Raw genomic sequence first — 68,824 nt, 5'->3', positions numbered from 1 at the left:
CAATCCCTTTCGATAATAATTTTTCGATAAACATCCCGATTGATTTCGCCATCCCGAATACTGGATTTCATCATCAAAAGATTAAGAACTGTAAAATGCTCAAAGTGCAGAATCTGCAGATAGCCGGGTGCGAGATTGTATATCTTAAAAATCAATTAGGCGGAAGCCAAAGATTGAGCTTGTGGTGGGAGCCAAAGATTTAGATTGTTTATGTATATCTTGAAAAAACCAATTAGGCGGAGGCCCAAGATTGAAATTGTTTTCGTCTTAGAAAGCCAACGATTTTTTAAAACTCGTATAAGAGCACAATAGAATTGGGTCCGTTAACTTGCATACCCGATGCTCATTCAGTATGGCTCCCCTCCGCCAATGGACACACACATTCACGACGAAAAGTGTGAGAGAAAGACAGAAAACAAGTAAGCGTGTGGAAGGAGTTGCGTAGCAATTTCCATTTAATTTGTTCCTTCTCGATACAATATTGATCCGATATGATCCCAAATCGGCAATCTGCTAGAAATAGTCATTCTCTACGATTCTGCCTTTATAGTTTTTAGTTGTGCATGCAACTGAATTTCGTTCCTTGTGGAGGCGGAAAGAACATTCAAAAATTTTTAAAAATATTTTTTTTATTCATTGTTTATATAGCAAGAAAGTTGTTGCTTTCCGGACACATTTTTAATGGCTATTTATTATTTTTTTTTCCAAAACATGGCAAAAAGTGCCTATTTTTTCTAGCTCTTTTTGAGTATCGGGTATAGTGTAATAAATTCTCTTTCTACGGATTATCCCATTTTGCTCTTAAAATTGTAAAATTTAGTCAGGCATAAATTAAAGTGAAATTCTAGAGAGTTCCGAACTTAATTCATTTTTAATGCTGGACGGACGACTTGAAACCCTCTCGAAGGCGCAACTTTGCCACTCAATGCAATGCACTTGAGTGCGAGAGCTGGAGGTAGAGGACACGGAAATCAAAAGTTAAAATAAACTTCGTTGTCCCTGCGCCCGTCGTCGTCGCCGGTGCCGTTTGTTGTCCTTTTTCGGGGGCCTGCTGGTGCAGCTCCTTATAAAGTTCCCGGATATCCGGTTGTTGTCTTCGGCATTCATTTTTTGTCCTTATGCAATGCCATTCCCTCCTCCCTCCCATGCAGCACCACGCTGGTCTCTTCTGGCGCCTTTCCTTGTTGTGTTTAATGTTTCATTTATTTGTAGTTTCGTGCTGAGGAAAGGAACGGACCAAAGTCAGAGAGGGCGAGGGAAAGGAGCCATGGAGCCACTGCAAGGACTCTGTATTGTACTCGGGTCCGCTGTTTTACTACGAGTATTTGACGCTTGTTTACTCATTTCCGGCTGCATCTTGCATTGTGTCCTGCCCGAGGACCCTACTCTGTACTGCGTAGTGTCGTCCCGGCCCGTGGACTCGTCTCGTGAGACTCATGAAACTCGGGGCTCTTCTGTCTGTCGCTGAGCGCTACGATACTTTGTAGCTCCCATTACCAAAATGCTTCAACTTTAATTTCAACGCGGCGCGGTTCTGTAACCAGGAAGTCCTTTGCTATTTAACAAGCAAGAATGGAAGTTTTGGCAAGATTTATTAACTTTGTTTCTCAGGTTACCAATCAGTGGAAGTGTAAGGCAAAGATGGAAGAGACGCCGGCGTTGTGTAGATACTTAAACCTGACACACAATTTGGCCTTAAAAGGCAAGCCGTGGGCCGTAAATTCAATTGCAATTGCAAGAATATTTCAATCATTGATCGTCCTTTTGTCACGCCCTAAAACTAAACCCAACTCAACGCAAGGCTAAACTTTCGCCCATCAATGCCTGCGGCACACAAATAAAAACTTTGTCGATGCGGTTTGCGCTTCTAATTTGCCTCAAGGCGAAGCAATCAATCAATATTCATCAAAATGCTATTTAATTTGAATGCAAACGCCCCGCGTCTCAACACTGTCACGTCTTGGTCCTGCCCCTGCCCCTGCACCTGCCCCTGCCCGAACCTCAGACTAGGAGGCACGCAACTTTCATTACTCACAGAACGCGGCGACAACGCAAACTTTGAAGTGTGGCAGCAGACATTGAAGGAGTGCCAGTGGCGCGGCACTGGGTAGATCGGGCCGGAAGCGCCACGGAAACTAACGAACGTGCGACAGTTCCAAGTGGCCGACCCGACCCGATCCGACCCGCCCAGCTCGAATTTCAATTTATCAAGCTGCAAAAGTTCTCATCTCAGTCTGGGGGGATGATGATGCATTCCAAAAATTGTTTGACAGTTCTGTATTCCATGTTTGTTACCAGTACTGGATTTCCTTCTGACTCGGGCTCTGGCCTGGCCCTCCTCCAACAGCATGTTAATTGTGGCAGTCAAACCTGTGGCATACTTTTCATCGTTGGCCTTTGTTCCACCTGTCTGCGGCAAGCCCCACTCCACACCTAAGACGAAGGCTCTTCGTTAACCCAATTTCGCAGAGCAAACAACTGGGTCGAAAATACAAGATGAGATGGGGTGCATTTGTGCGAGTACAGAATATTTATCTCTCACCCGCGCACACGGACATAAACTACCAATATACAACATCCACTGCTGGTCCCTTTTTTCTTCTTTATACTCAAATGTGTGTATACTCGTACTCGTTCGAGTACGTAGCATACGTTATTGGATCATTGATGAGTCAAAGGGAAAAAGGTCCGATGCGGGCTGACTCCGAAATTGGCAGCTGTAAATTTTAAGATGCCCTCGCAACACGAAATTACTGAATTCACTTGGGGGATTGCAAGCGAGTGAGATAAATTCAATGAAAAACTTAAAGGTGAAAACGTGAAAGAAAACACGTTTCTTGGCTGTAAAATATTAAAATTCAACCCATGGATATCTGTAGATAAAATAATATAGGTTTCCGATCCATTCATGTACTTTCTGTATTGAAATTAGTTTCAGTTGATCTAGTTGTTTGATTTACAGCGATAAAGCTGCAAGCTTGAAGACCTGTCAGACTAATATATATTTTATAGGTTCCACAGACGTACTCACACTCCACTTTTCGGTGTGGGGGGTCGCTGAGGAAAAAAATTATTTTAAAGACCGCAAAAAGCATGTCCTTGTGTGGCACGTTAAGACCACTTAATGCACGCCAAAAGCAGTTTATATATGTGCTGGCTGGCTATATAGAATGGCTCATAAATACACCCGCACACATGCACACATGCACACACTCAAGCCATCACACGGATTCACACAGAGACAAGCCCACACACACAATGGCGAACAAGGCCAACGACACATGTTCTGGGTTTTTGGCCCCTGAGCCTGGGCCTGAGCCTGCCTGCTTCGAGGCATCATTTAGAGTCCGTCCCTGCTTGTGTATGCGGTGTTAATAATGCTCTTGATGTGTGCTAAAGACAGTTCCAGACTGCGACATCCCAGATACATGGCCGACTGAAGCTATTTCCATGTCCATTGCTGTTCTTTCTCTGGCTGCTGCTGCTGCTGCTGTTGCTCAGGATGATCTGGCTTCTGCAACTCGTGCTGTTAGTGTTGCTACTGCTGCTTCTGAAGTCTGCCAAAGGATTGTCTTATCACGCAGAAATACTTGTGTACTCAATGCTTTTTTTGGAACTTTTCACTATAACAATGAGAGTGAAATAAATCGAATTTTGTTGTCCGATTAGTCGAATCCATCGTTGAATCCCTCAGGAAATAGCCGAGTACACCTTAGAGTCTAGGTTCAACTGGCAGTCTGGGCGTGCATCCCAAATTTTCCTTACAGATCCATCCAGTTAGATCAAAGTCCATTCTGGAACTCTCTACATCTTAGGTGCCATTCAGATCAACGGATCCTGGGGATAGCATATCCACTCAAATATCGATTTAAATTCTTAACTTAAACACTTCAAGCATCAGCAATTCCTCAACGAACCGTCGCCGATTGAAGTCATTAAATATTATATGGGCCTTCAACTATTCGCACATAAATACATAAAGCTGTGCTCGGCCATTACGCATACGCAGCGTTGGAACATTTTTTTTATGACCAACCAGCCTGCTGCCTCTCACCTGAGGTCACCCTCCATGAGCCGCCCTCAGGTGGGCAGGTGGGCAAGTGGCCTTTAATGGTTAGTCCCCTTCCCCGCTCGGAGCAACAACAGGAAAAGTAAGTCTATTAACGGCAATGACAAAGCACGCGAAAAGCTAATAGAGAGACAGAAAGAGACCAACCCTGAGGTTTTGGAGGTATCGGCGGGGGGTAGTTTGGCAAGTCTATAAAAATGTATTAACTGTCGACTGGAGGAGAGAAGGCGAGAATAGAGTCATAAAGGGAAGTGGCAGAGGCAGACACAATGGCCGTAATATGATAATCATTGCGTGGGCACACCCCAAAGGGCCCGCCAAAGGGGGCGTGTGAAAAGTGGGCAAATGATGCAAAACAGACGGAACCCCGACCCCCCGAACTCGGTTCGAGAATGGGAAACTCTCTCCCAAGATCCTCTCAGCCGGTCTAGGCCAACGGCAAATCCATTAAACCCTTATGATGCATGAGTACAAATAAAGTGAGTGAAGGCCGACAGACAATGGAGACACCCAAGGGGGAGACACCGAAACAAAGCAGAAAAAAAGAGGAAAAGCGGTGGAAAACAAAAACATCTGGGCAAAAAAAGGCGTGCCAAAACATATGCGAAAAAAGACAGGCGAAAAGCAACCGAGCAACCGCAAACCCCGAGCGGTAACTAGGAGCGACTGGCAGGACTTGATGGCAGAGGTCGCAGGAGAGAAGCCCGCAAAGTGAACAAACACTTGAGCCAAGTGGTTGGCTGGTTAAAGGCGGCTGGCGGGCGGGGCGGGGCAGAGCGAATGTGAGTGTGGTGTGGCTGTGACCCACTCTCCACACTTCCACTGGGTGGGTGGATACTCGTGTATGAGTGGGCTAGGGTTATGTCATTGTGGGTGAGCGGATGACAGTGCGAGTGCGAGTGCGAGAGCGATTCCTGCCAGCAAGGGAAAGTTCACTCAAGTGCAATGCCAAAGAGGCCTAGAGGCTCTCCGGCGAAATTATAAGCAGATGTAAGAAAGTGGATTAGACGGCTACCAGTTGGCGCAAGTCGTGTGGGCCATGTGGGCCATGTGGGCCATGTGGGCCAAGTGGCTTACGGCTGAGATAAGTCACTGAGGGTCGCAAAAAATGAATACAATTTACTCAACTACTCCTGTTGAAAATTAGAAACAAGCCCTCTGTGGCCTCTGCCTGATACGCACTCCAGTGAAGAATAAACTTTATCCAACAAAATCCATTTAATTTGTTCGTTGAATGCAGTTTGGATAAGAGCTAAAGGTTATCAAAATTAATATAAATGTATTTTACGGTATTAGGATCACCTTGTGAATATACATTTTAATGATTTGAGTAGTCTGCGGTCGACACAGTAGACATCTCGTAGTCCATTGGGCTATCACAGCTTGGGCACCATTATTAGAACACATTGTACACATTGGCCTTCTTTTAGGTTACCATTTCTCTATTACTCTTTCAAATTGAGCTAGGTCCATCCCGACTTTTACCTTTGTTTTCTTTCCACGCCACCCATACAGTACTTTCCCTTTCAATAGTGTTGGTGTTTTGGGGGTATGGGGGCTGATACGGGTATTGTCCCCGCATGTCCTTGCTGCCTTATCGCATATCCAAGCGAGCAGTTACAGAATTGCCAAAAAAGAAATGGAAGAGTGTCCCCACCACAGTTGCATAAATGTGCTCGCAGCAGAAGTGAAGAAGAGGCAGCACGACATTGGCTAGGGCCACGTTTCGGATTTCAATACCTGAGTGCATTTTTAGCATTTCCTACAATGCCGGCCACAATGCGATGTATGATACTTCCTTATGCTGGTATGTGTGTCTGTGGAGGAAAACAACAATGTTGCCACGCCCCGCTCCGCCAACAACCACAACGGAGATTGTGTAAAAAGCATAACGTATACGCGACGTGGCACTGGCACCCTAAGGAAAAAAGAAAACATGAAGAAGTAAGTCTTGCAGGGGATACTCGTGCTTGCACCAGTTTGCGAGCAAGAGCCCAACTAACAAAAGCAAGTTTTTTTCGGTACAGCAAGCGAAGAAAGTTTAAATCAACTTGTGGGAATTTAGACAATTTTATAAACATGCACACGAGTCGAAGGAGGACGAGTGTGAGTTTGAGTGTTAGTGTGAGTGAGCGAAAAGAAATCCCCGTACATGTACTTATGTGCATCTGTATGGTACATATATTGAGTGGAGAGGGAGTTGGCTAAGGGATACACGATACACGAATCCTGCTACGAGTAGTTCAAATTTAAAAGTAAACCAAGCCACATCGCGCTATCTGCGGATGCTTTTGCTGCTGCTTTCCAGGACTCGCTCATCCCTGTCCCAGTCCTGGTCCCATCCTCCGAGGCATCTGGTTATTGTTGTATGTTGGTGTTTATGCAAATTCTCGCCCTGTGTGTTGGGCCAGCGCCAAAAGGGAGATACGTGCTTTATATATATTCATGAATGTATGAATATCTCCTGCCTGTATAAACAGTGTAACTGAATAATAATAACAACAGCAGCAGCGGCAGCGGCAGCGACAGAAGCAGCACCAAAAGCATCACCACGGAAACTTGAGGAAAATGTCGCCAGTTGAAATGGAGGACATTTTTTCAGCATCAGGTACAACAACAACAGCAGCCGCAGAGTACTAGGACTGGGAGAAAAGAAAAGTAAATTCCATTTTGTGGCTGCTTCTTTAAACGCTTTAAATGTGGTTGAGAAAAGCGTAATGTTTTTATGATGGCTTGGCTGGAAAATTCGCGGGGGCTTCGGGCGTAATGGTATGAGTATGTTGGCTGTGGGTAAACAAATCTGTATGATGGACTTTATACTAGCGATGAATGGAGTATTATTCTGGGGAATCAGCAATTTGTCTGGGATATTTTTTGAAAAGCCACAATTGAAGAAGGGACAGCACCTGCGAGCCATTCCTTCCAGTACTCCTCATATGTGTTCTGCAATCAGTTGAGCATTCCTTCGCCTAGTGCTATACTCGTTTTTCCCATCCCATTTTTCGTCCATCAACTCCCATATGTGCAGAGAGTGAGAAACAAATCCCGAACATATTGTGCTTTTAATTTTCTAACTCACTTGCCACTAACCCAACCAACAGGTCAGTCATCTGTTCCTGATATATATATAGCCCTCCCTCCCCCTAGTCGTTCTCCTTATCTGCTACCCCTCTCAACTGCCACTCGGTTGCACATTGAAGCGTGAAACTTGTGCGCTTGTCACAAAAATGCTTCCTGTCAGTTTTCGTTTCGTTTCGTTCCTTGTGGTTGCCCCTGCCACAACAACAAGGTCCACGGTCCATGGTGCTGGCTGCTGGCTGCTGGGTGCTGGATGCTGGATGCGGGGCATGTCGCCACATAAATTACCAAATAGAGCAAAACCCCAACGAATCGAGTTGCGAGGCAGCAACAAACCGATTGCATTTCACCTTTTTGTTCCTCCTTGGACCCAGCTCCCCCAGGATCCTGCCCCATCCATCGTTTTTGCATTAGCATTTTGTTATTGTCAACCACTCCCCAAATTCCCCACCACCACCACATTTCCTTCTTTCTCTTTCTCTTTCCCTTGGTTTTTTCCTTTTTTTGCTGCGGGAGCTGTTGCCACTTGTCTCATTTCGAGCGCTGTCAAGCTGCAGAAAAGTAAATGCACAGCACCACCATCTTGTGGCAACCGACTCCCGTTCCGCGTCCAGTCTTCCGATGCTGCCGCCGCTACTGTTGCACTGCCTCCTCCTCTCTCCGCTCCTGCCAGGGAGGAGGCAATGGCGACTGCATCGCTGAGTGGATTCCAGCAGTCCGGCACTTGGATACTGCTCTATTCTTTGCCCATTCTAAAAGTGATTGCTTGTTGCTCTCTTTGTTCTCTTGGTCGGTGAGTTGCCTTTGTTTTCTAATTAATTATGCAGCACAGTGGGCCGAAATGAAGGACAAGTGCGGAAAAAACTTGCGTGTATGGGATCTGAGACTTTTAATAAGAATAGTTCCGAATTCAGATCGAGGTGTCCCACTGTATCCAATGAGGCAGCTACTGCCCTTTTTCATGCGGACTGTCTACTGTCTGTTCAGCTTCGTTTTTGTTTGTCTTTTGCTATTTTCATAGTTCATTAGTGCTCAGGCCCCTTGTCGCCTTTTCCGCTTTCTCTTTTCCCCTTTCCGTCTCCACTGCTATTGGGGGCCAGCGCGTTTCCGGTTTTTTCCGCTCTTCTTTGCTAGGATTTTCTCCAGCATTTAACAGCTGCTGTCAGACATTAGAAAAATATTTGCACTTTGTTTTTATTTTATAATTTCTTTGCGATGGCTGGCAGAATGGCTGGCAGGCTCTTAGCTCGAACTCCTTCTGTACGAGGGCTGACATTGATTTTCGTGAGGGGCTTATCTGATGGAGTTAGTTGCCGCTCCCTTCTGCAGGAATCTCCTTAAAGCCGGAGAAAACTTGAAGAACAACAGCAAAGTCAAGCAGTGACTGTGGCTAATGACTTTAAATGTATAAAGATAAGCAGTCGGGTCAGGCAGAGGATGGGAACAGGGAAACAGAAAAGCAGCAGCAGAAACAGAAACAGCCACTTGGTGGTCCCGGCATGTGCAACACGCTGTGAGCAGGCGCATTGCACAGCCAGTGGGGCAGACGAGCCAACGGGCCAACGAGCAAGTGAGCGACGATGACGACGACATCTGAAATTTGTTTTGCCCTCCCTCCCCATCCCCAGAAGACGGGACCGTTATCCAAAGCAGCTGGGGCTCCCAGCCCCATCTCCAGCCCCATCTCCAGCTCCGTCTCTGGATCAGTGCCGGGCTCCGGCTCCGGCTCCTTGCAGTTTGCCTCCTTTTGGCGGCTGCTTGTGTAAAATAAACGACAGCTAATAATGCGCACAACAAGCAGCAAGGAATAAGGAGCCAGCAGCAGGAGCCAGGACTAAAACCAAGAAGCAAGAGCAGGAGCGGGCACACCAGCCACCCCGGGAAGGCAAGAAAGCCACTTAGGTTTGTTGTACTCTTTGTTTGCTGAAAGGTGTATTAGAATGAACTCTAAGTTGGGCGGATTGTTAGCTGTGTTTCTTGATGGTTTTGGGCAGGGCTTTCCTCAGGTCACACCAACGATTTCTTACAATTAAATACCTTAACAAAACTCGAGTATAATTTCATCTAAATGATTTGTGGCAATGTTCTTTGATGAACTGAAGATTATGCAAATAATCCGCCGGTACTTCAGAGCATTCAAACTTCGAGCATCTCCAAATGGTGATGTGTTCCTCTTGAACCGATTTCTTTTGGAGGCGCAGTGCGAAGGACTTCGGGGTGGGCGTGGCAGCAGCGACTTTAATTGGCACACATGACACAGAACGCGGGCGTGACACACTTGCCACGCAACACTCGGGTGGCAGTGTCGGTGGCTGTGGCAGAGATGGTGGGATGGGGAGGGCAAGTTGCGGAGGACAAAGTTTCTCTCATATGCATAGACACATTTCAAATGTCGGCTCTGGCTCTGGGTCCGGGTAGGCCAGTGGTGCTGGAGCAGGCTGGAAATGGCTCCCCAGTTGATCTTTTGCCGGGTAGCCGGCAAACACGCTCTCCTTATGCAAATGACTTGATGTGTGCTGGGGCGCGAGGATGGGAAAGGGAAAGGGGAGGCGAGTGTGTGGCAGGAACAATGGGTAAAGCTCAAGTGTTAAGGGTCGCGCAGCTTAAGTTTAATTAGACGCAGGAGTTGTGATTTATTCGATTGTCGCCGCGGCAATAGTTGCCAAATAGTTCTGGGTCGTCCAGCCTACTCCCCGCGCAAACTGCCTCTGGAATAGTTTCGAAAGTTTCAATCAATAAATTTAAAGTAGAAAGTGAGCAGAGCTGGGAGTACTCCATTTGGAAGGGAGGATTATTATATGCGAAAAGTAAGTTTCAATAAATTGCGCGAGAAATAACTTTTTATGATGGTTGAAGGCGCTCCTCCGGGTTTCGACTTATTTGGGATCGCCCCGAACGTTCAACGAACTTACGCTTCGGATTCCATGACTAATGAAAATTTTTACACTTCAAAAGGATAACCATTATGTTTTGAATCATATATGTATAGGAAATTTACCTTAGACTCTAGTTCCTGCCATACTAATTCTCCAGGTTACAAGTCTTTGAAGACACGTTTAAAAACGAATGGTAAAATTTCTACTAACTTGGATTCGAAAACTTGGTCCAAAGTACCCTCCACTTTTCCCCCACTGCATCCCAGCTCGAAGAAGTAGCAGACGAAGGAACATGGACAGGGACAGAGAAGACGCCCCACATAAATAATAATATCTGTCAGTGGAGTAGCAGAGGCTACTTCTCCGTGCCTGTCCCCCCGCCTGCCTTTACGGCTGATTCGTTACGCAACTTTGGTCAGGTAATTTCTCAGCCAGAAGATGCTGCCAGGATGCATTTAGGGGAAGTGGGGAGTGCTATCACTCAAGCGCTCAGTGGAGCGCACGCTTGTAAGCAACAGTCGCCGCTTGGCAGCGGCATGCGCCATATGTCCAGGCAGCCACTAAAGAGCCAACTTTGACCTCCATCCAGCTGACTTCACGTTGGTCCTAGAGCAGGCAGCCTGTGCCCCTGGTTCTGGTCCTGCTACTGCTTCTGCATCTGCTCCTGGCAGACACCGCACAAACCTGTCACTTGCATTCACCCGCTGACAGTTGGCGTGCAGCTCTCTGCCGGCTTCCTTCTATCTTTTTTCCAGCCAGTGCCACTGACAGTTGCATTTATTTATGCCCAGAGAGTCGCACTCCCTTGGCCCGGGCAGGAGTGCGGATCGCAAATGAAGCCGGCGGATGCTTTAAGCTAAGCACTCGGCTGCTCGGTTGGTATTTTCCATTAGCTCAAGCGCAAATGAAAATTTCAATATGAAAATATTTGGCCAGAACTGCAAACTTTCGAAAGCCAAATGAAAATCTCTGCAGAGCAGTACGGTCGGGGTGGGTCGATGAGGCGCTGGGGCGGGGCGGGGTACTCGGATGTGTGTTTTCCCAAATATGTAATTATCCATAAATTATGTTTGCCTTTCAAATTAGGTTACATACTTGTGCGGGTACATGTACATATACACGACCCCCCTCGGAAACTTCCCCCCCGCCACCATCCGTCATCGGGCAAGTTAACACATTTTTGTATATTTTTGGCCTTTGAAAATTTACGAGTACTGGTACATTGCTGGTAATAACTTTTCTGTTTAAAATATTAGCTAGACGGGTGGATGGTGGAGGCGGTAAGGTTTTTGTTATGCCATATGTACATATGAGCTAATGTGGGGTTTGGTTTATGGAAAAGTTGTTAAATTCAGCAGTTGTTGCTTATTCGGAAATACTTTTTCTGACTGTGGGTAATTAGCTCTTTTTGTTCATTTTGAGCTGTTGAGAATATTAATTTGTACGGTTTTCCACTACTATTGTACACCCAGAATTTGTGAAAAAATATCTCTACCCATGTATACACTCATATATACTAAATTCTCAGTCATACTTTGATTTGTTGTTCCATCAAATGATCAAAAATTTTACCTTTTCTGCAAAACATCAAGAAATAAATAGTCTGATTATATATATGTACCTTCAAGCCAAAGATGATTGCGTGCAAATTTGTATTAATGTTTGAAATGCAAGGAATAATTGCCAACAAATATGTACCCCTGCCAAGCGTGTCTAATGGAATATAATGGAAAGATTTTGCACAATTCCGCAGCATCTAGAGTGGGTCTGTTATCCACATAAATAACAATTCCATTTGCCTTTAAGAACCCACCCAATCAGTCCATTGCAATTCGAATTTCCTGCACAAGTGCCTGGGCCTAAATCCTCTTTTCCGTACGAAAGAGTGCACATACGCGATGGTGCTCGTATATTCAGGACATTTTGCTCTGACTGCCACTTTAGCAAACTTCTCCATCCTCAGACGTTTCCAGGAGAAGAAAATAAATATAAAATTTCCTCGTTTACAATACAAATTATAAATAACGATTTATCATGAGCTGCAGTTGATGTTGCATTTGCCAATCGCACACCTGAATGCTTCCTAGAGTGCCTTCACATTCATCGCCCCTTCCTTTCTCCTGTCCCGACAGGATAGAGCCAATTGCCTTACCAGAGGACAAAATCCCCGGCTTGAAGCAGGAACGGAACCGAGCTGAGCTGGGTCGAAATAAATTGCCAATGGCAACAAGACTTTAACGGACTCTTAGTTTTCCTTCCCTTTCCCTTTATTGTTTCTTTCCTTTTCTTTTTCGGATGACGTCCTGCAGTCAGACATCAGTTATGTATGGAGAAGTTGATTTGTAAAATATATCCGCTGCAGGAAAATAAATACACATTTCTGGTCAAACGTCCAAACAGCCATCCGGAAGTTTTTCCCCTTTCCTCAAACTGCATTTGCGCTGGGTTCTGGGGGAATTTCTCACCGGCAAATATTATTTAAATTTCAGTGCGAGGGGGAGACTGTTCCGAAAACGAACTCCGACATAAACTCGGCACATTCACCGCTAATCGCTTCCCCACAGACGCATTAACAATTTATCTTGCCTTATTTTATGCGAAAACTTTTCGCCCACCACTGCCACGCCCATGCAGCGCGGCGGCATCTCTCACCTTCCGCCGCCACCGAAATCGAACCCGAGAAAAAGAAAAACATTTGAATTGAAAATCGTGCCCTGCCGTGCCGGGCAGAAAGAGTGCGGCGGATACGAGAACGAGTGCGAGTACGAGTACTCCCGGAAAAACGGAAAAATATCAACGACATGCGCATAATTTGAGCTCACATACACACATGTTCCTTGGGGAAATAGCAGTAGGAGCACGTGAATTCGAGAATTCTCAAATTCAAGAATATGGGAATGGATAAGGCAGTTGGATATTGTCGGGGTGTGCTTAGGTATACCTTTGGGGCTTTCGATAAGAGAAATGTTCATTTGGTAGCTTAAGAAGAGAGAAAAGTTCGATCTACGCTTTGTTGCCTTGGGCATTGTCGTGGTCGAGAAGGGGGGAAGGGGGTAAGGGAAGCCTGGTCAGGCTATGCGGTTGATTGAGAAAATGTGTGGAAGAAGAACTCTGCACTAAAATGAAAATGAAAAAGTTTTTACACAAAATGTGGTTACATAATTTCCACTGTTAATTCCTGAAAGCCCAAGGGGACATTTGGCCTATACTCCTGAAAATCGTGAAGATATGTAAAATGTCATGTAAATACTATTCTCATTTTTACTGAGAATCGTTTGATTGAGAATTTTAAATAACAAAATCATTGGTATTCGTAGTTTTCGAGCCAGGCAAATATCCAACTGATGCACACATCTCCTGTAAGGAATAAACTCGCTTCGGAGGTAACCTCAATCAGACTCAGTACCGCGAAATTTTTCAGGCTTACTTGAACTGCTAGATGGGGAAGGAACGCTTTTTGCAGTCACTCTTTTTCAGTTAGCTGCCAGTCGCCAGCATGTCCAGTACAGTTGAGTCCAATCAAATCCAATAAATTCGTAGAATAAAATGCGGCAATAAATTGCTGTCTCCTCTACGAGTGTCCGCAAGCTGGGAAGCTGGGAAGCTGGGAACTAAAGTTAAATTGAATTAAAATTCAGAGCGCTTAATGTGCCAAACAGACCCCCACCCCCCACCAGCCACTGACAGAGTGCTGCCTGTCCCTGTCCGTCCCCTCAGAGTCTTCACATGTCGCACATTTTTCAATAAACTAAACAATTTACGAAAATTGAAGTTTATCTCAATTGTGCAGCTGTTGTTGACAACATTTTCCCGAACTCAAAGCTTTGTTGCCAGCAGCCCCATCTTCGTGGCGTCGCGCTCCCTTTTCGGGGGCGAACTCAATTTGGCAATAAACTGGCACTCAAAGCTCATGGCAGAGCTCCCTGCTCCCAATACCCACTATACCCACTATACCCACTATACGCATATATGAGGCACGATCGCAATACGCTCTAGCCCCTACCCCTGCCCCCACCCCCACCCCTGCCCCTACCTCTACCCCAGCCCCTGCCGACGATTGTGAAGTGGTGCACAAATGCGCTTAGTTGCTTTATTGGTCAAGCTGTTGTGCGTGGATAAAACCCTTTTAGTGCACAATTGCTATAAATTCGCCTGGCCCATTATATTGTGAGTCCATGGATGGGTGGGGGAGGGATAGGGACAGGGACAGGGACGAGGACAGGGATAGAGTCTCGAGCTGCCATTGTCATGTGAGGGATAGAATATAGCAGTCACAGCAGCGGGAGCAGCAACAACGTCCAAGTCGATGTCGATTGATGAAAAAGCTTATTTTAATCTCATTTGACAGCCATGAGAGAGAAGCAGACGAGCGAAGAAACTCCGACCGAGGGAAAATTGAAACTATTCTCCTCTAAACAGCTGTTGTGTGCTTTCCATTTGATAAACGGACAATTCGGCAGGGTCAAAGGGGTGCTTCGGGTAATATAATTTGCCATGATTAAGTTTCAAATTTGCATGAACTGCCCTGACTGACACATTCTGATGACCCAAGCATTTGGAAATGGCCGGCAGTTTGGTGTTAGTTTATTGTCAAGCTGGGACGCATGGCGGCTCAGCACCATCTCCATACCCATCTGGGTCGGGGTCGACGTCGAACCTCCCTCTCTTCCTCTCTCTCTCTCTCTCTCTCTTTTTCTGGAGGGGGTTAATTGTCGGTAATTTTCGCACATGGAACCATTTTTTGCATAATTAAGATTAGGGTTAAGGAAATGCTCCGGGCCTCCAGGCTCTGACCCCTAATTGGAATGCTTTCTGTTTGTGTGTGTACGAGTATGTGGGGTTCAAATGCTTGAGTGAATGAAATGGGAGACTCTTTAAATGCTGATACATATGATTGGATTGCATATATATTTCAGGAGGCAGCTAAAACTTAAAGCTAATTGGTTTGCAAAGGGATGGTGGGAAAGGACAATTGCAAGAGCTTCTGTAATGCCGATTGAACGATTAAGAAGTATCCTACAAAACAACAATATACATGTATCGGATGTTATATAATTATAGCTTTCCCCACTAAAAGAAAATATATGTACTAAAGTGGACAATTTAGAAGCCGGCATATTATTACCGTTGCACATACACATACCACACACCATAATCATATCTTATGAGTATTTTCTGCATAAAATCCAAAGGTTCTATTCTATCGTTATAGCTATCATTATACCTCGAAGAAGAAGATCTTAGGGATGTACTACGTCCGGTTTGGAAGTGGATGTGTGTAGCATCCAGAAAGGAGGCCGACCTATATAAAGTATATATATTCTTGGTCAGCATCAAGAGCTGAGTCGTTGTAGTCATGTCTGTCTGCCATGACTCAGTGCCGGGTATAAAAGTACAGTCGTGGCCCTTGCCAGGCTCACAGCATTCCCGCTCGTTTTTGGTGTTTTTTCCTTTCTTTAAATAAAGTTCTGAGGCATCTGAGGAATGTTATTGCAAAAGTCAAAGGAAAGAGGGGATACATGGAGATTGAAGCCCCTAATAGCTTTCTCCTTGCGATTGATGATCCAGTTGAGAACGGAAAGGGAATCGAGTAAGACTTCAAGTCTTGTTGGGGCAATCGCTTCAGTTCAGGCAGCTTAATTGCATTCGTGTGCGGAGAAAGGATCCCTGACATATAGTGTGTGTAAAGGACCAACAAAAATGGCTAAAAAGACAAATAAAACAAGCGGAAGACGGAAGACGGCAAGAGGAACGAAAATTCATTATGTATTTTGCGCCTCGGCCAGACTTAGAGCCATGTTCAATGAAACCCGGAGCTCTCACACTCGCACTCACACATCCTCGCATCCTTTCATCGTCCGTGCACCTTCAGCATCCGTATCAGCATCATCTTGCCCAGTCCCAGTCCCAGTCCAAGCCAATCCACTTCAGCACCTCGGGCCTGTGTTGCGGTTTGGCGCTTGTTAATTTTGCAGTGAAAATTGCTTTGGTATTTACAGTGCACTTGGCCAAAGGCGCATTACGGGCACGCCTCAATCCCCCAGATCCCTCGAAACCTCCCCTCCGGCATTCGCTGGATGCTTTGGCAATTCCTTGGAGAGTGTGCTTTATGCTACTCGTATTTGCCTTAAACCTCGCCATCGCCCTGCCCTCGTCCTGCCATCACCCTGCCATCGACAGCTGCTCAACATTTTCACGTGAAGTCGGACGCGAATGGATGCCTGATTGTGTTTGCCATCGCTCTCGCTGCGCTCTCTCTTTCTCTGTCGCTCTCTGAAGACTAATCAAGACAGCCACTTTATGCCAGAAAGTATGCTCCACAAGATTGCGTAACCTACTTATCTTTAAACTAATTTGTTTTCTAGATTCCCGTCCCCATCCCCATCCACAGCTGGAAGTCTTTTACATTTCTCTGCTGCTTCTGAGGTTTTTATCAACTTTGGTTTGGTTCACTTTTTGCGTGTGTTTGCGGGGCATTTCATTGCCAGCCACGATGCGACCATAAAACAATACAGCATAAAAAGTGACCCACCATTTCCTACCATCTCTCTCTCTACCGAGCACCACCTTCCTTCATTCCCCTAACAAGAAAAAGTACTCAAAGCGAATAAAACAAAAGTAACTATAATAAATGTTTGCAAATAAATTGTGAGCTGCTAAAAACGCACGCAAAAGGAACAAATTTTCTCGTCCTCTTCTTCAATTTTTGTTGCCTTGGCATTAAAAAAGTTTAAGCGCTTTGACTTCTTCCTCTTCACTTGAGATGAGTATGACCAAATCTGTTTTATGTTCCGGAATTTCTGAAACTCTGTGACTGATGGGGATACGAGATGGGGATGGGGATGGGGATGGGGATGGAGTAGCTCTGAATAGTATTGTGCAGCGGGAGGAGGCACGTGTCGCTGTCATATCGGTAACAGATCGAAAGGCAAAAGTAAAACCACCCACGAATAAAACACTCACCACTATCTGAAGTCCAATTTAACAATTTAACAATTTTATTACGTTTTTCCGCGAGTATGGTTAAAATATTTAAAAATGAAAATGAACTTGTCCGAACCCATTAAACGTGTGTAGGTGTCACCTAGTGACACAACGATTGGGTAACCAATTTTGGCTGGCAGTGACAACACATTTCCTCGGCGTTATACAACAATTCGTCGAGATAGTTTTTGACGCTACTGCGCTTATTACCAATGGTTGAGGCTATGCGATGAAAGACAAACGTGCAGAAGTTTTTTATTCTCTCCTCCTTCTGCGCCTTCAGAGACGTTTGGATATCGCGCCTGTGTTCTAAAGGGACGGATGTCGATGTCTCATATAAAAACGAGACCAGTGCGATTAACCGCATTTAATACTTACTGGACGCCAGTGAATTCTGAACTCTGACCACATCCGGATCCCGCTTGGACTTCTCGAACATCAATATGAGGCGCTGCATACGAAAATCGGTCTCTTTGGAGAAGCCCGGCTCAGTGATATCAACGTGAGTCGTGCAGTCCCCCAGGACAGCACCAGGACCTGGGAAGGGCGTTAATGTGTATGCATGAGACAGATGGAAGCTTTGGCGCATATCTTCGAGATATGAGCGTCGTTTGGCGATCGAAGCCCGCACACGACCGTTGTGGAAGCGGTAGCTGAAGGTGCGAGCCAGGTCCTCAATTATCCTAAGGCATCTTCTACGAGTTTTGACAGCGACACTACTATTAGTATGGAGGTAGGGAAAATGTGGGGAGCATTGATCGTACCCATCCGTGCGCAGGCAGTAAACCCCTGGCAGCTGATCGTTATTCTTCACATCGCGCAGACTTCGGGCTAAACAGCTGATCAGATCCTCGGCGAACTGCATCTGAATCAGCTGAAGGCCATTGAAGTCCTGCACGAACTGACGGGTGCGCCAGCCACGAAACAAAGTCTGGATCTTAGTTGCCTGCTCGTAGTAGTGGTCCAAAAGTTTCTTCTGCAGCCTCTGCTCCATCAGGACGTAGTAGTTCTGGCGAACACGGAAGCCCCGCCACCATCTGCTGATGGTGGTGACTGCAGCCGCTCCTTTGGCCAACATCTTCCGGCAGAGCCATCCTCGGACAAAGCGCTGAATAGTCCGAGCCGCCTTGAAGAGTTTGTAGTCCAGCAACAATTGCAGGACTCTGAAAGAACTCCTTTTAATATCCTTTGATTCTGTGGGAAAACTCGACTTACCGATTCTGAGGCGTGGTTCCAACGTCATTGCGGATATGCGAGAACGACGAACTTACGGATTGCTCGAAATAAAGCGATATGACCGACACTGCGTCTTCGGAGTACCGTCCGGTCAAGGAATGTGTCTTCTGTATTTTGTTTGAGCTCATTTTCAATTGTCAATGAGTAATGTGATTTTATGACAGAGCTGATAAGACTGCCTCGTTTACAAAAAGCAAAGGAAAATGTACCCCTAACTAACCACAAAGACCTCTCTGACTACGAGATGTAGACAATTTAGATTTCGGGTGTAAACATTTCTCACATCACTCGGGAGCAGATCTGCGTAGTCATAACACCATCGAAAGGCGATTCAATTGGACATTTACGAGAATCGGACCGCTGATCGAAACGCATCTGCCGGAACCTTCCAAGAATCCATTCTGCCCGTGCAGGCATATCTTTCGTCATTCGATAAACGTCAAATTAAAAGCAGCACGCCAACAACCGACCCGCCACTTGGCCCATTGCTCGACTTGCCCCAGAAGGCATTCCACATCCCGAATGTGCCATATCACTTTCCCGAGAACCTCACGCCGGAGCACTCCACTTCAGCGGCAGAGCCTCCAATCAGAGCCGCAGTCAAGTTGTCACTCAGTCAACAATGTGGATGTGTCTATGGGAGCGGCAGAGCTCCCTTCAAGCGCATCTGCAGCTTAAAGGATTTACATTGAATACAGAATGTTGATACTTCATATCAGTTTAGTATGCCCCACGTCACAGGAGATTCTTACTAAAAAAGAAAGAGAAAACAAGATGGCGAGTGAGAGAATAGCGACAAACTCACTGCGAAAATCTTCGATTTCCATAAGTGAATTTCCCCTATGCACACAACTGCCTGGAGTCGAAGGCAGCGCAAGTAGGCAGCCGCGGAATGCACGAGCCCGGGCGCCATATACATATGTACGGGTACTCCCTCCGGCCTGCCACATCACCATACCGCCAGCTTCCTCCGAAATGGTGTCATGTACGAAATGTGAAAATCGTGTTGTACAATTTCATGGCTTGGCTTTTGCCAATTTCCAATGTAAAGTCAGGCGGCGAACGCATGCGGCTCAGGGCGAGGCTTTTCTGTGGCGCCAAAGTCTGTGCCCCCTTTTCCGGCGTCACCATCCACCATCCGCCATCCGCCATCCACCATCAGCGTGGCGAGGTCTGAGGTCTGAGCTGTGCGTATTTGGTTTGCTAATGGGCAACATTTGGATTTTCAAATCAGTTGGAAAATGCACTGAGGCACTGAGCTTGTGTTTTGTTCTCCCTCTGCCAAACTCCAAAGCCAATGCAGCTTAAAGCGTCCATCCGTCCATGATTTAGTCCACAGATGGGTACTGCCACTGCCACGGCCACAACCCGAAGTTGGAGGCAGTAAATCTTTCTTGGGATATTGAATTTCATGATGATTGGAGTTGTCAAGACAGGAAAGTGTCACGAACGGAGGAGGCCAACGCGAAAGTAATACGATTTGATTAAGGTAATGCGATGACGATGTGTTATGCAAAGTCTGCGAAGAAAAACCTATAAATTGTATAACAAAGATATCTATCTATGTATATAATAAAACGTAGCGACAGAATGGAAAATCCCATATCATTGTAATAGCTGAGCATTGAAAATGTTTCTTTAATAAAATATGAATAGTAGTTGAAATAATATATGGGAATCAATCAGTGGGTTGATTCCAAGAAAATATATCTCTCCTTCGGGTCATCGGTTTCGGGTCATCGCGCTTGTGCAGGGCGCTTGCCCCCGAGTCTACTATATTAGTAATAAAATTAAGTAGTATGGCTAAGTATTATTAATTCTATGTCTCAGTTAATACGAACAAGACTTCAAGTGAAACATATGCTAACCCTGATCCGCTTATCCATTTTCAGCTGGAATTGGAAACCGATACTAGCTCCATCATCTGCCAGCAGCAACAGCAACAGCAGTCGAAACCCCAGGACGTGGAGCGGATGGACCGAACGAAGCGGGGAGCAGAGTAAAATCATATAAAATACATAGCAACAAAGTGCAAAAATTGTGTAAAACAGGAAATGAATATGCAAAAAACGCAAAAGGGATATGAAAAATGCAAATAGCCAAATCGAGTTCAATGAAAAATGCTGCTAACCCGAACATACGAGTACTTGTGTGCGAACAGATCCACAGGCAAGCGAGTGCCAGTGGCTTGAAGGTGTCCGAGTCCGAGTCCGAATCGGAACACAAATGGGACTCACTGGGAGTTTGCTAATTGTGGCTGACTGGTAAGCTGGTAAACCGAAGAAAGCAACATCATAAGCAAACGCAGAAGCAAAAGCAAAAGCACAGGCGAAAAATGAAAGCGAAAAATGTATTAAATGCTACCGCAAAATAGAGCAAAAAGTAAAACCAATCAGAGGGCAAAAAAGGAAATTGCACAAAAGGGATGGCGAGGGGAGTTGCCGAATGTAAAAATTGATTTCTGCGGTTTCAGCCAGTGGACATCGAACATCGGATATTGCTCATATATGACTTAAAATCACAGTGCTGCGGACACAAACACCAACAAAATTCACTAATTAATCAATAAATAATCACATTTGTGGACAAAAAGTCAACAGAATGCCACTGCCGGCGATTAAACTACGAAGCGTTTTCATCCTTGCCACTGTCTACATAGCAACCCTGCCAGGTGAGTGTGTGCGATAGCAAATTAATCAGATTTTTTCCACTCCTCATCCATTATGCACCCGCTTGTCAGCTGTTCAATGCAATATTTTGAAATAGAAGCCTCTCGTTTATAATCCCCAGCATTCCGATTACATTAAATATTAATTGCGAATGAATCACATTCTGAGTTGACCGAAGAGCCCCTCCGCCCACACTGCAGCATCCACATCATTTGCGGTTCAATTATGTTGCGGTCGCCATTTTGTGCAACCGTTTTGTGCTCCGGACATGCTTCGATTCAGTTTCTGTTTCTGCTCCTTTTTTGCTCCGACACATTCCCATAAACCACAAACAGTAACAGCAACAAAACACTGTCGCAGCGGCTAAAAGTTAATCTCCGTTCGAGTGTTGACAGGTGCAAATGTAAAGCCACCAAAAGTTAATCAGTGCTGCAAAGCGATCGATGGCGCGGATATTAGATATGAGATTTGTACATAAAAGCAAAAAAAGTTCTCATTACTAGCTCAGAAAATTCGAAAGAAAGTTTCGAAATGCATTTGGTAGCACATTCACCAACAATGAGAGTTTCCCTTAAAGGACATTTGTCAAAAGGCTAAGTCCAGCTTAGTGCTCGTCTACCTGCCATCACCTTAAGCCTTTCCTATCTGACGATTGTTCTACCAAGGTAATATCTTCGCACTCCATTGACTTCAATTGTGCCCTGTATTTACGCTTATTTGATTCCAGATGCATTGTCTGCCAATTCAAATTTGCGATATTGCAAAGGCATTCATTCAGCTTTTTCTGTCATTCGAAACTCAGCTCTGCTCTGCGCGCCTTGTCAGCCATTTTCCTTTGTAAAAACATTTTTCATTAATATTTTGCTCAAATTTTTTGTAATATTTCTCTTCGTTCGCTGCCATTTGACGCTCCGTGCGACTGTTTGTTTGTCACTTTGCTGGAATCTCCATCAGGCAGGGAGTGCAATATGATTCGGATACCATTTCAGTTCTCCAGCTTTTCCTTCTATTATTTTTTCGAAGAAGAAATTCTGTCCCCCATTCCCCATTCCCCGTCCCCCATCGCCCGTCCCCTTACCATCTGAAACTCTAGGCAAAATGGCTGCTGCAATGACTTGTCGCTTTGTCTGCATTTCCGGCAGCTTTAATTTCATTTCGTATTCCCACTTCCACTCCCGCCCTTCTCTTTCTTTCATTGTGAGATCGGGGCATAATAAAGTAGTAAAAGAAGCGCTCATAAATCCCCCGCTTTATATCCGCTTTTTGGCATTTTATATTAAAAACTGGAAAATGTGAGCCATGAGGATGCGAGAGGGCATTTGTAAAGCTGAACTTGAAAGTTGGTCGCAAATTGCCGGAGCCTTTAATAGCACGGGCGCAGGGCAATTCATCAGGGCGACTTCCGGTTCCGGTCTAGGCCAAAGCTACACAACAGCTTGATTTTGATTTTGATTCCCACTCTTGACTGCCGACTGGCATGTGGCCAACTGACGTGCTCTCCCACTTGCCCCCAACCCCCCACCAGTCTAGACCAAGTTAGTCATATTTCAGGACATGCACACACTCAAAATCAAAGGGGAAACGGCGCCGGAGCCTGTTTAAAATTGCAATCACGTTCCGCGTATCCTTCACTACACACGCATTCCAATGGCCAACACTGAGGCGGTCCTTCGATGCCCTGCCTGTGTGTGTGTGTGTGTGTCGGAGCCGACGCACATTATCCGACAAATGCAGAGTGCAAAAATACTCTGCCACCGAGGTGTGCCAGAGGAGCTTTCCCGACAGTTTATGAAATCAAAGTGATTACAAAATTAAATTCATAGAATACAAAAAATACATTATTAATGAATTAATGGAAGAGGGTAGTTCGGTACACATCGGATAGTGGATACTTTAAGAGCCAGAGCATCCATATTCACTCAGTAGCACATATTTCCTCAAAAATACTTAATCAAGTAATCCATTCCCGACCGAAAAATTCATTAATGTTAACAATTAATGTTCGACTACTGGAGTAATAAAATAAAGCATAGTAAAGGCAAACAATTTTTTATTACATTTTTAATTTTTGAATTTTAAGTGTTAAAATAGTTTACACCAAAAATTTATATTAAAAAAAAAACATTGCGATTCAAAAAAAAAAATTCGACAAGGTTTTATTTTTTAATTTATCAAATATGAATAATGCATAATTCTCTCATTAATCACACAGAAAATCACTCGAGAAATAACTGTCCGATTTAGGTCCTTCCTAGTCCCTTTTCCTCTTGTGTACAAAAACAACACCAGGTTTGTTTAATATACTCAATCGACTATGATTTTTATCTAATGAAACTACACACAGCAGGGCTACACTTTTCCTCCAGATGATTAAAACCAACAAGATAAAAGAGGCTTTCTGGTTAGCACAGCCTTTTCTAACACAGCAGGATTAGATAACTTGCTAAATTTAACGATAAAAAAGAACCAAAGACATTTTATGTTCTTTCTCTTAAGAGCAACTCGATCAGATGATCATTCGATCACTGGATCAATACTTCGGTCCCCACTATGTACCTGATTGAATATTTTTTCAAACTTCTATATCGCACCACTTTATTGCTGCGGACATGGTTTTGCCTTTTGTGGATTTTTTGTTTTAATATTTTAGCTTAACGTTTTGCTGGCACTCTCTCTCTCTGTTCCTGACTCGCCCGGGAATCCAACAACGAACGATTTTCAGCGCTAAACTTTTGACACTCACACAACCTTAGGCATGTACACACACACAGACGCTGTGGCAGGCTCACCCACACAGCCTTGTGTTTCGACACGCACGCGATGCATGCGGCGGCTGCCGGAAATGCCAGGCTCAACGTCCAAGAACAGCAACAGCAACAGCCACGAGTACAAGAGCAAGAATCAACTGTGGATGTGGCATGTGGATGTGGATGTGGATGTGGATGTTGACGCTTACTTTGGCCCACTCATGCAGCCGCCTCGTCTCTCGTAAACCCTCTCCCCAGGCAGCACCACCCGCTTAGCTGACATTTTTGCCAGCGTAATCACGATTAAACTGTCAACGGCATACTAATTAGATTTTTATTTTTATTGCGCCATGACAACGCCGCGTGATGTTGCCGCTTCCCCTGTCCTGCGGCCTGCCGCTGCCAGCGTCCTGGCCCCTGGTTCCTGCCTCTCGAGTCCTGTGTCCCTTATCCCGTGTCCTGTGTTCATGTGGCGAAGGTCCTGCTTAGCCAGGCTGCCCCCACTCGTGCTATTTTTTGCCATTCTCAGTGAAGCGCGTGCCTCGCATGGCCAAGTGACATGGCACGCCAGGAAACGGAAGGGGAGGAATTCTCGTAGAGAAACAGAGGACAGAGAAGAGACTGACGAGGGACATTGTTGGGGACATTGAGCAACAGCAAGCAGGACTAGGAATAGGACCCTTGCCGGGGCACTTTGTGGCGCCTGCTACTTGTGATTTATGCCTTATCATATTTATGAAAATTATTGTTATTGATGGCATTCGGTATTGAGTGAGCGCAAAAAGAGCAAACAAATCCAATTGATTGATTGAAAGATTGAGCGAAACATTTCCGTAATTGATTTAAAATGTGTGGCCTTCCCCTGGGCATATTAAATAATTGAAGTGCTTGCTCGGGGTTTCCAGAGATCTTCTGACCTCGATTTCTGTTGAACTAAATTCGCATTGGAATTGGAATATTTTACCCACCATACCCATACTACTGGTAAACCCTACTTAGCTAAGAAGACCCTTCCGTCTATAGTTACAAGCAGTGGTCCGAATGATGCCAGACAGCAAGGTAGATTGTAAATCTCTTGACACATGTACCTACCTTTAACTGAATAATGAGTGCAGACTAATTCATCATTAGTAAAATTAAATTTGAAAGTGCTTTGCCCTCACACCTCCACAATCCTTTAATGCACTTCCCATTCAAATGGGGTTCCTTTCGGTCTGTGAGGGAAGTCGCATATCTCACGCTCCAAGTAGTGCATAGTTATGCCCGAGTCGAGTCCTATTGAAGTTCCCTCTTCTTGGCTAGCATTTCTAGACGGTCTTTCTTTCGGATCTCCCTCTCCCTTTCAACACTTCTCTCTGGGGAGGTGGTAGATCCTGGTTTGTTTGGTTTGTTTGTTAGGGTCTATTACTTCCGAGCTGTTGAATGCGTCATCAAGAAATCCCCCGAGCACAGTTCCACGTTTAAGCTGTACACCTGTGAAAAGGTGGAGTACCCACCCGCCTTCGCTCACTGTTTCCCTTCTCATTTCTATACAATTTCTCGTCGCCTTTCCTTTTGTTAATATTTTTTCTAGATTTATTTTCATTAAGTTCCCGTACAGGAAGTGTAAAGCTTTGTTGCCCCCGTTGTGGGTGGTGTTCGGGCCAGTTTCTGTTGCTGGTTCACTGGGCCAAGTGCTAATGCGGCCAGACAATGGAGGCGCGGCTGTTGCCCAAAACATGCTCCCAAAAATACAAAAAACAAAAATGCAGGTAAATTTAATGAAAATGTGCAAATAACACAGAGCACCAGGAGCACCAGCACTACATCCAAACAGCCTTTGCAGTGGGTTTTTGTTGCTATTATGTATAATTGTTGTTTCGCCGAACTGCCAATTACGAATGCGTAAATATTGTTGCTTACAATTTAAAATAATTATCGTGCTCAACCATAACAATGGATCTCGCTGCAGTTCCCCATTATTTGCTCTTTTCTGTTGTTCTTTCTAGCCGCTGATTACTGTGCCCGAGTGTTTCTTTTATAATCTACAAATTATAAAGCTTTTTTTACTTTTCCCTTCATAAAATACTGAACTAAATGCTTAAATTTTCTTTTGAAAAATTCCAAATTTTTTAGCATATACATAAATAATATTTCGGTTTAGTTTTGCGCTCAGAAGAGTGTATTTTTCACAACAGTTTTTATTACCCAATTCAATGACTCACACCGCAAACAAATTTTTATTCATATTTTTATCAAGGACTTCCCATTACAACAGAAAACATAAAAAATTCGAATTATAAAAACTTTTCCGCGAAATCAGATCAAATAGTTGCCCACATAAGCAGGCTCCGCTTCCCTGAAATGAACCAAAATCGGCCTTTAAAAATAATATAAATGAGGGAGCAGGCCCCAAGTGGAGAGGCATCCACTTTATTTACCAAATATGTTGATCTCTGATGAAAATGCGGGAAGTGTTTGTTTCCGCGGGTGGAACTGGTCCATGGCCATGTACCACACACGTAGCCCAACAAACTTTCCACAGACCAAAGTAAATGCTCCCAATGGAACCGGAGCCAGCGGGAGCAGCAACCTCATCATCATCATGTTGATGTCGTCATGTGAGCGCCACGTGAAGCATGGAATTGAATACACATTTTTGCGTCTGTGGATTGGGGCCCTAGCCTCGGTGTCCAGGCTGCCGGTCGGGGCCATGAAACGTGTTCCATGTGTCCCGTATTGCATATTCATAGCTTTGAGTGATGCTAATTTCACTTGATGTATAACATATCTCCACATGTACAGCGCGTTCGACAACCTTTTATGCCCTGCAACACTCTCCTGTAGACAGTCCAGAGGTGGGTCTTCTTTATGGGTATTTATGAGTTTTGGTTTGATTTAATTAATTCGTTAACAATGACCTGCGAGCGAACCGTCTTAATATAAGGATTTAATAAACAAATGCAGATACACTTTAAAAGAACAATGTAGCAACAAACTCAACAACCAGGTACTCAGTTTCTATAGTAAAACAATACTCTTGAAATTTCAAAAATGTGGGTTATCGGTATGAAAAAATCTTGATCTGCCAATGAATCTAGTACTAACCATGTTCGAAGGCCTGGTGGTGCTCAAAAAGCGAACAGACACGCAGACATTAAACTTGTTTTGATCGTTTTGGCTATAAAAATTATCAGATTTTCAAGGAATTAAGTTAATTCTATTTCCAGAAAAGGCTCATGTACCGTACGGCAAAGTTAAATCTACAAATTCTAGAGCGTAAATGCCAAAATGTATGAGTAAATCTTTAGTAAAAGGGTAAAATGAAGAGAATCATCAATGGACCCAGGAAAGAAATAATTAATCAAATTCACCCGGAGACAAAGTTCAGTCTCCCATTTTATCATCACAAGGGCCTAAAGGAACGATCGTCAATGATGATTGGTCGGATATGGTATTGTTTGATCGCAAGGTCCGGCATAAACCTTCCTAAATTTAATCGGAACAGCACATATTCGACAGCGAGTTGGAATGCCCATACCGATATATTACAGTTTGTACTGAGGCAGTACAGAATTGAGTCCTGCGTATCCGTTTAAAAAGAATTCCCAAACTTTTTCAATAATTCAACGCAAAGAAAAATAGAAAAGCTTTGCCGCATTAAAATCACTTTAAAAATCGACGCTACATTACGCGGGTAACTTTTGCGAGAGTCCCAGCGACCCACAAAAAAAAGAAAATAATAATGTCTAAACCCTGTATGCTTCGGCCTGCACAACCCTAGGAGGGTTTTTATTTCTTTTTTACGATTTCACACAATGGACGCACTGGGCACTGCGCATTAAATAAGCTCCCAAGAAGCATTTATCAAATTTCTTCTTATAAATGTTGCTTTCCCTCAGCAAGCCGGACCCGGACTGTGACTACTTGTAGTGCTTCCTTTTCTTTTGATTTCGCTGGCGCACTGAATTTTTGAGACATTTATAAAACGGCAGGCGGGCGGTCGGCCTGCCTGTCGGGCAACAGGCAGTGTCAGTGGCAGGTGGGCAGCATAATGTGGGCTTAATGACAGCAATGAAGATGCCAAAATGATAAACAGCAGCAAAAATAAGAGAGAGGCGACCACATCCAAGAAAAATCGCAGACAAACAGAAAATGGGAAATGTGTTTGGTCATTAGGTGTTTTACTTCGTTACAACGCGGGGAACCACTTTAAAGTACGGGTAAAAACTAAATCGATAATACACAATGGTGTATACGAGTACACGGATTCCAAAATAAGGACTAATGTTTTTTCAGTCGATATAACAACTATGTGTATTCATGAGTTCTAAAAAATACTCATTGATAATAACTAAAAATAAAGAAATAATAACTAAAAGCAGAACTATAATAATCAACTAATATTCCTAAATGCCCATTTATAGAAAATTAACGGAGGCGAAAATGGCGATCTTATGTTGTCCCTATGAGCATTTATTCCAATGCTGTTGTTACTTGAATTCCGATCAGTTAATGCACCGAAATCTCTCTGTACTTAAGTGGAGAATAAAACTAAGAATGTAATTAAATTTTGAAATACTACGACAACTGAACTATTTGAGAATTTTCAATGTATTGTATAGAAATGAAAATCGGAAAACCAACCATCGGAAACTCGATTTTTCTATATAAGAGTAGTTATATAATCAGGCCGGAATTAAGAACCAGAACAAGTCTTATCGCTTAGCTTTAGAAATTATAAGCTGTAGAAATCTAATTTAATTCAGATATTTGCTGCGAAGCAAAGGCAGTGGATTGACTAGAACTCTAAGAGTAAAGATCCATTGTGCAAGCTAGAGAGACTGGAGATTCATGGTGATTCATCACGGGATTGAACTGTTGTTCTGTTATCATTTGTATTCGGTTCTCTTCTCCCTGGGCACACTTTAAAAGTCAATTAGTTGTCAAATGTTTTTATTCTGCTGCCATTGGTCCTAAAAATAGCAAGGAAACGTGAAAACGGCAAGATGAAAATGTTCCGGACAACAGTACAATGTCGAAATAATAATAATTTATAACTATCACTGTCATAAGTTCATGACATGCTCATCAATCAATGCATTAGACAGGTCCACAGCAGTGTGGGAAAGTCTTCACATCGAGCCCTAACCCGAAGACCAACTGGGCGTCCGCTCTGGCAGTACTTTTCCGTGGCATTGCTCATAATTTCATGTTGCATACGGAATTTCCACGCTGCTATTGACAGCAATTGCGTTGCCAGCCCGTTTCCTTCCATGTCTGTCTGCGGGGCTGATGCCTTGGAGAAGTGTTTGAGAAACTTGTCGAAATGTTGCTGAAAACTTATTTCAATTCAACATGGAAAAGTTCCCATTTTGCTGTCTGTGTCTCTGGGTTGGCGATGGTTGAGGTTCTCCTTGGACCAACTGACAGCTGATTGAATTGGATATTAATTCGATTTGGGATTGGGGGCTTACACAAAAGTGCAGGGGCATCAGCTTAGTTTTAGCAAAATACACGATTAGATATAAGAATAACACATTCAGAGTTATTCTTGAGACATTTTACACAGTAACACTTCACCAATAGCAAATAAGCAGAAATAATACCTATTATTTGGTCATTCTTTCTTATTTACACATACCTTTTATGCCACTTTTTATCAGTCTTTGCGAGTAAAATGCTCCTTCTTTAATTTTTTGTGACCACATTTAAGCCACAGAAACCGAAGCCAGATTCCCAGGTGTTATTGCAGCGAATTTCCTTTTCACTTTGGCTCAACTTTTCCATTTTACTTGCCTTCCCTTCGTTCTTTGTGCATTTTCCTGCTTGGCTTTTGTTTCGGTTGTACTACAGGTATATTTTTCTCGCATTGCTATTATGTGTTGCATTCGGCTGACATCGTTCGTATCTGAGTTTTCCATTTTCCATTTTATATCTTTTTTCTGCTCGGCCCTTCCATGGCTTATTCAAATTGAGTCAATTTTTGTTAAATTTCCGTTCGCCTCTTCTTGGTGGTTGGGCCATCGCCTCCTGGCTGTCCTGTTTGCCCAAAGGTTTACGTGGCTTGCTGGACTGCTGCTGCTCCTGATCCTGGAACTCCTTCTGGCTGGCCTTAATCCTGCCCAGCAGCGTCAGTGGAATGTGTCGGCCCAGAAAGCCAATTTAAAAATGCCAACAATGATTTATGTCCACCGGCTCCGTGCCGCCGTCCACAGGCTGCCCCGAGTATGGCAATAATTTAAATAGTCAACAACTTCGTGTGGCTTTAATTTATGCAATTAACCCATATGCTTAACCCGTGCATGCCCTACCCCACCGGGCCAGGCGCGATGTAACTAATAAAACTAAATGACTTAATGTCCCCTGGACGCTTTCCCGCCTTTCCGTTTTCTGCTTGCGTGCTCCGGTCCAAGTGGCAAAGGTCATATTATCAGAAACAACAACTGCTATTACTACAGCGACATGGGGTGGAGTAGGGTCCTACTTAAGCTAGTGGTAACGTCTCTATTTATACGAATACCCGCACAAACCGCTTGACGCTCCCCGGCAGAAAGTCATTGACTTCCTCTGGCGGCCCAGGCCGTGTGTGTGGCAATGTGTGTTAACAGCATTTGCTGGAAAAGGTGCAATTAAAGTACACGAGCCACGGACACGAGAACAACAACCAGCAGCAACATAAATGACAATAAAGGGACAAGGAAGATGCGAAGGAAAATCCATGTGGAACTGGAAACACTCTTAAAAACCCTAATATTCCAAAAGAATGAATGAATTTCCAAAAGTTCCCGATAAAGAGAACTTCTTTTAAAACTCTATGTGTTTGTTTCAAACGTATCTAAAAATGTATATAATCATATTCCGTTTCCATCATTGATTTAGTTATATCACTTGATTGAGATTTAATTTAGCAATGCAAATATTTATAAGTAATTGATATACCAATGCTTTATTACTACTTCCATTCATATTAGCAGGAATTAAACATTTTAGTATATTACAAATTTAGGCACCTCCAAACCGTTAGTCTGACCAATATTCTTCTTTCTTTATTCCTTATTGAATGGGATCAAGAGCCCAAAACAAACTCCATGTCATCATCGACGAACCCTACGTTAAGCCATAGAAAACATCAGCGACGACAATGACGACTAGACAACGACAACGAGAATCGTGGGGTTCTCTCCTGGCGGCTCTGCGGACATAGTTGCTTGGCTGAGTGGCAGTTGCAAAAAGCCATTATAAGCATATGTGCCGGTTTAGGAAGTTCTGGGTGGATGCAGTGCCGCTCTTCCTTTGGCCCCAGCTGCTGAAGTGCTTCCGCATGTCGTGAGTGAATGGCGGGGGCCTGGGACTGGGCCTGGGCCTGGGCTTGGGCTTGGGCCATTATGGAGCGAGTTCTGTTTGGAGCTAGGCAAATGTGTGCAATATTACTGGTAATGGGTTGGTTCTCTCTCTATCTGTGCCCCCGATCCCATTGAATGTTGGCTGATAAGTGGAAAATTCGTGTAAATCTTTATTCCCCCAGATTGGATTAAGAGAATAAAGATGGGTGGTGGCTGGCGCTTCGTCTGGTTCATTAATAACATCCGTTCGCGTTCTGTTCTGAAATTCCCGTGAATTTTGTTATATGTTTGAAAGCTGTTGCCCCCGAAAGCAGGGCAGACACATGACAAACAATTCGTTTTGGCACTCCAGCGTTTGTTTTTGCCTGTTGTTTTAGGCGCCAACGGGACGATTAAAAATCATTTGCTAAAATATTCCATTACGCCGCCCAGAGTGGTCATTGGATGTTTTGACAGCCGTCCCTGACCTCTGACAAGTTTGGCGTTACAATGTAAATATTTGAAATGTTTTGAGTTTGTCAGAGATGTCCCATGGAGGTTGGAATTTTGAATTTAAATTGCTATAAATTCTGGCAGGCTCTAAGCACCATTTTACACCGGCTAGAAGATTTTCGAATCGACAAACTCAACGAGTGTATCCCCCAAAAACCCTTGTACCACTGTGCGGGCGCTGACAGCGGATGTGGGCTTACCTCGTACAATGGGGCCCCACACCCCACACGCGAGCTAATTAATTGCGCATAATTAATAAATTTAAGCAATCTTAGGCCACGCCTCACAAATAAATCACTTGGCGCGAGACAACGACAACTCGAGAGTGCCGCCTCAGAATTTAATTACACTTTCATCAGCTAATCACACAATTTGCACCGCACCAGCCAAAAGGCTTTAAGAAGCCATCGTAAAGACACAAGCGGCACTCGTAAAATGTGCCATAAATCTGCCCAGAAGACGTCACTTACTCCCGCCTGACTTCGCACTTGATGGGCGACAGATCCGCCGCACGAAACCCTCTAGCCTCTTCGCCTTCCGTTTCCCTCCTGGTATGCCATGCCATCCAATTATAACTCCCGCCAGACGTGATAAATCAATAAAAGTGTCCCCGGCAGGAGACAGACTCTTGAGGTGTTTACTCGCCTGATAGCTTCTCCCGTCGATGTAAATATGCCAAAAAGGGGAAACATAATGTGACATAAAGTCTGGCTAAAGATTAATCTCTAGTTTGTTGAGAAACGTTGAGACTGCCTTTTGGCGACGGCAGGGAGTCTCCATAGATAAAATGATCAGCATAACTTGACTCAACCTCTTGGGTAAATAAGGAGACTTAGCAAAAGTTAATAGTATAAAGTATAGGGTTCTAGTGGTCAATTTTCGGTATGAAACAATTACAGCATATCTTATTATCGTACCTTAAGCAATGTGAATTTGTAAATTATTTTCTTTCTACTGTATAACTATTTTAGACTGATATTTGCTGGGAAACCAACACTTTATAACAGTCTACCCGTACCGTTTATTGTATACTGTTTGTTTTTACTAACTCTTACATCCTTCGCTCTTTCTCCCTTCTCATATTAGGTAATTGATTGCAAAATGAAATTAATTTCTATGGGTGTCTGTGTCGGGCTGTGTCGAGACGCGCTTGAGTAAGTACGGACCATATATCACACATTTGAGTGGAAGCGAGCGAAGGGGAAAAACAACTACTAAATAATTGTTAATGTATTACGAATAATTTATGACACTATTTCATAAAAAGCAATAATTTTTCAATATCAAACGAAGCGTCAAGCCCGGCCCCGAGCCCCCGGGCAGAGTGCCCCAAAGTGTTGCAGCACAGTTGCAGCGCGAGGTTCTCCCATGCCCAGGGGGAGCTACCTCGAGCTCTGCCACTGCTTTCGTAATAAGCTTGATAAATAATAAAAGAGCATGAGGCAAGTGGACGGGATCGAGTGTGGGAAGGGGAAGGGGAGGTGGAACCAGCCCAGTCTGGGCCCTACAAAGTGAAATTTATCATTTTTCATTGCTGCAAGCTGCACTTTCTTGAAACATTTCACTCAGCATTGGTCGTGAGGGTGCTCCTGCTCCCCAATGCCCTGCCTCTGCAACCATTTTCGGTTTCATTTTTGGACTCCTTAGATGTCAGCATGTTGGTGATGCCTTTGCTGCTGCTGCTGTGCTGCCGTTGTTTTTCGGGCTGGAGGCAACTGGCAAATGTTTGCAAGAAAAGATTAATTGATTCCACTTGGCTGCATCCAGAGTGTCCCTGCTGGTGCTGACCCCCTCCCCCTCCGGGGCCTCCTATCGCCCCGGGGGTCGGTTAGGGTTAGGTGTCCTGCTTCGCCTCGTGAGGTAGGAGTGCTAGGAAATCGTTAAGTTGGCTTTGTTTAAGGTTCATATCCTTGCCCCTGGCTAGGTTCTGCTAAGGTTTGATTAAGAACTTAATGAAATATTTCTTCAGTTTGATTTATAGAGAAACTTCGATGGACAGTACATCTAAGACAAGTTGAGTTGTTTATTTAGTTCTGGAAAAACATCAATAATTTTCAGTTTCACCGATGTGGTGTGAAATAATGAAAAGTCTAATAGAAAAAGCCTAAAATGAACTGAAATATGGTGCAGGGTTAGATGATAAGACTACAGTAGGATGCTCCTTTTGGTTAGCTGTCTGCTTCGTGATTCCATCACTCTACTTATAGGCGAAAAATTTATCCGAGATAACACTGTTATCTTCCTGATTGATTTACATAAGCGGGAATATGTTCGGGTATACCCAAATATGTATGATACAATGCTCTGAATGATTAAAAGTTTATAAATTGTCAGTTCTCGCGGCCGACTTGCCCTCAGCCCACTCTTTGTGGCTGCTGCAGTTAACGTTTTCGCAGCAGTTGGTGAAAAAGAAACAAGTAGAAACTTTGCCAGAACTTGTCACGGGTGCCAGTTTCTGGCCAAGTTTGTGTTGAGGTTGAAGGTTTCTTTGCATTTGTTGAGGGCGTGACGAAGAGACGGAACTTGAGCTAAACATTTCAAACATGCAGCACAGCTTAATGTTTGACAGAGCCAAAACAAGCGACGGTCCTTTTCCATGGCATGGCGCTTCCAGAGAAATCTCCGACCTGTCAGCCATTTTGAAGTGACAAATATATTTAATTGCTGGCAAAAGTTTACTGCGCAAAAGTTGGCAATAATTTTCGGTTCACTTCGTTTTTTTCTTTTTTTTTTGTTGCTAGCATGTGTGGTATAGACGTTTTTATAATTGTTAGTAATTACTTTTTCATTTGTGGCCCTAATGAAATTTCTGCACTTTGCTTTTGGGCAGCTCCATGGTCTTGTACTTTCACACACAGTATGTATGCATTTATAACGAATCCATCTTAAAAATGCAACAGCCTGCAATATTATTTCTGCTGAATTAACATTTTAATAGTCGGCAATACACTGGCGACGGCGACGGCGACTGCTCTTTCTCCGTGGCGGAAATGCAAACGAGAACAGAGCCTCAGCCAAATGATTAAATTTTAATTTCATTTACTTTTTAATGTTTGGTGGAACATAGCAAACTATATTTAAGGCATCCACCGAAAAGTTCAAATACAATTTTAATGAAACAATGAAATATTAATTAAAATTATGAAAGTTCTTAACAAGAAAGAAAAACTAGATTCTGGGTAATGAAGAATTTGAATAATAAGAACAGTCTACCGAAAATATAATTTTTTCTTATGCAGACCTTCTAGGAAGATTTCTACCACAATTATTAGTAGCTATTAAAATACCACGAGAGTGAGAGCAGCTCCATCAATTCAAGAGACAGCCTGTGTTTCAAAATCTTAGAAGAACAAAATGTGGTTCTTCGTCGCGATCGTTGTATTCGCCCTCCTGGTATGTAGAGGTAGGAGAGCAATACTTAGTCGATATGGCAATTGTATGTTCCAGCCAATTGTAAGATTATGACTCAGAAATAGTAGTCAAACTAGTGCATCATCTCCCTCGTGCCTTGAGGTAAGTGGTGAACACGTTGCCTCGCTAACCCGTTAAGGACCCTACTTATCCAAAGACATTCATATTATTTGGGCAGACTCCCTTAAAAGCTGACAATATACATAGTTGAATATAGGAATTGGACTGATGCGACCAAAAGCGTGGGGACTCTATAAGTTCCAACCATTTCTAAATTTCTTTCTTTTTATATTCATACCAGATATTCCGTAAGACCAGAAAACTGTAAATACTCAACGCCCCGCTCAAAATTATGGAAATTTGCGAATAGTCTAATAACACAACTCTCCCAAGTTGAATCAATAATATTTGGAATTAGCTTAACCTATTCAAACGATTTTAGTTGATTCGGGACGATAAAAAGCCGCAGTTGAAAAAATTAATCATGGCATTGGGAGTGTTTACGATGAGAAACGTAAAAAAGCGTGTACAAATGAAATATTAACATTTTTATCGAGTGACTAAAAGTTATTCCGTGTCGGGCCGCAGCTCAGCTCAGTTGATGCTCAGCAATAAAAAGAGAGTTATGGCTCTGTGGAATTATGACATTAACGGAGTAGGAGCGCAAAAAATATATATTACAAAACAAAGACATAAATCGCGTCGTAATGCGCTTTTTATGCAAAATTATAATGGTGGTGAACTATCTGCTGACGGATACGCCAGAGTTGAGAAGCAGAAAGTGTTATAAACTCTTTATTGGGCCAATTGAAAAGCCATTTCCATCGAAGCCGTGGACTTCGATTCCCTTTGATGCCACCTCCCACAAAAGGTTTCCTTTCCCAGAAATGGCTCCGACTCGAGTTCGGGAGGTGTTTATGGGATTACCTGCTCGTAAGAATGGACGCTGTTGCTGGCAGAGGCTGCCGTCACCTTTGCCATTTGCCTGTTTGTCAACACTAATCTGCTGCTACACAAACACACGTAGGGGGGACGTAGGGGAGACAGCCAGGGCTGATCTGAAGAGGAAATCGAACTCCTGCTGGGACAACACAATCAATGTAGAAATCGACAAGGACACCCGCTGCCAGCCAGCCTTCCAGCCTGACGGCATTCCAGCCTACCACATCCCTGGCTCCCAGCCACCCAGCCGCCTCCTTCGTGGAGTATTTGAGCCGGAAATCAAAATAAACAGCAGCAAATCAGTCAAACAAACAAATAAACAAGAAGCGAGCTCTGACTAAAAGCAATAAGGCCACAATGTGTTCCACATTCGACTGGATTGGATCCGACCGAGTGCCCTGCTCTGCTCTTCGCAGGACGTTAGGCAATTTTTGTGCGTTACCAAATTGGTTGAACGAGTATCTGGGTGGGGTATGCTATAGATGGGTCTGGGTTTCTGCTGAAATTGCGGGCCGGGCCCCATAAAACTCGTAAGCCACGACGAGGAGTGCTGACCGAGGGATGGGCTGACACAATTAGCTGGAAATTGTGTGGGCAGCGGGATCAATAAGGTGAAAGCGCCTCCAGCTGTTTCGGGCCCCTCTTTTCTCCCCGGGGCTTGGTATCAATTAATATTTCGGTAAATATATCACGACATTGGTAATGAAACCAAGGCAAGTGGTGATTTTCCAGCTGAGTTATATTGAGGAACAGTTCGCCTAACACAGTCCAATTTAAATTTGGTATTTGTCTATACTTGAGCTTCGTTTCAGGGTATTTTCTTCTCAATGCGAACACAAATAATTGTATTGACTTCTGTGTAAATCTTAACGATTTGTTTCGGAAAATATGAACCCATTCTCAAGAGTTCCGATTAAAATTTACTGATGGGTATACATCACATTGCTCTCACATTGCAGTCTCTCTTGAGATCTGTTTCGCTAATTCTTTCCCCTAATTCTCAATCCCATAATTCTGTTGAGCGAATGTCTTATTTAATCATTTGCGTTTTGTGTGTTTGTCACTCGAGCTTTACATCTCATTAATTTACAAATTTCCTTTAATCTCCTTCCATTTCCATTTCATTGAGGTCTTAACCACTAACGTGCTCCACCCTCCCCTCCCTCTGTTCTCCCGCGCATCCCACGCTGTGCAAACGCATTACAATTTTATTTTTATTCAATTTTCGCGCAACGACATCAAAAGGCGAAACGGCAAACAGAAAACAGCAGCAACGAGTGCAGAACAGAACAGAACAGAACTCGACTCCACTGCGAGTAATACAATTTTCACCTTCCTTTCCCGCAACACTCCTCCCGATTTCCCACAGCCGCCAGACCCCCAAATGCCGTTCCTTTTTTAAGGAAAATTATATTTTTACATAATTTAACAAGCTCGACGAGTGGGGGAGTGGGGAAGAGTGGGAAACGGCAGCAGCTCTCGTCAGGGAGTCGGTTAGTCAGTCAGTCGGACAGCTTGCCATTCTTTATGCGACTGCTCTGCCAACAGAAGGCTTGGTTAATGTCCAGGCGGCTGTTCCTGTTCGTGTCCAGGAGCAGGAGCCAGGGATTTTGCTGTGGCCGCCATTGCATTGACCACTAAAAGTTTGCCATTAGAGGGCATAAAATTCTTCTATTTCCTGGCCGCGCAGAGCGAGACCTGCGAGAACTATGGCAAAATGGCACTTGAGTGGCGGCACTTTGAATGGGGGTTTTATGTGCTGTCCACTCTTCTTCTCTTGCCTGCGATCCCATCGCACCTTATACCGGCCTTCCCTTCCACTCGCTTTAAGCGTAAATTATGTTGTAAATACAATTTTTAGCTGGAAAATTTCTTCATCATCAAGTGGTTCTCTCGGCTCCTTACCCTTGCCGCCTTCGAACGTCGAGAATGGTGCAAAAGCTCTGACTTGGCTTGAGTTCCAGAAAGGTTCCTAAGTGGAAATGGGTGCTTGGGGGAAATGTGTAAAAATATTGTTTATGCTGGGTTATGTGCGGAGCAAAATGGGAAGAACAATTGTTATGGAACTGAACGCACAGAAGGTGTCGGAGTCCGACCTTGGAGCCTAAATCAATTTTTAAAGCAAACGTATTCCACAGAATCCTTTCAATAAATTCCCAAAAAGTCCTAAATTTTCAATCGAATCTGGAATTCTTTTCAAAGTTTTTTTATTATTATTATTGATCTAATATTCTCTCTTGCAGACTAGCGACAAGTAGGCAAATCTTAATTTAATAAAGTTCTACAGCCATAACTTTTATTGCTGGGTGGGGGGGTCTCTTCGCCGGAGTCGTGTATGGCTAGTCAAGTCAAGGACTGGAATGCAAAAGCCCATAAGGATGAACTTAAATCTTAGCCTGGTACTTTGCGTTCCCCTCGGCGATTCCATCTGTAACAGTTCTGGCAATTAAGGCTTTATGATCTTGTAGGGCACCGAGGACTGCAGTGTGATCTGCGAAAGTCGAAGGTTTTGTAAGACTGTCTGCCGGTATATCTGCTGTGTAGATGATATACAGTGCCGGCCAGTTACCTTTGCAACTTACTGCGAGATCTCCTTGCTAAAGGTACTATTTTATGATATATACAATAAATGATCTGAAGGAGATATATTCTGAGTTTGTGAATTAAGCCATCCTGCCGAACGCGGTCGAAAGCTTAGGCGACATCCAGACCGACAGCGGAGCGATACTCTCTTCTTTCAAATGCATTTCATATCTCAGAGGTTTTCCGGTCTACTTCTTCAATGGTTCTATGTTTATCAAAAATTCTGGATACTTATCCAGGGGGATTGTACTGTTTATATGTAGGTGTTGCTTGACACGATTCAGGAGCAGCTTTTCAAATATCTTCGATAGATACCGCAGGAGACGTCGATCATGGATCACTGCGCGGACAGATTTCCCCCATTTACTAGGATAATATACCCACTTCATCATGCTGTTGAATAATACGAATAAAAACTAAACTGCACAGATTGGCTCAAAGGTAAACCCACCAGAATTGGAGTTCTGAAATGCGTGTTTGATCCACTTTGCAACTCCGCAAGAATCTCTTGAGAATTAGCATAAATTCTAAAACAAATTGGCTACTGCAAACGGATTATCGATAGCCCGAAAGGCAATTGGCGAAATCCTTGCGGCCGTATTTAAACTTAAATGCGGCATAATAAGCCAGTCAAAGTTGGCCCAGACGGACAGGACACGACCAGTGACGGGCCAAGGACCCTCCACTTCTCTCCTTTGAAGAGCTGAAACTAAAGCCAAAGCTGGATCCTGGACCCGACTGGCTTTCAACGGAAAATCATTACCAGAAATGTCCTGCAGCGTCATTTGTAAGCGCCTTTGGCACTCTGCCCTCGGTCGGGCGATGGAACCGGAGGGACTGAGCCCGAAGCGAACTCAGAGCCACGACGAAACAACTGCTGGCCAACAGCAGACACTTAAGTCTAATGGTTTTGTCAGCCACGCCCCTTGCCCCTTGCCACTCTCGCTATCCCTGTCCCTCAGCGCGCCCAGACCCCATCCATGGCCACAGCCATAGCCCCTGGCACTCGCAGCGAACGAATTCCCTTCAATTCGAAATGCCGCTGCACGCATACAAATTGACAATTTTATTAGCACATAAATTAGTAAAAATAATCAATAAGCAATGTGCCAAAAAGCAGTCGAAAGAAGAGGAGGCAAAATATATATCACCGCAAGTCGAATAAGGAATACTCTAAAAATAATATATTAGTCGATTGTTGTAGTAGTAAAAATATATATGGAGCTGACAAACTTCGCCGATGTTGTACGCAAATTATTCTTACATTTTCCATTTACATCTATGTATACATACATATGAATTACAATTAAAGAATAGAGAAAAGTAAATGTACCCGCCGGACCACGACAATCGGGGAGGGAAGCTAATGCTCAAAATTGGAATTGGTAGATGGCTGAAATAAATTCAATTTATTGGCTGTATTTATGCTGCGCCCCAGCTCCGTCTCTGTTGGCCAAGGAACGGAATGGAATTGCAATTACCATGGCAATGCCAGGCCGAAACCAAAGTCGATGCCAAGGAGTCGGCCAGGATTCCAGGATGATGAGAAGACGGGAATATTGGTCAATTAGTAGCGGGGAAGAATCAGACTTCTGCACCCACAACATCACCGATGTAGACGGACGGACAGGGACAAGGACAGATTCCTGTTAATTCGTAATTTTGTTCTTATTTTTGTCTGCTGCTGCCTTTTTCGCCGACTTTTTCCCCCGAAGTTGCTAATTGCTTAATTCACGAACATTTTCGCATTGCATACTTTTGGGCGCCTGGTTGTCAGGGAAGGGTCGGGTTGTCGGTCGGGTCGACTGCTGCGGGGCGTGGCACCCGTCGAGTAGTTTTTCAACTATTTTGCACCAACAAAAAAGATGAAAGTTTCGCAACTGCCGCCTCCTGCGCGAATCTGACTATGACGTCGACAACGGAGATGAGGATCGTGGGGATGATGACGATGATGATGCTGCTGCTGCTGCTGTTGTTCCACCCCGAGCCGGATTGTTGCTTTTGCTGCTTGTTGTTGTGCGCTAATTAACTCGATTTTTGGAAGGGAAAACCGTTTGCTAATTTGAAAACGAAATAGTTTCCCGACCCCCTTCGGCGCAGCTCTCAAAGTGAAGTTATGAAACCTGCAATGAGACAAGCCATGAGAGATGCACATTTTGATGGAACTTTTTTCTGTTACAACGAGGGAAAGTTCAACTCAAAATCAGTGCAATTTCGAATACTACTAAATCAGCGTTTAATCCCAGGATGCCATCCTCTGAACCTTTTCATAATTGATCCTTATACTCTAAATGCTTTCGATGTTTGATACTTTTCCCAAGTGATTTCTAATGTCGTAAATATCAACCTTCAAAGCTCAAAGCTTTTACACAGCTTTAATATTCTGCAAATGACTTGAAATATCCTTTCGTTTTGATGGTCTCAACACTTTCGCCCATGACTCGCACAGCAGCATGTCCATCGCGTGTTCAATGAATGCAAATTTGTCCGACTGGCACGCGGCCAAGTTGGCCAGAAAGAATAATACAGAGGGGGGAGTGGCCACCGTAAATGTCGGAAATGAAATACAAGTTGACGACAAACGGAAGCGGGCTGGACCGAGGGCAGGGGGCAGAGGGCGGAGGGCAGGTCTCGGCCAAGGGCGGGTCGCACAATTTGCTGTCATACTTAACTGAAATTAGAACGTGATTAGATTTCATTTAAGCATTAAGCACAACTGACAGCCAGCATGACAGCCCGAACCGGACGCGTGGGATGAGCAGGAGGGATGGGATGCGATGCGATGGGATGCAGAGAGGTTGAAAATGATATTTTGAGCGGGCAAATTTATTGACAATTAGCTGGAGAAGTATGAGGGGTGGACGAGGGACGAGGGACGAGGATAGAGAAATGGACTCGGCACGGCGAACATTAATTATAACGTGCATAATTAACAAATCTGGCAATCAGTGGAGCAGCGGCTTTAACTCGCCAGGAATTAGAGCCCTCCCGCAAGAGGGCCACCACCTCACACATAAACACACCCAGAGAGAGTCCAATAAGCGTTTAATCAGAACCAAGGCCGAATCTGTGAGGGGCGGAAAGCATGGCCATTCAGGCAGCGCTAATGAAAGCACAGCCGGGAGAAATTGGTTTACGGGCTGTTTACGCAAGTAGAAGTTATTAGTTGTGCTTGGATGGGGTGGTCGCTGCGGGCTGGTGGTGGGTGGTTCTTGGCTAATTTGCGGTATTAATGACAGTTAAGCGGAGTGGACTCAAATAGCCTCATAATTGGCAAAGGCTTCAGAAAGCAATTCCTTTTCGTCAATGCAATTGGGATTATCAGATGGGGGCTAGATGTGCGGAGAATCGATTCCAAATTGCAAAGAATTGGGCAGAGTAACCCACAATCCACTTGAAGAAGTCATCAGCGGGGGCAAAGGGTGGGGCTTGGTCTCCACAGACATCCCCATCCCTCACACTTCCCACCTGTCTGGGGAGAGGACACAATCTCAACTTTATCGCTACAAAGTTAAGCAAACACAAATAGATTAGTTCAAAAGTTCAGGCCGTTGTTCAACGTTCGAATGCCAAAAGTCAAATTGTGTCAACTGCTTGGGCGGCGCAGGAAAAGAAAGAACTGAAACAAAAGCAGGCAAGACGGAAAACATGTCAAGGCTGCCTAGCCGGATCCGGGCATACGGTCCGGGTCTGTATGTATGTACGTACATACATAGGTGGAGAGCCGGACTGCTACATGCTACAAGCAAAACAAATTGCCTTTGAGGCAGACGATTGACGATTGCCGGATCGGACGTTGTTGGTCTTTTGATTTAGTCGCTAGTAGGACGGAGGCAGGAGGGAGCATGGAGCATGGAGCGGCACGGCTTATTGAAATGCCTGGACTGGGTCAGGTCAAAGAGAGGTCACTGAAACTATATTTGAATTGTAAAGCAGGATGCTCAATGGAAGGTGACAAGTCCCCGAACGACTAGCCCCGGATATGCACTGATTGGAGATCTGACATCTATTTACCTTATCTTCTCAGGCAGAAAATTAGAATCTTACTCAGAGTTACCTCATCATTGCTCTGATTATGTAGAACTAGTCAGTCCCTCTAGTCAGTCCCCGCGGGTGCTCGTGCTCTCCGTGTAGTTCTTCAATTACTTTGCATAAATGTGATGCGACAGGAGCGACAACCTAATTAGCTTACAGACATTGCTACATTTCATTAAACAAATGGTCTCTGGTGTATAATTTTAATACGCAATTACCAGCATTTCAACGACACTCGATTGCCAGAAAGTAAGCCCTACCCCTTCCATTATGATAAGTACTCGTGTTCGCATTGCCTCCCACTCTTCACTTTCCACTTTCCTCCACTTGAACCTAAGCCGGAGCCATAAATTTCATTTGATGCTCGCTTTGCTGTCGAGTGTCGCGAGGGTTTAGGGCTAGGTTACCTTGACTCCTCAACCCTCAACGAGGGGCCTTCAATTATTTGACAATTTATGCGAAAATTATGTGCGAATTGAGCCGAGCATCTCCCAGGCAACCGAGGCCAAGAAGAAAACGAGCGATCCCTTTACTCCGCCACCATTAATCAATTTATTTAGTTGTCATGCTATGCCATCTCACTATATCTCGGTCCAGAAGCTGTCGAAAAATAGTTCCGTGGGGCAGACGAATCGGTAGGGCCGCCGGAGTACAAGCAAGATGGTCTCGTACATGTCACTGCGAAGTCTGAGAACCCGCACAGATTGCACAACGGACAGCAGCCCAGGTATTGGCAGTGGAGTTGGGTTAAAACGCCGTTCTGATGGACCGGGCACAGGGGGGGAGTGCCCAAGTATAACAGGGCCTTGCCAAGCGCTGTGGTGGAGCTCCGTGAGTGAGGGACTGGAATGGGGTGGGGCCGAGCGCCGTCTCATTACTCACCGTGTGCCAATTGCAGAAGAGCGTGTTTAATGTATTTGAGTGGTTTAGGTTTCATTTGATACTTGAACTTCATTTTCGAATTTGATTTTGTAGGTCGTCCAAAAAACGCGTTATGAGTGGTTTTGGGGTGCGAGGATACCGCATGCAAAGCACAATCCCGGTAGCTCTAGCTTTGGCTCGAACTCCTCTTTCTCACAACCATTCCAAAAGTGAGTCCGACTGGATCTGCGGAGTGTATTATTTACATACTAATTACGTGCAATACTAATTAATGTTACTATTCACCACAATTTCCACAACTTCAGGGCGGAGACCAGACTAAAAAGGCGCAGCATACTCTGCGATTTTCCCCAATTTCCATTCCCCCGTTTCTAACTGACAACACAAAAGCCGCCAGACGTCCGCCTCAATTAAATTTCGAATCCGCTTTGACGCCTGACGGGGGGCGGTACTTCCGCTTAGGTCGGAAATAGGCGGTGTAATGCCTTGCCTTATCATGGTTGAATTATTAAAATGTTTTAATTTATGTGCCCAATTATTTGATTAGCACTTTGGTAAGTGTTCGTGGAAAAAAAAACGCGGAATAGTTGTCCCCGTTCCGGGGAAATTAATAATGGATTGTTTGGCCGCTCTTCGGCTGATTTATTTACACTATTAATTGCTGGAATTCATTGTATATCCGCTTATGCACATTATATACCCATTCGATTGCACAACACAACTCGATCCAAGGACTAAGCCCCCAACTGACTGTTTTATTTATCCTACGCGTTCTACCTACCCATCGGGAGTTTTTCAAGCAGTAATTACCACGGGCTATATAATCATCTGCACATGGATACAGAATATGCATTTTAACAACTTCCACTGGCAGTGCGGGAAATAAAGTTGAAAAGGATTGCAGACTTTTAGGCGGGACAGTACAAATTCCCGTATACAGGTGGATGCATGCACTCATTGAAGGGTTGAAGGTGGTGAAAGCGGTGAAGGGCGTGGGTAGCCAGCCAGTAGCCATGGCAACTGCAACAAAAACACATTTAAAATGCAATCAATCAGCCGAGCAAAGAAAAAAGCGGGCCACACCCCCCCACAGAAGTTGCGTAAAATCGAAATTAATTTGTGTGCACATTTATTTATTTATTTTTTGATTACCCCTTAAACATTTTCACCGATTCAGAAAATGCATTAATAAACTTTTTCCGCATTGACCCTTCATTTAATTAAATTCAATATTAATTTTCTACAGAATGGGCTATTTTAATTGCCATTTTAAAACCGTAAATGAATTAATCATCAGCAAACAACTTTACCCATAGCTTAAGATGGAAATAAGCAGGTCTATCAGTCTAAAAAAATAAACTAAGTGGCAGCCAACTACAAACTACTGAAACGAACTACAAACGATTATTTGTAATGCCATTGGTATGCATGTATGTCTGTATATGTTGAACTACTGAGTTTATTCATTATGGAAAAAGAAATAGAGTTATTAGCGATAGACAATTAGATCGATTCAAGAGGGTGTCTATTGAAGACGCAGGGGTCGCTTCAAGACTTTGTCGGACTGAAAATCTATTCCAAGACGATAGACGAGGGGCAAGAAGTGACTGCTAGATCAAGCCTAAGATCAGGGACAGGCGGATAAATTGTCCCTGCCCTAATGCAAGCGAGAGCATGACAGATTGAGAGAGCGGTAGAGAAGACGAAAGAAAGAAAGACGCGAGGGAACGACTGCATAGGCTGCTGCCGTAAGGGAGCATATGTACATATGTATAAGTATGTACACAGTGTGGTACAGTGGGCAATGCAAGCAACAAGCAATAACAACGATTTACTTTACTTCTGCACCACTGGCTGTAATCTATGAATGTTGGATGCATTGGACATATTGCATATATTGAACAACAGCATATATTTTTCCACAGCTTAAACGACAGATCAGATCAGATAAATCTGATTTCTTTTAGGCGCCATATTAGGTATTTTCAGCGATTCTACGCTCCAGCTTTCTACTTACCGATCCACAAAAACACATCGCGATCGAATAGCTACTTCAAATAAAAAATTACCCATTTATTTTAAATTTTTTGTAAACTCCAAATTCCCTGAAAATTCCTTAAGTAGCAAGTATCTTTATGGAGTATGGAGTATCCTATAATTTTAAGGGGAAAATTAAGTTAAGTCGCCAAAAGAAATAAATTCTTCTTGGCTCAAATCTTCCTCTCTGCGCACTGCCAGTCCTTTCCAGTTAGATCATTTTTCCAGACCGGACAATCCGCCATCAAAATTATCATCTGCTTACCTCTTGGACATTATTCAGGTCCTCGTTCATTAACCCATAAAGCTTCGCTGGATAATTGCCATTACCATTAACTGGCTCTGGAGGCTTACGATCCGAATCCTCTCGAGGCTGACAGCGGCAACAAAGTCTTCACGGACCCGGAAGCTCTTTCTTGTTTCAGCCATCACTCCATCACTCCCATCGTTCCAGCCAACCACACACTTAAACAATTATTGCCAACCACATGGACATTTACCCGAACATGGACATGGACATGGACATGGACCCAGACACAGACATGGAGCCAGAACCGAGTCAGATACGGGATACGGAGAGTGCATGTAATGTGCTCAATTTTTCGCATTTTGCACATCCGTCGGGCGGAACAGGGCAAAGCAAAGCCGAATGGCCACCTGCCAGCCATAATAATATTAAACAATATATATAAATCACTCAGCTGTCGGGCCACCAGCAACAGAAAAAATCAAGTAGAAAAAAAGCCTGAGAAAATAAGTCGAGCAAAGGCAAAGTGTCGGACAGAGTGGAAAGCAAAAGGAGGAAACACGGCCCTGACAGAAGGAGGGTTTCATAAAAATTTACCGCCATAATGCTTATTTTAAAAGTCAATATGTTCGGTGCCTGTTATTTTAACACCCATCGTGTTCAGGTGCCACCGGTCCGGCATCCTCGTTCTCGTCCTCATGCTCGTCCTCATTCTCGTCCTGGTCGTCGACGGTCACATCCGTTTGTGAAAAGTACGAGACAAGCGACAGGAGCAGCAGCAGGAGCCAGAGTAAAATGTCAGTGGCCAACGTCACAGCCCACAACACACAACATAAACATAAAGTGAAAAGTTGAGCGAGGCAAGAGGGAAAAAGAAAATGCCGGGAAATAAGTTGGAAGGTCCACAGCACACTCCCCCGCCACCACCAGCCTTTCCGAGGCCATCTAAAGCCAAGCATCACATGTCGCCAGGATGCGAAGGAGAGAGGGCCTCGTTGTTCATATCCTGGGCTGTCGTCCGTTTATGTGACATGATTATGTGCAAAAAGTGCAACAGGCAGCCAACCGAGTAACCCGCCCCCACACCTGCCACACACCCGAGACACCTGACCTGAAAGTAGCCCCCGAGCATGGGCGGGGCTTGGTCACAGGCACTGGTACGGGTGCCAGCTGGGGCGTCTCTCACCTCTGTTGACAGGCCCGTAGCCCGGTGAGCTTACACGTGATTTTTCAACCCGACCTCGCCTCGCACTCGGAAATTATGGGAAGGGTCATGGATGTCACACACATACTCTTTCGAGTATGCAACCGTAATCAGCTCTGAGTAAAACCCAAACGCTTGATTACCAGGGGAATGGCTCGCATCTAGCCTAAAGGCAGCAACCTCAGTTATCGCTTAAGCCGATCCAAGCACCGGGAGATACTGAAAATCATGGTACCCTTGCAAAAAGTATCATAATTATCCAGAGTAGGATGCATTAATGACCATATTAGGTATTCAATATGGTCATAACCCTTTTTCATTAAAGATACAAAAATATTTTACACATTATTGGGAGACAGTTCTCTTTGCAACACCCAGAGTTTGAGGCGACACCGTATGCGGGTTTACCGATGGAAACAACTTGTTGCAACGTAGGCACGACCGATCTGTAAGAGTATCATTTCATCGGCCAAAGAGTATATTTATAATGATTTATAATGAAGCATGAGTGCCGTAGTCAGTATTTCTGAAGTTGTGGATGTACGCAGCTGGCATTAAAGTACACAGAATATTTTGAAATGAGCAAGACACTAGGCATAGTCATGACCATCGACTTGCTGGGAAGCATTTTGCGTGAGTACGAAGCATAAGAAATCCAGAAATCCGCACAATCTCAATGAGAAAAATGCGACATGCAGCGATCTGAATTTCATCCAAAAAGTGAGATCATCAAGCTGGGTTTTTTCTGCATTGCACACACCACACGACTGCAACTGATTCATGCGAAATTCGAGCGAAAACACTTCAAAAAACTTACATTTATTCTTGCAGAACCCAGCTAGGCTGATCAATTAAGTTACTTTGCATCCATCCAACTGGAACCAGAACCAGTTATTCTACATGTTTGAAACTCCTTGCTGTGCTGTCGCATAACCTGATCGTTTTCGATTTCGTATAAAATGTTATTATGTAGTACCCTGCTGATAAAGCGCTCATCGAGCTCAGTACTCAGTCAGCGTCCAGCCCGAAGAGTAGCGTCCCCTTGCGAAGGTTCTAAGATTACATCAGATTTATATATGAGCTCTCTAAAGAGATTTTTGGACTTGCCATTTGGATGGCTATTGCTTTCTATCCTTGTGCTATGTGCCGTCGGTTTGCCCACGTCGTTCGAATGCCATGACGATCCTGACCCTCCTATCAACGAAGACTACGTTGAGATTTCATTTAATACAATGCCACCCACCTTAAAAGAAGCCTCAACGTCAAAACCCGTGGTAAGGATTGAGTGAGCTGGTAGTTTTGAAACTCAACTGTTTATGTATCCTCAGGATCAATTCATCGATCTCACCCATTCAAACCAATGCGGTAAGTCTGCGAGTGGTATTGTGCCCAAAGATGGAACCCTTAATTCGACTTATCAATCGGAATACGGCGCCTTCCCCTGGATGACAGCCATCTTCCACAACGGCCAATTTATTGCTGCCGGCAGTCTGATCCGATTGGATATTGTCCTAACGTCTAAGGATTCAGTGAGGGAAATACCGCAGAATGAACTTCAAGTGTATGCCGGCGCGTGGGACCTCCGACGTTCGGGGGAGAAGTATTCTAAGCTCAATCGCTCTGTGATTGATATTGTAGTTCGGGATAATATCGCCATTCTCTTTTTGAGCACGCCCTTCTTCAATCCGCCGAGCATACAGGCAATCTGCCTGCCTCAGACAGATGCGGTGTTCACCGAAATCGACTGCAAGACTATAGGCTGGAGTCAGCCCTCCGACACCGGCACCTACACCAGCCAGTCAGATATACTCTGGTTCAGAAAGAACGTCGTCCTGCCTCGAGAGGATTGCGAAAGTGAATACAATCTCCTGGGCAACAGGACCCTGGAACCCGACGTCTTCTGTGCGATAGATGTGTCCAACGAGCTTAGCCCTCTAAATAGTGGCTCAGGGCTCTTTTGTGTAAATGGATCCAGTAAACACTCGGTTCTGGCAGGAGTGTCACTTTCAAGCAGGGACTGGAGCTTGGATAATCGGCCTGCTCTTTTTGCTAATATTCCTCATTATTTGGAATGGATTCAGCGGGAACTGTCCGAGGACGAGACGAACGAAAATCAACCTTCTTGATGAAAAAAAATTCCAAAACACTCTATATTTCGTCTTTAAAAAGATTATTTTCAAATATTATTTTGAAAGTACACAGTATAAAAGTACTTTGATTCTTTTCATTACTTATCAGCCGAACATTTTGATTTTTACTTGATCGTCTGTCTGTCAGCGCATTCGGCTCTGTCTGCGTAATTTGGCGTCGCAGTTTCAGAGCTTTAGGTTGATAATGTGCATCGACATTAGTTGTCTAAAGAACGAAATTGAAAAAGATTGAATGCAATTACCTATACATGTTTTGTATTGTTTCTATTAGTTATAATAATGATACTCGTATATCTTTTCGCTTTCGAATATTAATATAGCCTATACATATACTATCGAGAAATAAAAAAACTGCAGCAATTTATTTGTATACCCAATACTCAAAGACTACATGGTCTACTACTACATATATTCGGTTTGTGGTGGAAGTCTACGTAAGTGTGTAACGACAAGAAGGAATTGTTTCCGACCCCATTAAGAATGTATATATGTTCCTGGTCAGCATATCTAAATACATACGTCTATATAATAAGTAATATATAATTGTAAATTATTAGAAAGATGAACGTTGCACGTTAACGTGTAAGAATTAAGTGGCCCAAGCGAAACCAGATCACTTTCAAAGACGCAACCCCACTACCATCGTAACGGCCGAAGGGAGCTGCCGCATGTCCTGCGATGTTAAAGTAAAATAATGTCAGTGTCTTCCAGATTTGAGAGCTTGGCTCGAGAGGTAAGGGCTATATGAGCTGGTATTACGATGCCGCCTTCATCGCTTATCAGAGAGTTTCGTCGCCGTGGTAGTCGTCGTCATTGTCATCGACGGCTCTGCTCTTGGCGACGGGACGGGTATATTTTACCGAAAAAAACCGAGAGAGAGGCAACAAAAACCAAAATGTGAAATTCGATTTGTTGGCCAGACGGCCGCGATCGTGTTGGATCTGTGTTTTTTGGGGCGCTGGGTTGCTGAACCGTTAGCTGCTCGTTGCTGGTCGCCTGTTCAATTAGCAAACTATTTAAAATGTTTTAAACTTTTTCACGCTGTGGTGTTGTTCAGTTTTATGAACAATATAAAAACATTTATAAGAGGCAGATCTGCAGACCCCCCAAGCCCCGACCCGAGCAGGGGAGTCGAAAGCGTGGCACACTAAAATTGCCCTTCTTGTTGCTGCTCCCTTACCTCCCTCTTCCGATCGTACATCCGTCGCGCTCCGAACACTGCTACGGCGTAGCTGTAAATCCGTAAAACTCTAGGAAATACGGTATTATTTTGTACTAATTCGAATAGGCGAGCAGCTTTTGAGAGAGAGCTGTTGTACGTCATTTGGAGAGAAGGCCCTGGTACCCATGTTCCTACATACAAACATGTGTATGAATAAACCCACATACAATACATTTCTGTATACAAATAATATATACATACATATGTATGTACATATGTATGTATGCGTACATTTGTGTTTTGCCAGCGTGTTGCTTGCTTCGTATATCGCTCTGGCGTCTGGCTCTGGCAGTGGGTTAATGTATTTATGCGATACGTTGGGACTCCGCGCCGAGCTGTGGACTCATTTGTTTAAACAATAAAAGCACTGACAGAAATTATCTTGTGACTTTAATATTCCACGAATGCAATTTCAGCTTTCATAAATGGAGGTTTAAAGGTGACTCTCGAGAAAATAAAAAAAAAATTTCATTCAAGGTTTTTCACATCTCTTACCCTAATTTCTCCAAGTGCAGGCCGTGTACAAATCACGTTTTATCCAAAAATGAAGAGACCAGTGAGATATAACCGCCTCCACTAGATCACTGAACGCCTGGGATTTTGGATAAATGGTCAGCATTGGGAAGCGGCAACCGAAATCGAAAGTACTTTTCAGAGATCCCCTAGAAGATCGGCCCCCAATCCCCAACCCAAACAGCAGCGGCATGACAAAACATTTCCACGGAACAAACGCCTCGCACTTCGCCCCCCACTACGATTCCGATCCAGCTGCGCGTGTGTCATTACTTATCAACTGCGGGTCTTGCCGCCCGTCGCCTGCCGCCTCCCTCGTGCCTAGTGCTTCGCGCCTAGCCTCTACCGCTATACGTCACACGCCGGCAGCCCCAGCCCCCCCGAGAACCGACCCATCCACTTATACACTTGAGCGAAGCGTGTGAATTGCATTCGACAAACGACTTTCAAACGCTTTCTGGGCGCTTGTTACAAAAAGTTTATAATTTCGTATTTAACAAAAAAATTAATGTTTTATAACTTGAGTGGGGAGGCGGACCACAGTTTATAAACATTTGCAGTGCCCCTATGTAGGCTTCTAAAAAACAACAAACAAAGAAAAGAAAACTATTATTCTACACTCTCAGATTTTTTTACGTTTATGTATAAATGTGATCGGTTTAGCAAGAGATAAGTTCCATATTTTATTTACTGTATCTGTGTATGTACAATTTGTGTACGAGTACGTACTAAGGTGCTGTACCAAATAAGTCATATACTAGTCGGTGGTTGGTTCACATATTCGTACATTAATTGTAAACATTTAGTCGTCGTTCAGCAGGCTGATGTCATCAAAATCATCACAGGGGTCTGACGGGCATTACAAATTGAGACAGCCAGCTTTCTTCTCTCTCCCTCACACACTTCGGTTTTACGAACCGAAACAGAAACCGAATCCGATTCCGAAACGTAGCTACCACCGCTGACGTCAGCGCTCTTGCTGCCCGTTCTCCTCTCTCAGTTCACCCGCTGTCTCACTCTTTCTTTCCCTCTATCTCTCTCACCAACACAGTGGCTGGCTCTCTCTTTCGGTCAACGATCTTCAAAATTTTGGAGCCCCAGAAGTTCAACGAACCGCCGAAAAAGCGAGCGCAGGCAGCGCAATCCGCTGGTGGCTGCCGCTGTTCGCCTGGTACCCGCAAAAGGGGTCTGATTTTTCTTTCTATCGTGGATCGGTGCTTTGAGCACCGATCGACGGCAAAGGTGGGTCATGGGCGGTCCCTGAACGTGACACTGTTGGCGGCCATTTACCTTGGCACCCGAGGGCTGTCCCCGCGGAGCGTTGAACCTTGAGCGGGGTCAATGCGAGGCGAATGCCCTCGGTTCCGCCCTCGGCTAAAAGTAAAATCGAATCAGGCCCAAAACTGGGTCAAGTGAAGCGCTATCTGCGAGGGCGAACAATCCGAGCTCCAGGGCCGAACCGAGTTCACTTTCGTTTTTTATGTAGAAATCGATAGCTGGCTTTGTTCGGGGAACAGGCGCGCAGCGACCGCAGCCAGATAAATGCCAACTCAGAGCGAGAGGGGGTCGACAGCCGTGCGTATGAAATAAATTGTATCTGTATCCACAAGTGTGTAGGACGCACCCTCCACTCCACGCCACTCTGCTTCTACTTCTCTCCTGTTGTGCTCACGACGACAATCCGAGTAACTGTTTGTCCGTCCGTCCATCCGTTCGTCGGCCGCCGACTTCACTCTCGCTTTCAAAACATGATCGATAATATACAGGCAGCGGCTACCAGGCCAGCATAACACCCAGCTGATGCACTCCACTCCACTCCACACTCCACTCCATTTCTTGTGACCTCGTTTTTTTCCGTTGCTGTTGCTGTTGCCTTTGTTTTGTTCCGCTTATTTCGTTGTTACTTCTGGTTTGGTGTTGAAAACTTAAACAATGGAATCGTCGGGCTGTGTCGGTTCATACGAATGCATCGAATTTAAATGATGGAGCTGGAATGGTGTGTACTAGGTGTCCGGTGTGGGAGATGCACTTAGCGGGTCTTAGTATGTTAATTGCCTGTAAATTATAGGGATTTTATTTAAGTACATAGATATTTATACTTAATCCGTGCATATACAAGTTCAAGCTTTGATCCTATTAGAAATTATATTCACTAGTACTCGACTTATTTATATACATATGTTAATCATTAATTCATTCATTCTATAAGCCCTTCTGCTGATTATGGGCTCCACACAGATACCCACTGCGTTTGTTGTTGCTTTTGCTGCTCGTACCTTCAGTTTTTGTTGTATCCATTGTGAAGCGCGCTTCTGGTTTTCCAAGGTTTTCCAGTTCGATCAGACAACAACCTCAAGGTTTCCTTGATATAAAATTACTGCCAAGTTAGTGGCAGCAGTGGCAGTGGCGTTGCTGGCCCTCTTCTGTTGGCCTGGCCAAAATAGAACAGCAACGGTTTCTAAATAGTCAAACCAGTCGCCTGGCAGCCACTGCTCTCGCCAGACAGCCACCGGCGGCCAATACAATTCTCATTTTCGGCAAAACAAATAGTGTTTTGCTTACGCCAATTTGTGCTGCCCGCCGCCAGGCAGCCGGCTAGAGAGCCGGCCCGACGTATGTGATTAGTTTTTTCGTACTATTTCGAACCGGCGCTCAGCTCCGCGTGGAGCTGACGACGACGATGACGACGACGATGACGACGTCGACGGCGGGGCAGCATGAAATTTTTATGCTGATACAAAACAACGAACGCGTACGCGTCCGCGTACGCTGCGCACGGCAACCAACCGAGTGCCATACAAATCGACGTGAAACAACAATTAGTATTCAAGGTTAACCAGAAACAAACTGAAATCCACCAACGACAACGACAACGGTGATGGCGACGAGCCCCAGCTGCCAAGTGGGGGATCGTCGATGGGGCAATTGTTTCAACAGAACCTACATGTGTATACTCCCCTCAAACTAGAAACCGGTTTTATTTTACATTTTTTCTGTCTCAATTTTGCAGTCAATGATCATAGGATCCCCGAGCTAGACCAATCCTCGCTCTCATTGAACAAAGAAAATCAGTTTTATAAAGGCAGAATATTTATCTTAAAAATATATGTACATAAGTCAAGTATTGAATGTCATTAGAGTATGTCTGCAGAACTGTCTAAAAAGATGGCTATCAATTCTAGATACAAATCCATGCAGAGATACTCTCATCCTAGAATACTCGGATTCTCGTGCTGATCCGACTTGCCTATGGACCATAAAACCATACGAGTATACTCGTTTTTACTACTAAACAAAACGTTCGTATGACTCAATGATCAGAGTTCAGTTGGTCATCTGCTATAGTTTTATGCTGGCGGCACCAAATCAGTTTCTGCTTCTGCTTCTGTTTCTGCCTAGCAAGGGGGTTCAATGAACTCCCTGGGCACTGCCCAACCAACCTTTGGCTTTCGGGCCAGCCGGTAGTAGAGATCTCTGGGCACCTGGTCGCTTGCCCCAACTCAATTTCCTAGATAGTTGATGGCGTCTTTGCTGTTGGAAACCGACGGGCCCCCCTTATGATTTACGGTGACTCTCAGAAAGCGGGGCGGGGCCACCACAAAATTCACTTTCGATTTTAATTTCCTAGGAAGCTTTTTATAATTCCGAACAGGCGCCCAGCGTAGGGCCACAGGGCCTCTGTCGAATCGAGTGAAGATCACCCAGTGTGTGCTTTATTATCAGCTTTTTAAGTGGAGCTCCTCTGGTTGTCTCTGTTCGACCCATGGGCTTGATGTCTGGAAGTTTATGTATGTATATTTTCGGTTAGCAAGAGTGCGAGTCGACAGCGCTGGCTGTTTTTTCATGGTTGCTGACCCACTTTTTGCACGGCTGACGATATTCGGCGCGGCGCTTTCGCTTCTTTATTTGCTCGTGAAATGTTTTCGACTCTTAAACTCTGTATATTTGGTGTACTTAAAATGGCATGCCTCCATGGAAGTCCGGAACTTACGAATACGCTGCTGCTGCTTACATGTCAGAGGTCCCCATGCACAGAAATCCATTGTAATCCCGTGGGGATCATAATTAAGCCACAATAACTTGTCATATTTAAGCCGGTCTGACAATGCTCTCGGCTCTTACTTAACTTGCAGTGCCCCACACTCCACACTCCACACTCCACGCTCCACACCCCAATCCCAGTCCTGCCGCAGCAAGAACTCATTTACACCTCGCTCATGCTGTTGTACCAATCTTCCTTCTGCTTCTCCCATTGCAGGGCTGACTGTGGGGCTGCGCGATGTCAATGTTCGCATCCCATCGGCCGTTAAGCGCGGCGATAATGCGCTCTTAATCTGCAATTATGACATCGAGAACGATACGCTGTACACGGTGAAGTGGTACAGAGGCCGCAGGGAGTTCTATCGCTACACGCCAAAGGAGAATCCGGCCTGGAAGATATTCACGAAAACGAATGAAATCGATGTCGAGGTAAGTGTCTGCTTCTCTCGATGATGATGTTGATTGAAAGCGGAAGACAGAGAGGCAAAAGCCAAAGAGTTGCCCATGTAAATTGCATTAAAAACCTGTACGCTGCCGGCATTAACGATGAAGGCAGCCACCGGCCCCACCCCGTCCCGCCTCTCAGGAAGTGTAAACAGTGGGCCTCTCCCCATAGTGTGTGTGCATCGATGTTTGTTTTATGCATGTTAAAAAGTTTTAATTAACAATTTTGACTTTTCATTTGCCGCGGCTGCTTCTGCTGCTTCTGCTGCTGCTGCTTCTGCACCGTTGTCCGTTGTCTGTGCAGTTATTGTTGACTTTTGCTGACATTTCGATATTTAAAACGATGGAGAGGAATGACAAAAAGTATGCATGAAATAAATACAAAAAATAAAAAACTGCCGGCAGGAAAAACGTTAATGTCGAAGGCTGGCAGGCGTATCTTATATAAACCCTCGTGTAAATGTATTACGCAAATAGCCGTGAGCTGGCACGGGACGATTTTTGTGGATCTGCACCAAATTAATTGCTCGGGGCTATGAAGAAAAACTAGCTAAATCAGGACAAAACTGATCAGGACAGGAGTTTGGCTCACTAATTTCATTTCGTTTATTATTATTATTATTTATACTATTGTGGTTAATAGAATGACTCTAAATAAAACCCAGCACCAAAACTTCAACGTAAACAACGAGAGGTACTAAACGAATCGGAGATACTTTAATCCGAAAGCTGTATTGACAATAATATTGACATTAACTTGATTGAGAATACAGGAATTAGATTGATACTCAATGTTGTGATTGAGTGAGCTGAAAGCAATCGATTGCATATTTGTACTCAATAAAAGCAATGAATTGCTGAGACTCCGCTAAGTCCATTAAAGGAGCAAGGGTTAAAACTTATTTATTAGTCTTATTGGCTTACTTTCCTTACCTTAGTTAATATTAATGAATGAATTTGATTAATTATGGCTTAGTTGCTAAAAAGAACTTCATCCAATCAACATACTTACATATGCAGCCCAACATCTCGAGAAACTTCTGGTATTAAAAATAACGCAACCTGTAACCATAAACATGAGTCAAAGCAGGATATGATAATATTCAAAGTCTTATAGTAAACATAACGGTCTGGAAAGAATACAAAAAAATAGGAAAATTTCAGAAACGTATAGTTTTTAATTCATCTAAAATAAACGACGGTGGTTGGGAGTCGTAGAATGCTATAAAAGTTAGTGCCTAAAACGAACGGTAAGACAAGGAGGCAGCAGGATGGTCTGCGGATGTTTTTTGTACCTGATACGCAAAATGAGTATAGGGGTATATTAGATTTTTAGTGAAAGTGGATGTGTGTAACGTCCAGAAGGAAGCGTTTCCGACCCCATAAAGTACATATGTTCTCGATCAGCATCAATAGCCGAGTCGATTGAGCCATGTCTGTCTGTCCGTCCGTGCGTCTGTCCGTCTGTCCGTCCCTATCAGCGCCTAGTGCTCAACGAATATAAGAGCTAGAGCAACGACGCTTTATATCCGATCTTCTGTGATATGTCACTGTTACCAGTATATTTCAAAACTTTGCCCCGCCCACTCCCGCCCCCAAAAAGGGCGAAATTCTGTGGCATCCACAATTTCAAAGATACGAGAAAACTAAAAACGCAGAATCGTAGAAGATGATTACATGTTCTACAGTGCAAAATCTGAACTAGATCGCCTAATTATTATAGCCAGAATCAAGAAAACAATTTCATTCTTTCTCGCTCTGTCTCTCTCTAACACACAGGTTGCATGGTCGGTTTTGCTGATTGCAAAATATGAGTTCAAGGATCTCATAACCTATAAGAGCCAGAGCAACCAAATTTGGTATCCACACTCCTGTGATATCGGACCTTGACCGTTTTGTGTCCAAATTTCGCCACACCCACTTCCGCTCCCGCAAAGGACGAAAATCTGGGGCATCCACAAATCTCAGAGACTATTAAGGCTAGAGTAACCAAATTTGGTATCCACAAATTTTCGCGCCACCACCTTCCGCCCCCACAAAGGACGAAAATCTGTTGCCACAATATTGCACATTCGAGAAAACGAAAAACGCACAATCATAGAGAATGACCATATCTACCCGGTTGCTGAATCAGTTCGGATCATTTTTGTAGCCAAAAGCAACAAAACAATTTTCAGTGGCTACGCAGCGCCCGACGTCTCGCTCGGACTGATTTCTGTCTCTCTCGCACGCACTCTTTGTCGTGTCGTTTAATATTAGCGCAGTCTGCCGGAGGAGAGCCATACTGACTTAGTATCGGGTATAACTGTAGAGTTGCGGTGTCCGCAGCAACTCACAACGTTCCTCCTCGTTTCTGCTGGACTTAAGTTAGCTGCTTACAAAACGTAGGCAGTGCTAGCCAGTTTTCGAGCTATTGTGGAGACTGAGCACATCAGGATTTGAGACCAGACCATAGCGTCAAAACGAGCCATTCGTTAACTGGGTGTGATGATCGACACCAGGCTCTGTTTTCGGGAGTACCTGAGCTTTATGCAGTAGAAAGAGGTAAACACGGGCCGTGTCCTATTCCGAATGCTGCTGGACACCCGGGGACCGAAAAAGGAGAGAAGGCTATTGCTGACCATCGTCGTTCGCTCAGCCATTACATATGCAGCAGCAGTATGGCTGGATGATATTAAAGTCGAATGCCACGCCAGGGGCATCGAGTCTATTCACCGTCTGTGCGCGCTTAGGATATGCTGCGGCTGTCGGACCATACCAGATGACGCTACACTAGTTATCGGAGGCCTCATAGACCAGATAGGAAAGTCTCAGAGACTGGCAAAACCGCTGGGACATCTGTGAAAACGGCCGTTGGACCCATCGTCTCATCCCAGATGTCGGTGGCTGGATAAACAGAGTGCACGGTGCGGTGAACTTCTACACCACACAGCTTCTCAACGGACATGGCTCCTTCAGCCAGTACCTGTGCAGATAGGTGTGGTCGAACTCTACGTTATCTTTGTCTGTGGGCGGCCCGACCAGTTTAGGGGCGAGTTTTGGCCAGCCGCTAGTAGGCAGCTGTCACCCAGCAACCTGATAGAAGAGATGATAGGAGACGCCCCGATATGGACGGCAGTGAGCAGTTATGCTTGCGAGAGACTTAGGAGGGAGACAAAATAGGAGGAACCATCGTCCCCATGATGCACTGCTTCTTATGTCTATCCACGATAAATTTCCTGTTCTAGTTACTATTTAATTTATTTCTAAGTGTAAAAATTTCAAATAAATGAGTGATTAATGGAAACAACATACACACAAATACTATCAACAAATGGTGAGGGTGTCGGAAGCTAAAAATATTTCATATTTCTTAAAAATCGTTCGAGCCGTTTGGTAAGAATTGAACCACAATCACCGTGATCCGTAGAATAGCCAAAAGATAATACCAAACAAATACAATAAAAGGCTGATAGTTAGTTTAATAAAAATAATAAAGGATTTGGATGTGTAAACACCACTAAAGCTTACAGAAACAGTTCCTTAATGATTTTGTACTTACATTTTTAGAGTTTTTGAACAGCATTATTTGTACATACAATTTAAAGCGTTCGAAATGTGTTTAAGAAAATAATCTCTCTTTTACAGACAACTCAATCGAATGCCAGCCATGTGCTGCTGCGAAATGTCCCCACCTCTATATCGGGGAAATTTGCGTGCGAAGTGTCTGCCGATGCTCCCACCTTTGACACCTCCATTGTGGCTGCCGACATGGAGGTTGTGGGTAAGCCCGAACGATATGTGTAAATTTGAATACCCCGTATTCTTTTTATTTTATTTTTACTCAAGAATTACCAACCCAACGACCGATTATAACTGGGATTCACTCCCGCTATCGCCTTGGAGACATTGTCAACGGCAACTGCTCCTCGGACTACTCCAAGCCGGCTGCCAACCTCACCTGGTGGATCAATGACATACAGGTGCCGCCCAATTACTTGCGCATCTACGAAATCCAGCGTCACCTGGCCGAGCACCTGGAGTCGGCTGTTCTGGAAATCAATTTCGTGGTGACCGTGCATCACTTTATAAAGGGACGCTTGAAGGTTGGCTCTGATCTAGTCAAACCAACTATATAGCCTAATTCATTTCTATTATGTGACAGCTTAAGTGTTCGGCCCGTATACACGATATCTATGCACAGGAGAGCGAGAAAATGCTTGAGGAAGATCGTCCGAGGATTCTGGCCTCCGGTCGCTCCCCGGACATGAACATGTACCCCTTCGATCAGCCCGGGGATGTGGATGAGCACAATGAACTTTTCTTGACGCACAAAAGTAAGTACAAGTAGCGACGACTAGTACAATGCTCCACCTAAATATAACCCAAACTGAGGGGGAGTTTTTGGTATGTTTCTCAGAATATATAATACCTTGAGAGTCCCTAAATAGTTTGTTCAACCAATGAGGGTAATCAATATCTCATTTGATTAACTTCCGCACATTATTCAATGAGGTTTTGCTTCTGTTGTTCTCGCTGTTTAAAAATGAACCTTCAGATAAGCAACGGCCACGCCCTAATGACAGGCAGCTCTAGAACCGCTGGCCGCACTAGGCCTGGACTGGACTGGATTGGCCTGCCGGAATGGAATGGAATGGACTGGGACTGGGCCCTTTGGAGCTCTGCGGTTTGTGGCCTTACAAATCTTGGCCTGATTGTTTTTTCAACGGAAACAAATGCACACTGGGAGAACACAGGGGATACATTTACACGCACGCCATTAGAATGATAAACTGTGGGGCATTAAATCAAAGTTGGCGAAAAAGGACGAGACGAGGCACCTTATTAGCTCGTTTCCTCTGTGGGGGGGGGGCTTTGTGGTGGCTTTGTTGGCCATGGCAACGATTTATTAATGCTCTGCGCTAAGCTAGAAGCAATTAATTCAAAGATTAATTTGACCAGCGGGTCCCCTCATCCTACCCCTCTTCCACTCTCTTTCCCCAACCAGATTTCAATCTTTTGGCTGTACCAATCTCCAATAGCCCTCCTCCCTCTTTCAGATGTTGGCTCCTCTGCCGCTGGACTGCGGCTGGCCCTGGTCAACTGGAACTGGAAATGGAATCTGATGCAGGGCAATCAGCTGCTCACCTTCCTGCTGCTTGCACTTCTGTGGCCGGCCATCTGGCTATGTGCCTGGCGACACTTCGGCTTCGTGAACTGGAACCTGTTCTGGCACAGTCGCTGCAACGCGGATGAGACGAAACGGTGATGAGTCGGCCACAGTACGAGTCAAGTCACCGGCCACGGCAGGAGAGATGGACTTCAGGCAGGCCCCAATGAGTGGGCTGGCCAACGAGGCTTTAGTTTCAGGTTCATCGAATTCGGTAGACGGCGAACCCCTTTGGATCATCACCGAAACAATTATAGAACTCATAATATATATATATATACATATATAGCGAATCGAATAGCAAATTACGAATACAGAGCAGAGGTCCTCAGCATACCGAATATACCTACTCACATATACCTATACCTATGTTAAGTACGTAACTGTAAAAACCATACATTTTCAAAATGTTGCATCCTTCATAACCCCATAAGTCGTATGTATGTATCCAGTCAAAACCCGGGAGAGGACTACCCGGCGGGGGAAGCCCCCGCTAACCCTACGTCAAGTGTAAATAACCGTCACATAATCACATGCATGTACTCTCTAAGCCAGACTTCCAACAATTGCTTTCCCTCGGTTCGTTAAAGGTCTAAGGAATCCCTAATTGGGACTGCGGTTTCTGGGAAAATCCATAGTTCTCTTCGCATCTGTTTCGAAAAGTGTTGGTTTGAAAAACTGTACAACTGTTTAGCCATAGAGTTATCTTAAGTGTGATCCTGAGTTAAAAGTGTGCGAAAGGACTATTGAACGAAGCCAAATAAAGTTTCTTTTATTTGATCAAAACAAATTGTATTCATTTACTAAGGTTCGTTGATAAGGTAGAAAGGTAATGAATTACGAATTAATCCAAAATTCCATTTTGGATTAAAATGCAGCATTAATGAAAAATCATGGTGAAAAATCATTCTTTTCACGCCAATTCAGGCCCCAATTTAATCTCATTTAAAGATGGTTATAAGATAGAAGGTTTCCGGATGTTTAAACGACTACGAGTTATATGTTTTGGGAGATTTTGCCAAACTATTTTTAAGAGATACGATAGAGATAGATTCCAATTGTTGGGTATGATATTTTTACATTAGTTTCAGCAATTGCACTCCACGCCAACGATACCGAACTCCTTTGTTGTCCCCCATTAAATATCAATCAATCTAATAACAATAACCTTATTCGGAAGAATAATTTTCTTAGCTCTATAACTCCCATTATTCTTGAATTCTTCTGTCTTCCATTCAGCAATAATCCATTTCTTATTTCCTTTTTGCTTTTTTGCTTTTTGTGCTCCGTTTTCGGTTGACCCCTGAATCTATTTCTGGCTAAGTGTAAAATATTACGGCGTCAACTGCAAAAATAAGCAAAAAAAAAAAAGGGAGAGCAGAACCAGGCAGCAACAAACGCAAGGGAAAAACTTGTAATTTACGTGGCAAGGGGAAAACAACGGAATGCCAGCGGCAGACAGACAGCCGGAGTCCGAGTCAGTGGAATGACACGGAAAACAGCGTCAAATGGGTTGGACTGCTGGTTGTTGTGGCCCTGCCCCGAGTGTGGGTGTGTTTTGTATCTCAAAAAAGCATTTGGCAACAACCACCGCACAAAGCCGTGACAATTCTCAGTGGGTGTGTGTGTGTGTGTGTGTGTGGGTGTGGGTGTGGGTGGGTCTGTCGTTGGACGCATACTTTTAGCGTTCGGTGGTGCATTGGTGCTCCTGCTGCTGCTTGCAATTTCGCACTCGACTGCATCTGCATCATGCCTCCTGCATCTCTGTGTGGGCGCGTCTTTGCTAAGCATCTGAATGTGGACGAGGGCGAGGGAGGGATGACGACTGTTGCAAAAATTTATTGTGCATGTGAATGGGCTGCTGGCACCCACCGTGCGCAGTGTCTATGCGTGGGTTTGCTTTGCCAGCCAGGCCAATTGCTTGAAAATGACTTTTGGCAGGGCAAAAAGCAAGCTGCAGCAGCAGGAGCAGCAGCTGGAGCAGACAGACCAGGAGCAGACAGACCAGGAACAGAGGCAGAGGCAGAGGCACGGGAACGGGAACGGTCAGCAGAGCCAGAGGAGCTGCTTAATGGACAATCGAAAACGCATTCAACCGGCAATTTCGGTTTGCTCCCGCCGTGGCGCCGGTCATCGTCGCTGATGCCACGTTCGGCAAATTGATTTCCGTTTGCGGTCGCCTGCCAGCGTCAACAGGCCACCGACGACGGGCATCGACGTCAGGTGGTGCTCTCATTAAAACTGCACTGAAAAAGAACAGATCGGCAGGATGAGGATGAGGATGAGGCGCAACCACTTGCCGTTGTCAAAAGCATTCGGCCACTGGGAAGGAGGACCAACTGAGGCAGAAGAAAGAGGAGTCCCGGCATCGTAAGCTTTTTTGCAGTCCTGTTTCTGACTTGCATGGAACGCACAAACATTTGTTAATTACTTTTTGCGACTGCCCGGCGTGTGTAGCCCCGACGAGGTCCCAGAAAACGAAAATCGGATTCATTTTCCCATCCTTTTTTTTGTGTGCACCGCAACTGGAACGAACCCGAGAGTTTGTCGGCACCCCGACAGTTGTCCATTGTTATAGACGCGCTGAAATTGAAATTAAGCAATTTAACTTTGACAATTACGACACAAAAACATCGGCGTTGAACATGAAGAACAGACAAGCTGCAGTGGCAAGCAATTTGAAAAAAGGAAAACCCTCAAATTGGGGTGCGAAACAGGACCACAAAACGAATTTGAGGACAACTTTTCGCTTACTTTTCATCTCCAGAACTTCTGGGGTCGGTCTAAGTTAAAGAATATTTTGGGCTTCTTTTAAACATATATTAATTGTAAATGATTAAGCTTGGCGGAGTATGATGGAGTACAAAAGGGAAACAGGACAAGTATTCGAGGGTTGTCCGGCGAGTATATACGATTTTTTGGAGATGAAAGCCAAAGCAAAAAATATCAGGTGTGAACAGCGACAAGGGTTGCGAATGTGCTTTTATGCCCGGTGCTCAGACAGTATATGTGAGGTTATGTTTTATCTATACAAAAAATTCGTGCATTATATGTAATTATACGTAATTATATTACACGCCGGAATTGGTGTCGGAGCCGATGACAGTCGGAAATAATATCATATTGAGAAAGATTTTAGTGAAATCTTTTGGGGTTTTTCTTTAGTATATAAAAAAAATAGTGGCATATTTTTGTGCTGAAACAAATTATGGACAAAAGATTCCATCTGACGATTTGATCCCATTGTATCCCATCTTTAAACGTTTAAGCTTTGAAATTTTTCAGAGATCTAGACCCATAATGACAAAAATGTTGGCTAATATTCGTATTCTGTGATATTATTTATTTGAAACCCAGTAAAGTTGAGATGCGATAATAGATGTCTATGGATAATGTCGTTGAGCCAACAAACTAATAACTAGATCTCGTATATGATGAATGATATGGTAGATAAAGCAGACGCAGACGCAGTTCTGGTGATCCACAATATACCTTAATGATACCGTGAGGTCAACAACTTTTAAGGACAGGTGTCCTTGAACCGTTCTCGATATACGAGTAGGTAGACATAAAATCGATGGAGTGAAGGCATGCAATGTCTATGTACGAAATGAGGTAGAGATTTGTTTATAATTTAGGATGCTTTACTCGTGCATTCGGTGAGGTTAAAGTAAACACTGGTGAAGAACTCACCCGAGGGTAGTCATGGTCGCCTTGGTATACCCTATTGTATATTGGAACACTCGTACAAATGGAGCATCTCTCGTCCAGTGCCACTTAGAGGGTTAAGGGGTTGATAAAAAATTAAGAAAATAGCAACTCGTCTAGTATACTGTATGAAGCAAAGAGTGTGTTTAATTTTCACGGTCACCCATGTCAATTGGCACATCATAAAAAAAAAAAACACATACACAAATAATTTGGTGGGGGCCCGCCCAATAAATAGCACCATTTGCGATGAAAAAGAGCCCAGTGCTTGAATCAGTCTTCGAGAAATCGGACTGAATAGTCGTTATGGTGTGGGGCTCTTTTATGCTCGTGTGCGTCCTGGCGCTGACCAGTGTAGTGGGGGCTCGACAGGGATTCGGACCCGGCGATCAGGACTGGGGCTATGTGGACGTCCGGGAAGGAGCGCACATGTTCTACTGGCTCTACTACACCACGGCTAACGTCAGCCACTACACGGAGCGTCCGCTCGTCCTTTGGCTACAGGGCGGACCGGGTGGAGCCTCCTCGGCGCTGGGAAACTTCATGGAGCTGGGACCCGTGGACATGCACGGAGAGCCGCGCGAAGGCAACTGGGTGCAGCATGTCAATCTTCTTTTCATCGACAGCCCCGTGGGCTCGGGCTACAGCTACGTGGACAACACAAGTCTGCTGGTGGCGAATAACGAGGAACTCACAGAGGACCTAATGACCTTCATGCTTTACTTCTACAAGACCCATAAGGAGTTTAAAAGCGTGCCCCTGCATATCTTTACGGAAAGCTATGGCGGCAAAATGGCACCAGCGCTGGCCCTGAAGATGGACCTGGCCATGAAGAGCGGCGAGTTAGCCGAGCCCAACACCCTGAAGTCGGTTAGCATGGGCAATCCGTGGATTTCGACGCGGCACATCTCTCGCGAGCACTCCAAGTACATGCTGGTGAACGGCCTGATCGACGAGGACGGTGCCAAGCTGATCGATGCCCAGGAGGAGAAGATCCTCATTGCTCTCAAGGTGCACAAGTTCGAAATGGCCACGGATGAGTACCTAGAGTGGTTCGATCTGATGCAGAACCTCACTGGCGAGGTGTACCTGTACAACACGCAGACCCATGTCGATCCGGAGGAGGATCGCACCTATGGCTACGGGGACGACTTGAACCGCTTCATGCAGGAGAATATCAGCGAGGCCCTGCAGATCAACGGCAGCATCTACAAGGCACAGGTCATGGATGTTTTTGGCACTCTGCACGGCGATCGCCTCAAATCGGAGATAAACACCAGTAAGTTTCAGGCTGTCTGACAATCTAATGTTCCATAAGTAGCACCTACTGGTATCTGCTTTCTTAGTTCCTCGTCTGCTGAACGAGACCTCGATCAAGATCAACATCTTCTCTGGACAGCTAGATGCTCTGGTCCCAACCACTGCCACCCTGGCCGTGATCAAAGATTGGGCATGGCGCGATAAAGAAGAGTACGTCCAGGCCCGGCGCACCCCCATTTTCGTCGCAGACAGACTTCAGGGCTACGAGAAGGTCGGCGGCCGATTTGGCATGTACTGGATCAATCGCTCCGGCCACCAGGCCCCCGCCGACAATCCCACTGCAATGCAGTATGTCCTGAAAGCCGTGACACAGTACAACGAGTCTGCAGAATAATTAGTTATATAATCTAGGACATATTTAATAAATGTACATCTGCATCATCCAGCATGGCATCTTTTGGGATCCTAGTGCCAGCTGCCGACGCACTGGAGTGCGTTCTGCTGTGCTGACGTCTGATCTGGCCTCCCGAAACGTCCGGCCCGTGTGTAAACAAATGTCGGGACGGCCAACCACCGTCGCGTCGGGGGTCAATGTTTACCTTATGCCAGAAGAGGCCAATAAATGAGGCTGAATTTACGTAGTGGTCTTTAGTGTGTATGTGGTTCACGAACTCTCCCAGCTCACTTTCCAGCGAGGCCTAATTGTTTACCAAAAAGCACTGGGTGCTTTCCACTTTATAAATAGCAATTGGTCGAGAGCTGCAGGCCGATCAGTGCGCATTTGTAGATACAGCAGTACACACAGCTCCGATAACGAAATCCCCAGCACACGTTCAATTCTGTTCGCGACAATGCAACTCTTCAGTCAGATCAGTGCTTGGACATGGGGCATACTGCTTCTGCAGTCTTTGTCCTGGGTGGAAGGTGAGCTTACCACGAGTAGAAAGTACCCATAACCGTCCCGTAACTTGAAAGACCTCTGCAGGACGAGCCGGCTTGGGACCCGGCCAGCAGGACTGGGACTACGTTGAGGTGCGAAAGGGCGCCCACCTGTTCTACTGGCTGCACTATACAACTGCCAATGTAAGCGCATTTACGGAGCGGCCCCTGGTGATCTGGTTGCAGGGTGGACCCGGAGTAGCCTCCTCGGGCTGCGGAGTCTTCGAGCAACTCGGGGCCATCGACATCGAAGGCCGTCCGCGAGAGAGCAGCTGGGTGCAGCACATGAATGTGCTGTTCATTGACAGTCCAGTGGGAACGGGCTTCAGCTACGTGGAGTCGCACGGTCGGTATGCCAGGAACAACTCTCAGATTGCCCGCGATCTGGTCACTCTGATGCAGATGTTTCTCAGCAAGTATCCGCAGTTTCAGCGCGTTCCGCTGCACATCTTCTCGGAGAGCTACGGCGGAAAGATGGCACCGGAGTTTGCTCTCGAGCTGCACCTTGCCAAAGAGCGAGGTCAGGTGAAGTGTCGGCTGGACTCGGTGGCTGTGGGAAATCCCTGGACCTCCCCACTGGACAGCATACTAGCCTACGCTCCCTTCCTGCTGCAGCTGGGCATTGTGGATGAGGATGGATATCGCAACATATCCCGGGTGGCCGCTCAGATAGCCGGACTCGTGTACGACGAGAAGTGGATACGAGCCCTCGAAACGGGTTCTACAATCCAGGATGTTATTGGTACCTACACAGACGGCGTCTTTCTGTACAACACGCAACGTAGGGTCCACCTCGATGAGGTATATCGGTATGGCGAGGATCCGAAGATGAGTGACTTCATGCGTTCTAATGTCACCAAGGCCCTGGGGCTCAGCCACATGCCCGCTTGGATGCTGCAGAATGCGACGGTATTCATGCATCTGGGCAGCGAAATCTTTCGACCCGCGACTCACATAGGTAACGTGATCCTAATCTCACAATATAATACCTACACCCACCACCATCCCATTCTATGCAGTGACACGATTGCTGGATGAGACATCGATCCGAGTGGGCGTTTATTCAGGCATTCTGGATTTACTCTGCGCCACCCCGGGCACCGTCAACTGGATCAGCCGCATGAGGTGGCGCCGAAAGGCTGAGTACGCCGGATCTCCACGGAAATCTTTTCGCATCGATGGCATGCTCGAGGGATACGAGAAGCACGGCGGTGGCTTTAGCATGTTCTGGGTGTACCGTGCGGGGCATCTGGTGCAGCAGGAGAACCCAGTGGCCATGGCACACATCTTGCGATACTTCACCAACTTTGGATGATGTCGCGAATGGCACTTATATCGCGGTTCTACTTTGAAAGAACGTTTTTTGTATTATCATTAAAATAATCCCATTCAAATATATCGATCCGAGCGTGTTAACTTCCCAAAGAATACTTCTAATTAAATGCCATAATTCTTATGACGAGGCCACAGCTCCGCCGCAGCACCCAGTCAGAGGAAACAACAACAATTTTCTAACAATTTACTCGAAATTAACTGAAATTCGTTTGGCAGCCTCCTTCTTCCGCTCCATCTCTGGTTGCCATGCGGTTCGCCGCACTACACGGACAGACATTCGTCTGGTGTACCGTACAACCCAACTTTCCCTCTACCATTGTTAGGGCATTTTACAGGTGCACCGCATCAATTTATTTTCCACACAAAAGCCTATTAAAACTCTTACACACTTGGGCATTGATGAGTGGCTGGGGAGGAACTGGAGCTGGAGCATCCCGACGGGTCTGGGTAAATGTTTGCCAAATGAAACCACTTAACCTTTTTCCTTCCGTCGAAAGAAAAATGAACAGGGGGCGGCATTTGCGAGGACGAGGGTGGAAAAAAAGTGGCGTTGGGGCCGGAACCGCAGCAAAACAAATTAATTAAAAACTTAAAAGTCGTCTACGGAACAGAGCCCCAACGGAGCCGAATGGAGGAAGACACCAAACCGAAATGCGCTGTGTAACGTCGTTTTGACCCCGGAAGTAGAGAGACTTAATTTATATAAACCTTTATTCGTATTGAATCTGTATCGGTAGCCGATAATTATCCAGAAGCTATTGATCTTGAACTGTGCATCAGAACAGTCAAAAAATTGTTGTTTTATTACCATCATCTCAAATTATGAACAGAATGAGATGAAAGGCAAACGATTTATGAAAGACACGAAAAGAAGGCTATCACTTTCCCAAATCGCGGGAGAACATTATTTATCGTATTGCATTTGATAACATGAATTTTCCCGATACTTTTAGCCGACTATCTCTCACGTCTCCTTGTCATCAACAACTAATTACGAAATACTTACGGGGAGAAAATTGTAATCAAATAACAATTGCCGCAAGACTCGCGCAGATCCAGCTCAGCTGGAATTGGCACGGGCTAATGCTAATGCATGGTAGTGGTTTTTCTTTTCGCGTTCCACACGAACCACGCTCCGTCACGTCAACGCCCAAGTAATTTTCACACAACTTAGCGCCACATATCGTGCATATTAATTATAGGCAAATCTAATTTGGCAGTGCCACCACCAACCCGGACCCGGATC

General features: G+C 44.8%; 6 protein-coding genes across 9 annotated transcripts; 4 read left to right on the top strand and 2 right to left on the bottom strand.

The window, feature by feature from the left end:
• Positions 1 to 17,005: 17,005 nt before the first annotated feature.
• LOC6602435 lies at positions 17,006 to 18,376 on the bottom strand. Its single transcript, XM_002027434.2, has 4 exons — positions 18,223 to 18,376; positions 17,772 to 18,170; positions 17,386 to 17,702; positions 17,006 to 17,316 (listed from the first exon to the last, which is right to left on the bottom strand). Exons 1-4 carry the CDS (start codon positions 18,369 to 18,371, stop codon positions 17,108 to 17,110), a joined length of 1,074 nt encoding a protein of 357 aa, XP_002027470.1. The 5' UTR covers positions 18,372 to 18,376; the 3' UTR covers positions 17,006 to 17,107.
• Positions 18,377 to 20,315: 1,939 nt separating this feature from the next.
• Positions 20,316 to 61,116, top strand: LOC6602437. Its single transcript, XM_002027436.2, has 6 exons — positions 20,316 to 20,914; positions 54,961 to 55,172; positions 58,815 to 58,950; positions 59,016 to 59,272; positions 59,332 to 59,503; positions 60,227 to 61,116. Exons 1-6 carry the CDS (start codon positions 20,845 to 20,847, stop codon positions 60,433 to 60,435), a joined length of 1,056 nt encoding a protein of 351 aa, XP_002027472.1. The 5' UTR covers positions 20,316 to 20,844; the 3' UTR covers positions 60,436 to 61,116.
• LOC6602438 lies at positions 42,708 to 43,648 on the bottom strand. Of its 2 annotated transcripts, none has more exons than XM_002027437.2 (3): positions 43,615 to 43,648; positions 43,330 to 43,554; positions 42,708 to 43,263 (listed from the first exon to the last, which is right to left on the bottom strand). In XM_002027437.2, the coding sequence occupies exons 2-3, from the start codon at positions 43,400 to 43,402 to the stop codon at positions 43,016 to 43,018; spliced, it is 321 nt and encodes a 106-aa protein (XP_002027473.1). In that variant the 5' UTR covers positions 43,403 to 43,554; positions 43,615 to 43,648; the 3' UTR covers positions 42,708 to 43,015. The 2 variants fall into 2 exon arrangements, with proteins under 2 accessions (XP_002027473.1, XP_026843284.1); XM_026987483.1 differs by having other exon boundaries at positions 43,618 to 43,630.
• Positions 47,801 to 49,029, top strand: LOC113565454 (phenoloxidase-activating factor 2-like). Of its 3 annotated transcripts, XM_026987482.1 has the most exons (3): positions 47,801 to 48,091; positions 48,146 to 48,182; positions 48,270 to 49,029. In XM_026987482.1, exons 1-3 carry the CDS (start codon positions 47,894 to 47,896, stop codon positions 48,941 to 48,943), a joined length of 909 nt encoding a protein of 302 aa, XP_026843283.1. In that variant the 5' UTR covers positions 47,801 to 47,893; the 3' UTR covers positions 48,944 to 49,029. The 3 variants fall into 3 exon arrangements, with proteins under 3 accessions (XP_026843283.1, XP_026843282.1, XP_026843281.1); XM_026987481.1 differs by having other exon boundaries at positions 47,802 to 48,088; positions 48,146 to 49,029; XM_026987480.1 differs by having other exon boundaries at positions 47,804 to 48,091; positions 48,146 to 49,029.
• Positions 50,152 to 65,750, top strand: LOC6602440 (retinoid-inducible serine carboxypeptidase). The gene is made up of 3 exons (XM_002027439.2): positions 50,152 to 50,162; positions 64,322 to 65,323; positions 65,391 to 65,750. Exons 2-3 carry the CDS (start codon positions 64,351 to 64,353, stop codon positions 65,696 to 65,698), a joined length of 1,281 nt encoding a protein of 426 aa, XP_002027475.1. The 5' UTR covers positions 50,152 to 50,162; positions 64,322 to 64,350; the 3' UTR covers positions 65,699 to 65,750.
• A 293-nt stretch (positions 65,751 to 66,043) lies between these two features.
• On the top strand, positions 66,044 to 67,688 carry LOC6602441 (retinoid-inducible serine carboxypeptidase). Its single transcript, XM_002027440.2, has 3 exons — positions 66,044 to 66,228; positions 66,290 to 67,201; positions 67,263 to 67,688. Exons 1-3 carry the CDS (start codon positions 66,156 to 66,158, stop codon positions 67,556 to 67,558), a joined length of 1,281 nt encoding a protein of 426 aa, XP_002027476.1. The 5' UTR covers positions 66,044 to 66,155; the 3' UTR covers positions 67,559 to 67,688.
• Positions 67,689 to 68,824: the final 1,136 nt, after the last annotated feature.

The sequence above is a fragment of the Drosophila persimilis genome, unplaced genomic scaffold (genome assembly GCF_003286085.1).
Source record: "Drosophila persimilis strain 14011-0111.01,24,50 unplaced genomic scaffold, DperRS2 tig00000124-arrow-pilon, whole genome shotgun sequence".
In the NCBI taxonomy this organism is placed as follows: domain Eukaryota; kingdom Metazoa; phylum Arthropoda; class Insecta; order Diptera; family Drosophilidae; genus Drosophila; species Drosophila persimilis.
Note: the sequence above shows the minus strand (reverse complement) of the source record. Positions and strands in the feature narration are given on the sequence as shown.

What these genes read in the sequence shown, in the direction of transcription:
- LOC6602435 (XM_002027434.2), bottom strand. Translation starts at nt 18,371, where the DNA reads ATGAGCTCAAACAAAATACAGAAGACACATTCCTTGACCGGACGGTAC. An exon ending in TACTGCCTGCGCACGGATGG is followed by an intron (nt 17,703 to 17,771) that starts GTACGATCAATG and finishes CAAAACTCGTAG; the next exon opens with AAGATGCCTTAGGATAATTG. An exon ending in TCAGAATTCACTGGCGTCCA is followed by an intron (nt 17,317 to 17,385) that starts GTAAGTATTAAA and finishes CCGTCCCTTTAG; the next exon opens with AACACAGGCGCGATATCCAA.
- LOC6602441 (XM_002027440.2), top strand. Translation starts at nt 66,156, where the DNA reads ATGCAACTCTTCAGTCAGATCAGTGCTTGGACATGGGGCATACTGCTT. An exon ending in GTCTTTGTCCTGGGTGGAAG is followed by an intron (nt 66,229 to 66,289) that starts GTGAGCTTACCA and finishes AGACCTCTGCAG; the next exon opens with GACGAGCCGGCTTGGGACCC. An exon ending in TCGACCCGCGACTCACATAG is followed by an intron (nt 67,202 to 67,262) that starts GTAACGTGATCC and finishes CATTCTATGCAG; the next exon opens with TGACACGATTGCTGGATGAG.
- LOC6602437 (XM_002027436.2), top strand. Translation starts at nt 20,845, where the DNA reads ATGCCACTGCCGGCGATTAAACTACGAAGCGTTTTCATCCTTGCCACT. An exon ending in TTATAAAGGGACGCTTGAAG is followed by an intron (nt 59,273 to 59,331) that starts GTTGGCTCTGAT and finishes ATTATGTGACAG; the next exon opens with CTTAAGTGTTCGGCCCGTAT. An exon ending in ACTTTTCTTGACGCACAAAA is followed by an intron (nt 59,504 to 60,226) that starts GTAAGTACAAGT and finishes TCCCTCTTTCAG; the next exon opens with ATGTTGGCTCCTCTGCCGCT.
- LOC6602440 (XM_002027439.2), top strand. Translation starts at nt 64,351, where the DNA reads ATGGTGTGGGGCTCTTTTATGCTCGTGTGCGTCCTGGCGCTGACCAGT. An exon ending in CAAATCGGAGATAAACACCA is followed by an intron (nt 65,324 to 65,390) that starts GTAAGTTTCAGG and finishes CTGCTTTCTTAG; the next exon opens with TTCCTCGTCTGCTGAACGAG.
- LOC113565454 (XM_026987480.1), top strand. Translation starts at nt 47,894, where the DNA reads ATGAGCTCTCTAAAGAGATTTTTGGACTTGCCATTTGGATGGCTATTG. An exon ending in CCTCAACGTCAAAACCCGTG is followed by an intron (nt 48,092 to 48,145) that starts GTAAGGATTGAG and finishes ATGTATCCTCAG; the next exon opens with GATCAATTCATCGATCTCAC.
- LOC6602438 (XM_002027437.2), bottom strand. Translation starts at nt 43,402, where the DNA reads ATGAAGTTCAAGTATCAAATGAAACCTAAACCACTCAAATACATTAAA. An exon ending in TCTTCTGCAATTGGCACACG is followed by an intron (nt 43,264 to 43,329) that starts GTGAGTAATGAG and finishes GCTCCACCACAG; the next exon opens with CGCTTGGCAAGGCCCTGTTA.